Below are 64,499 nucleotides of genomic sequence, written 5' to 3'. Positions count from 1 at the left end.
GCATGCTACTGAAAGTTTCAAAGAGAGTTTTTCTTACCTACAGAGATGAGGTGGCAATAGTTTTCCAACATCACATCCATGTAGAGAGTCTTCTGAGCAGGATCCAGGTGCTGCCACTCTTCCCGAGAGAAGTCAACAGTCACATCTTTGAATGACACTGATGCCTGCAACAGATTGGAACTGTGATCAGAATAAGCTGACTAGATATTGGGGACTACTTTTGATCTGTTCCTTTGGGGCATTCATATCAATGTAAAAAAAAGCTAATCATTTTTGTTTTGTAATTTATATTGTAAGGTAAACAAAAGACAGAAGTACCTGCCACTGAATTTATTTAATAATTCATCACACAAATATTTATGTAAAGTCACTTTGTAACCCCAAACTGCATTAGTTTACTGGAGTGCCAAGACATATAAAACACTGTCCCTGCATAGCCTCAAAGCCTTCAAGAAAGTATGTTTAAACATACACCTGCTTGAAGGTGTTACAGGTACTACAAGAGAAGAATGTACAAGATGTGATATATTACAAGGGCAACACAATTGAGGAGGTAAAACTTTTCTCTGTCAAGATTAATGTATTATGCAGAAAAAATATGGTTTAAAAATGCATGGGAGCAACTTCTGGCATCCAAAAATAATACAGTCAATTGATCAAGAAAATGATCCCTCAGATAATAATCACTTATACTTAACATAATATATATGTCTGAACACAACATATAACAACTCATAGATGGAACTGGAAGCAATTAAAGCAAGCAAAAATTGAAGGAGAGCTTAACCTTTTTTAAAAAAATTGAATTAATTTTTTTTTTTTTTTTTTTACTTGAGAGAGAGAGGGAGAGCATGAGCTGGGGAAAGGGGCAGAGTAAGAAAGAGAATCCCAAGCACGCTAAATATTCAGTGTGGAGCCCGACGCAGGGCTTGATCCCACAACCCTGGAATCATGACCTGAGGTGAAATCAAAAGTCGGATGCTCAACCGACTGAGCTACCCAGGTGCCCCAATGGAGAGCTTATCCTTAAAGGATAGCAACCGTGATGGGTAAGAATTGTTCAAACCATGGCTTTTTTGCATGAAGGTACCAGAAACCCCATAGCTGTTAAGGCAGCTGAGCTCAAGATTTAGAAAGAAATTCTTGAAGTGAGAGAACTATAGAAAGGATGAGAACCAAAATCTGAGTATAAACACTGCCAGAACACCACATTGATAATTAAACTAAGCAATTGTTGGAGACATCAGAGAGGACTTAGGAAAAAGCAGACAGAAAGATACCAAAAAAGAGTTTTGAAAAATAGAAGTGCAGCTAGTGAGATTCTGAGATTTTGCCATTTTTTTTTTACAAATTTTTTTTTTTAACGTTTTATTTATTTTTGGGACAGAGAGAGACAGAGCATGAACGGGGGAGGGGCAGAGAGAGAGGGAGACACAGAATCGGAAGCAGGCTCCAGGCTCTGAGCCATCAGCCCAGAGCCTGACGCAGGGCTCGAACTCACGAACCGCGAGATCGTGACCTGAGCCGAAGTCGGACGCTCAACCGACTGAGCCACCCAGGCGCCCCTGAGATTTTGCCATTTTTGATTACCAGTATTATACAACCTGATCATAGCACAAGCAGAAGAAAACTGAAGTCTTACTGGATTGAGGTGTCAGAAGTTGCAGCTCACAAAGCAGCAGGAAGTATAAGGAGTGGAACACTGGAAGAAACAGGCCTACCAAAAGTAAGTCCCAAAATCTAAGTATAAACTCTCACCAATTCCTTAACTGAGAGCTAATATATATGAACACAAGGAGAACCTATCTCCCCTCACCTAAGGGGGCCAGGGTCAAAAGCAGCAGCTGGAAGCTTAAAGAACTGAGCTGACATATCAGCTGCTTCATACTTGGGGTTGGTGCAGAGTTTAAAGTATCAGATTACTATATTATTCATGATATCCAGATTTCTAGTAAAAATTACTAAATATGCAAACAAAACAAGGGAGAATGTGACTCATATTCAGCAAAAGCCAGTCACAGAAATTAATCCCTAGTGGGTCCCAATGTTGGATTTTGCCAAAAAAAAAAACCACCAAAAAAAGCTTCAAAGCAGCTGCTCTTAATGTCTTCAAAGAACCAATGGAAAACCTGGGCATAGAAATAGATACAACTAAAAAGTCAATAGAGGAGGGGTGCCTGGGTGGCTCAGTTGGTGAGTGTCCAACTCTTGATTTTTAGCTCAGGTCATGATCTCACAGTCATGGAATCAAGCCCTGTGTCATGATGAGTGTCCACCCTGCTTGGGCTTCTCTCTCTTCCTCTCTCTGCCCCTCTTGCATTGGCATTCTCTCTCTCAAAATAAATAAATAGAACATTTAAATAAATAAATAAATAAATAAATAGTCAAGAGAAGAATGAAAATGAACCATTAACATGTATTTGATTGATACAAAATACAACAGTATATACGAAGAGATGAATAAAAACAGATTAGGAGGAAACTTAAATGCACATTAGTAGGTGCAAGAAGCCCATCAGAAAAGTCCGTATAATTCCAACTATATGACATTCTGGAAAGGCAAAACTCTGGAGACAGTAAAAAAAGAAGGGACAAAAAGGTGTAGCCCTAAAAGTTTTAGGGCACTAAAACTATTCTGTATAATACTATAACGGCAGAATGTCATATATTTGCCAAAATCTATTGGACTTTGGAATTATGTATCAATGTAGGTTCATTGTAATGAATGTACACTCTGGTGCAAGATATTGATAATGGGGAGGCTATTAATCATGTATGGGGGCAGACGGTAGTGGAAACTCTACAATTTTGTCATGAACTTAAAACTGCCTTGAAATATAAAGTATATTTAAAAGGATTAAAAACATAGGTTAAGCATTTGGAAAACAAAACAGCAAAATGGCAGCCCTAAATCCATTTACCTCTAATTGTATTAAATATAAATGGACCAAACATTCCAATAAAATGACCAAGATATTAGAATGCATGAAAAAGCAAGATTTTAATATAATTCTGAGACATATTTTATTTTTTAAAGTTTATTTATTTATTTTGAGACAGACAGACAGAGAGAGAGAGAAAGCAAGCACATGCACATGTACAACTGGGGAAGGGGCAGAGAGAAAGGGAGAAAAACCCAAGCAGGCTCCACATCCAGCTCAGAGCCTGACACAGGGCTCAATCTTATGAACCATGATATCATGACCTGAGCTGAAATCAAGAATAGGAAGCTTAACCAACTGAGCCACTCAGGTGACTCTACAAGAGACATATTTTAAATACCATAGACACAAATAGGCTGAAAGTAAAGGATGGAAAATGACATACAAACACTACACATGGGAAAGCTGAGCAATGTTACTACTGCAGACAAAGAGAGGCATTTTATATTGATGAAAAAGTAAATACACCAGGGAAATAGAACAATTACAAATGTATATGTATTTGTTTTATTTTTAAAAATTTTTTTTAACGTTTATTTATTTTTGAGACAGAGAGAGACACAGCATGAACGGGGGAGGGGCAGAGAGAGAGGGAGACACAGAATCGGAAGCAGGCTCCAGGCTCCGAGCCATCAGCCCAGAGCCCGACGCGGGGCTCGAACCCGTGGACCGCGAGATCATGACCTGAGCCAAAGTCGGACGCCCAACCGACTGAGCCACCCAGGCGCCCCACAAATGTATACGTATTTAAATAACAAGAGTTTCAAAAAACATAAAGCAAAAATTGACAAAAGTAAAATGAGACTTAAAAAAGTCCAAAACCATAGCTGATGTAAATGTTTGTCAGTAAAAAGGGGAGGAAAATCTGGACAGATTTATACCCAACATGGGGCTCCAATTTACAACCCTGAGATCAAGAATCACATACTCCAGTGACTGAGTCAGTCAGGTGCCCCTGTAGAGCACCATTAATAATCTTCCAACACTGTCATTTAGAACCTGTTTAGACATGTTAGGTGTTTTACATTTCCAGGTTAATTTTAGAATCAACTTATCAATCTTTATAAAACAACTTACTTAGATTTTGATTGAGTTTTGAAAGACTTTATAAATTGGTTGGAGATAACAGATATGTTAACAGTAGTAGGTCTTCCAATCCATGGATGCTTATTTAGGTCTTCTTAAATTTCTCTCAGCAGTGTTTTGTAGTTTTCAGTGTACAGGTCTTGTAAATGTTTTGTTAATTTTATTCTTTAAACTCATTTTCAAATTTTTGTTGTTAGTATATAAAAATAGAATTGATTTTTGTATTTTGATATAAGTGACCTTGCTGAATTCACTTTTTATTTCTAGTACTTTTTTTTTTGTAAATTCCTTAATACTTCCTACATAACCTGGTCATATTATCTGCAAATACAGTTTACCTTCTCCCTTTCTAGTCTATATGCCTCATATTTCTTTTTCATTCTTTACGCATCATCTACAGTGTTGATAGAAGCGTTAAAGTAGACATCCTTGTCTTGCTCCTGATCTTAGGGAAAACAGTCGTTCACCATTAAGTATGATGTTAGCCATAAATTTCATTAATTTTACGAAAATTTTCTTTTTGGTTATTCTTTGACCCAAAATTGATTACTCAGAAGTAGTATATTGTTGGGGTGTCCAACTTCGGCTCAGGTCATGAGCTAGCGGCTTGTGGTTTGAGCCCTATGTTGGGCTCTGTGCTGACAGCTCAGAGCCTGGAGCCTGCTTCAGATTCTGTCTCCCTCTCTCCCTACCCCTTCCCCACTCACACTCTCTCAAAAATAAATAAACATTTTTTAAAAAATTAGCATATTGTTTAATTTCCAAACATTTGGGCCTAGTCTAGGTATGTTATTTTTATTGACATCTAATTTAATTCAATTGTGGTTAGAGAAGATGCTCCATATGATTTCTTTTTATTGAGATTTGCATATATTCTGTCTTAGTGTATAGCATATTTGCTCTGGAAAAACATGTGTTGTGAGATTACAAAAAGTGATGCTCTACAGGAGTACCACTCAGTCAGTGGAGCATGTGATTCTTGATCTTGGGGTTGTTAGTTGGAGCTCTACATTGGGTGTAGAGGTTACTTAAAAGTAAAAAATGTTTAAAAAGGACAAACTATATACTATCTACAAGAGGCTCACTATAAATGTGAAAACATAGGAAGGTTAAAGTAAAAGGATGGAGGGGCACCTGGGTGGCTTAGTCAATTAAGCGTCCAACTCTTGGTTTGGGCTCAGGTCATGATCTCACAATTTGTGAGTTTGAGCCCTACATCGGCCTCTATGCTGACCCTGCAGAGTCTGCTTGATATTCTCTCCTCCACTCTCTCTGCCTCTACCCCACTTGCTCTCTCTCTCTCTCAAAATAAGTAAACTTAAAAAATTTTAAAAAGGATGGAAAACATGTATACCGTGTAAATACTAATCATAAGAAAGCTAAATTGGCTATAATATCAAACAATACAAATTTCAGCACAAAGAATATTATCAGGGATTAAATAAGGCATTTCAAAATAACAGAGGGGATCAATTCATGAGAGAATGTAACAATTCTAAATGTGAACACACCTAAAAACAGAACTTAAAAATACATTAAGTAAAAACTGATAGAAAAGGAAAAACAGACAAAACCAAAATTATAACTGAAGATTTCAACTTTCTTCTCTCAGTGATTGCTACACAAATAGACTGAAAATCAATAAGGATACAGAAGTTTTGGGGCACCTGGGTGGTTCAGTCAGTTAACAGTCTGACTTCAGCTCAGGTCATGATCTCACTGCTTGTGGGTTCAATCCCTACATTGGGCTCTGGGTGACAGCTCAGTGCCTAGAGACTGCATCCGATTCTGTGTCTCCTTCTCTCTGCTACTCCTCTACTCATGCTGTCTCTCTCTCTCAAAACTAGAAAATGACTTAATTAAACCCAAAGTATTGAGAAAAAAAAAAAAGGAAACAAAAAAGATGTGAAGAAAGAGGAAACAGAAAAACAATGGAGTAAACCAATGAAACCCAAAGCTGGTACTTCGAAATGACAAATGAAATTGGTAAAACTCTAGGCAACTGACCAAGGAAAAGAATAAGACACAAATTATCAACAGCAGAAATGAAAGAGGGGCATTGCTACAGATCACACAAATATCAAAAGGATAAAAAGAGTGTATTTTTGACAACTTTGTCAATAAATTTGACAAATTCCTTGAAAGACACAAACTATAAAAGCTCACTGAAGAAAACACCCTGATAACCTGAATATCCCTAATTCTACCAAGGAAATTGAGCTGCTAGTTAAACCCGTTCCCACAAAAAAATCTCCAGGTTAACATGGCTTCACTGGTGAATTCTTCTTTTTTAAAATATATTATTATTATTACTTATTCATTTTCAAGTTAGCTAACATACAGTGTAGTTATGTAGTGGCTTCAGGAGTAGAACCCAGGTATTCATCTCTTATATGACACCCAGTGCTCATCTCAATAAGTGTCCTCCTTAATGCTCATCATCCATTTAATCCATTTCCCCACCCACCTCCCCTCCAGCAACTCTCAGATTGTTCTCTGTATTTAAGAGTCTTTTATGGTTTCCCTCCCTGTTTTTATTTATTTATTAAAAAAATTTTTTTTTAATGTTTTATTTTTGAGAGAGAGAGAGACAGAGCATGAGCAGGGGAGGGGCAGAGAGAGAGGGAGACAGAATCTGAAATAGGCTCCAGGCTCTGGCCTGTCAGCACAGAGCCCGATATGGGACTCAAACTCACAAACCACGAGATCATGACATGAGCCAAAGTTGGACACTTAACCCACTGAGCTACCTGGGCGCCCCTGTTTTTATTTTTTAATTTTTAAAGATTTATTCACTGGTGATTTCTAACAAACACTTTAAGAAGAAATAGTACCAATTTACACAAATTCTTTTAGAAAATAAGAGCGTATACTTCCCAACTTATTTTAAAAGAATTATCCTGATATGAAAACTAAACAAAGGTGTTACAAGAAAAAATATAGACCAAATTCTTTATGAACGACAAACAACTCCTTAACAATGTACTATATTAGCAAATTCATCAAACATTACATAAGTGGAATTTATCCTAGAGCTAGAGCTTCTAAGTTGGCTGAACACTTCAAAATCAATATAATTCATGGTGGTAATAGAAAAAAGAGAAGGGGCACCTGAGTGGTTCAGTCGGTTAAGTGTCCAACTTTGGCTCAGGTCATAATCTCATGGTTTGTGAGTTTAAACCCCGCATTGGGCTCTGTGCTGTCAGCTCAGAGCCTGGAGCCTGCTTCAGATTTCTCTCTGCCTGCCCTGCTCCTATGCTCTCTCTCTCTCTCTCTCAAAAATAAATAAACATTAAAAGAGAGAGAGAGAGAGAGAAAAGCCAAATAATGGGGAATAACCAATAGATGAAGAAAAAACTTTTGAAAAAATTCAGCACCTTCTCATGATAAAAACTATCAGCAAACTGTAACTTCTTTAACCTGATAAATCAATGCAAAATCTATAGCTAATATCATACTTAATAGTGAAACTCTGAATCCCTTTCCCCTAAGGCAGGAACAAGGCAAAAATGTCTGTTCTCACCATTTCTATTCAACATTATACTGAAGGTTCTAGACAATGCAGTAGATGCACAGTTTGAAAAGCAAGAAGGCAAAGTCATTATTTACATATGACATGCTTATCTATGTAGAAAATCCTAAAGAATACAAAAAATTACTAGAACTAATAAGTGACTTTAGAAAGATTGCAGGTCAATATACAAAAATCAATTGTGTTTTCATATATTAGCGGTGAACAGTGAAAATTTGAAATAAAAATGAATAGCATTTACAATAGCATAAAAAAAATACCCAGGGATTAATATAACAAAACGTGTAAGACTGTACACTGAAAACAACAAAACATTACTGAGAGAATTTAAAGATCTTAAATAAAAGGAGATGTACATCATATTCGTGAATTGGAAAACCATTATCATTGATTACTATTATTGAATTTAAACTGTTAATATTTTAACATCTTCCACTCCCCTAAAGGGCTATCTTTATACATTCTTCTAATGTGCTTTAGTTCTGATGCTATAAAAAGTATAAGGTTAACAGTCACCGATTAATGTTATAAGTACAGAGTTTCTGTCTGGGATGATGAAAAAGTTCTGGAAATACATAGTGGTACTGGTTACACAACGCTGAATGTATTTCATGGGGCTAAACTATACACTCAACAATGGCTAAAATGGTGAAATTTTACACTACGTATATTTTACTACACACACACACACACACACACACACACAGTTAAACAGAAAAGCGTAAGAAACACAAAGATCCGTAAGTGAGCAGTGGGGTGAGCACTTGGAGGACTGGAAAAGGAGCAAAGGTGTTATATGGGAAAACAAGTGACCAGGATATGAGAGAGGCACTCAAAATAAAGATATCAAGGGAGATGAAGGCAACTGTGGTATAAGGAATAAAATCACCACTAAATTGCATAGTGGAAGAGAGACATTTATTTAACTCAAGCTAGCTATATTAGCAGGTGGGTATGGGACTGGGGCCAAAAGCAGATAGAAAACAAAACAAAAAAGAACACGATGGGAAGTAGATAATGAGATAAATCTTGGGCATGTGCCTGAAGTATCTGTGGAATATGCAGGTGGTGATTTTTAGTTGGAGATTGGATATGGTTTTGACACTCAGAACAGAGGTTTAGGTTTACAATTATGTGAGCATTAGAATAACGGTGGTAGACTGTGAATAGGAACAGGGAAATGAAAAAAGAAGAGAACCAATAAAGAATCTGGAGTTCAGGGGCGCCTGGGTGGCTCAGTTGGTTTAAGTGTCCGACTTCGGCTTAGGTCATGATCTCACTGTTTGTGGGTTCGAGCCCCATCAGGCTCTGTGCTGACAGCTCAGAGTCTGGAGCCCACTTCAGATTTTGTGTGTGTGTGTGTGTCTCTCTCTCTGCCCTTCGCACTCTCTCTCTCAAAAATAAATAAACATAAAAAATTATAATAATAAAAGAATCTGGAGCACAGTAGTATTTAAGAGGTCCAGATATAAAGATGACATTTCTGAAAGAACCAAGAGATAACAACATCTTTGAAACCAAGGGCAGGATATTTCAAGAGTTATACTTGTAATTCAGTATGGTGATCCAAGCATATATATTTACTTCCCCTGCATCCAAATATAAAATTAGAGAAGTTTAAAAATAGGAACATCATTAGCATAATGGGGGAGTGTTATTGGCAGGCCATGGATTTTTAGGAATTGTTAGCAGCTATGGGCAAAACTGGAGGATCAGACAGGAGAAAAGCAAGATTCTCTGTTCTTTGTACAATTTGCCAAGCATAACTCTTTTCTTAAAGCCTCAAGACAATAGTCCTTGCTACTTACTAAAAGCAACATCAATTCCATCTCCATCTTGACTGTTTTTATTTAAACAAGCAAAGTTCATGCAGTAATATATTCTCATTTGAGGAAATGCATTTTTGTCCCAGCTCTGCTTCTGGGAGAAGACAAAGAAAGATGTTTAATGATAAACCCACTTACTGTGTGAAAATTAGTTAAAATTAGAAGGAGCATTTGTGGAAGGAAAAGGCTTATCTGGCCAATATGGAAAGAAATGGGGACACTTTCCTGAAGGGGAAGATAGGCAGGAGGATTTAGTACAAGAAAGGCAAATGCTCAAATATCCTTAAGAAAAATAAAAAAAATAAAGAAAATAAAGATTATTTTGGGAAAGAGAGAGGAACCATCACCTCACCTGAGCCATGGTTTTGAGATTTGCAAGAGGTGACCAGTCTTCCTTTGGGTTCCTCTTTGGAAAAGAGGCAGTTCCTAAGAAGGCAAAGCCAAGATGAAAAGAAGCCAAATGACACTATACACGACTTATAGCTCTCTTATGACTTAAGTCTCAATTGAAATCGCCTCCATTTCCCTTGCTTTGGCCTTTGACCACTCTGCACATTCCACATAATTTACAGGAAGGAGAATAAGCTAGACAAATCTTATTTTATCCCAAAATCCAGAGATAGAGGCTCTTGGGCAAGAAGTTAGATTTTGGGCAAGTTCCCCTCCTTTCTAGCACTAATTTTTCTCTCTTAGCAGCCTACCTTCAAGCTGCTCTCCAGAAGGCTCTACCATTTACACTATCACCAGCAATATATGAGAATATACTGATACACCTTGATAAATGCTACCGATACCAACTTCTTGATGCATGCCTATCTAATAGGTAGAAATTGTGGTTCTGGGTTTTATTTTTCCTATTATAAGAGAAAATAAGCTTCTTTTCATAAGTTTAAAAAACATCCTTAGTTTCTCATCTGTTAATGGTCTCTTATAATTCTTTCACTTTTCTATTAGATTTTTATTTTCTAGATTGGTTATTAGATCTTTTTTTAAAGGAAGGAAGTACTGTATTCACTTCAAATAATTTAGAGTTTCTCATTTGACTTTGTTTTTGCCATGCAAAAATAACTTATAGCAGGGGTGCCTGGGTGGCTCAGTCGGCTAAGCGTCCAACTATTGATCTCAGCTCAGGTCTTGATCTCACGGTCATGAGTTCAAGCCCTGCACTGAGCTCTGCAATGGGCATGAAGCCTACTTAAATACAAAAAAACCCCCAAAAAACCCAAAAACTTTCAACAGATTATTGGCCATTGGTTTAATACTGTCAGGTGTTCAATAATCTACTGTTTCCTCCACTCATCAAAACTGCCATCTTTATTGCTTCTTGGTCTTTTGGCTAAGATCAAGTATAACCATATACCTTACTTCCTTTATATATCTGAGTAGATCTGGATTTTATATTTAGTTTTACTGATCTGTTCATTTAATTGCAAAGATGACTCGGCAGTTATTAGTTTTAAAACATATTTTAGTATCAGCTAGAGCTACTTCCCCCTTCATTATTTTCTTTCAGAATTTGTGGCTTATTCATATTCTCATAAGAACTTTCGTTCTTAGAAATTTCTCGTAGAAAATTCAAAATTTTTACTGAAAATTTAATGGAATTGCATGAAATGTTAGGGAGTTTTGACACTTTGTCACATGTCTTCCTGTTCTTTTATTCAAGTCTTATTTTTTGAGTCCCTTAGAAACATTAAAAGAATTCTTTTACTTACACATTATGAAATTCTTTGTATCTCATATTTTTGATGACCATTGGTCATTTTCCATAGTTTTCTGATACATATATATACACATAAGCACACATATATAAATGAAGCTTATTGATTTGTCAATGATTTTTCCAACAAACCTCTGAATTTTCTAATTGTTGTCACTGTTTATAACAGCATGGTAACTTATAAATTTTTCTCTCAGTCTCAGCAGATGTTCCAAAGATGGTGAGGAAAGCAAGCTTCTAAGTGTCCCTCATTCTAAAATAAAGTCTTATAAAAAACATAAAGTTTTGCTACCATTAATTTAACTCCTACTTTGTCTAAGAGAGTAAACTATTTTTTAGGACATAGTTTTCCAGGCGAAGAAAAGTGGGTGCTTTCTTATAAGAAACAAGGGGCCCCTCAGATGCTGATGTCACTGGGAAACAAAGTGGTAAAGAGAGTTTTGGGGAAAAATGTACATATTTCAGGATTTGAGAGGGCAAAGTGACTAAGGGGCTAATTCTCACCTGAGCTCTAGATGGGCAACCCATGGATGGAGCCTGCCTGGAATGGCTTGGATTCTCTTGTCCAAGAGGACTCACTGGAGAGACAACAAGACCCACCAGAGCAGGTGGCCAACTGCATGCCCAGAGGAAACATTGAGAAGACAGCTGGAGAAGTGGCTGTACCCATAAGAAGGGAAGTGTATCTGGAAGTTCCCAGCAGTGGGTTCTCTCAGAAGGTAAGAGATGACTTACAATAAATTATAATGGTACCAATCATGTTAGCCTCTTCTTGTCCCTAACTTCTTGTCTCTTGCTTTCCAGCTCCCAATCCATTCCAGCCAGAGACTACCCACCTAGAGGAAGTAGAGACAAAATAGAGGTTGAAGAATTAGAGAAGCTGATCATGTACCCTTTTCCCAGGCAGGCTTCCAGTAGGAGGGAGGGTTTTTATTTAAAACAAGTTTGAAGTATTGGTGTCTATAGTGAATGTTTTTTAAAATATTCATTTGTTTATTTTTTTGAGAAGGAAAGAGAGAGCAAGCCAGGAAGGGGCAGAGAGAGAGGGAGAGAGAAATCTTAACCAGGATCTGCACTGTCAGCAGAGAGCCCAAGGTGGAGCTCGAACCCACAAACTGTGAGATGGTGAACTGCACTGAAACCAAGAATCGGATGCTCAACCAACTGAGCCACCTAGGCGCCCCTATAGTGAATATTTTATTTAACTAGTTAAATAGTTATTATGAGACTGGTCTTGTATTTAAATGTTCAACTGATTCAGTCTTCAGAATGAGCAAAGAAATTACTCAATCTGTCTCGCAATGCATCCAGTAGTAGCAGGGAAAAAAAGGGATTCACCCAAATAGAAACTGTGAGTGGCAGTTAGGGGAGAAATTTTTTGTGTCTTGCCCAATTTTTTATGGTGTCCTACTCATTTCAACATACCAATCATTAGTCAGTGTGGGGTTTCCCAATATACAATCCTACCATCTGAAAATTATTATTTTACTTCCTCCTCTCCATCAAAAAAAAAATCTCTATTTCACTTAGCCAGTTGCCATAGAGTGAAATCTATAAGCATATAAAATGCCAGTATTCAGATAATCGAAACAATACATATTTAACTGGTCACGCATCCAATTTCTCAAGCGCTCCATCTCAGTCACATAATAACATTCACGATTTACTGCGGATTGTACACACAAGATACTTTAAAAATTAGACAAAGACACAGTTATATTGCCCACGACACAATCACAATCCCATAGGCACATCACAGGCATAATCTCACAGAGCCCATAACATACTTTACACAAAATAGCAAAATTTTACTCACAAACCCCTTACTATCGTCTCTCCAAAGTCGCATGCAGTCTCAAAAACACATCAACTCGCATCCTATTTGAAAAATTAGACAAACACAGAGACTTTATCACTTTCCAAACAACTGGTTCCACAACGTCACACGGAGTAACACATGCCCAAGCTGCACAAGAACGGGCACAAAAAGCTACACGAACTGAATGCCCGTGTGTGCCAGGCCGCACTCCGAAAGCTGGGGTTTCCTCACGGTGCGGGGCGGGGGTGGGGGACAAAATTCCTGCCCTCCCCAAGCTCACACCAACTCGGGCTTCCAGTTCCCTCTTCGGCGCTGTCCAGCCTGGACTACCGGTTCCCTCTAGGACGCTCCCTGGCCCGGGCTCCCTATTCCCTTCTCGGCGTTCCCGGCCCTGGCTCCTTCTGCTTAGGTTCTCGCCTCCCTCCCGTTCTCTCTAGGGCCCAGAACTCTTGCCTTCTTCCCCGGCCTTCCTGGCCAGGTTCCCGCCTCCCTCCTCTGCATTCCCCCCAGGTCCCGCCATCACCCGCCTCCACCGCCTCCGTAGGACCCACCAGCCTCACCTTCGACCACTGGCCAGCGGTCTGCGCCTGCGTACTCCCGCGCGAGCTGTACCTCCCAAGTGTCTCTGCGGCTCAGTCTTTGAAGCCGCAGCCTCCTTGCGCGCGCTCGACATCCGGGCTTTTCCAGCCTTGAACTACATTTCCCAAAGCCCCTGTGCAGCTTTTGAAAAGAACTTTGAGCCCTGGGTCCTCTCTGGTTATCCCTCAAAGTCTTCGCGCTCCGAGTGGCCGCCGGAGTCTGGGCGTGGCGGGCGCGCCCAGTGAGGAAGCCCCGAGCCCCCAAAGTGCAGACAGGGCGCGTTGAGCCTGGAGCTCAGGCCTGTGTATGGGTGTTTGTGTGTGAGCGTTTGTGGCGGTGACGAAGACGAATGAGAGTGTGGGCGGTGCTGAGGCCGTGACAGGTGTGTGATTGTGCGTGTACGTCCCAACGCGGATGCGGAACGTTTGGGGTGACTGGTCCGCTGTTGTGTGAGGCACGTGACACTGTGGGGTTTGAGACCGCCCATCATAAGACAGTGCTGTTACCTAATGTGATGGAAGAAGCTTTTAATGCTCTGACTGGTACGAGTTCGGTTGTGTAATGGCATAGAGCTTCATTTCTTCAGTTCTGGGTTTAACGTCGGGACTGAGGGGTCTTTTGAAGACCTTTTTGAGAGTATATCTGCGCTTGTGAAGACTGCGATGCCTGTATTAACCTGAGTCAACCTTGGACTAAAGCATGGTCTCAGTTGCCTTCGTCAGGGCACCGCTTCCCTCCCCCCCCCCCCCCCCCCCAACGTCCAGTGCCTAGCTTCCTGCTTAACACAGTGGGGTATCAGTAAAGTGAGTGTTGCCCATCTAGGGGCCAATTTTAGGTTCTAACCTTTTTTAGGATCTGTATTCCTGGGTTCCCTGCTGCTGCTTTTTTTTTTTTTTTTTTTCTCTTGCTTTACAGCCATGGACCCCAGCTGCAGAGAAATGGTCACCAAAGGGAGTCCGATATTTGAGTGGTAGTATAAAGTTACATGCAAGCAAAAAAGCACAAACCAGTTTTTGGAATGAAATTTTAGAATTGGAAGAGTCCTTTAGGCAGAGTTTGGAGAGCCTAGGAGTGCCATTCCTTCCTTAGAGGATCTCCCTTGAGAGCTGAGGTCAAGTTCCATGTTTTAGAACCACATCATTCCCAAAGCTGTCTCCCCAGGAAACTTGCTGTGAACTTGGAAAGTTTTCAGCCCTGGTATCAGTGACCCTGGCTTTTCCCTTTGATACTAAAAAGGATTAGCAGTACTCCCCATCTCCCTTTTACTTCTGTCCAGTATGTGTGTGACAGATGGTGAGAGATTGTGTGGTGTTGAAGAATTTCTTCCAATTTAGCTAGTCAGTGCTCCAAGAAAGGTCTGGTGTCTTAATGATTCCTACCCTTCCCATGCCCCTTCCCTTTCCCTACAGTGCTGTTCACTGAGAGAAGAGCTCTGAATAAAGGAAAACATTACTGGGCATATCTGAAACCAAGCTTAAGGTCAGGGATTTTGTTCTCCTTGTTCTCTTTGTTTTTCAGAAAAGGGAGTAATTGTTCTGAAATGGTTAGGTTACTAGTAGGCAGGGCCTTTTGATGGACTTTGACAAAAAGCCTGTGGTGGAAGTGACATTGTAAGATTTGTGAGACAAAACCTTAGGAGGTCCGCTCTTTTCCTCTTCCTGCCCTGAGGCCACCTTTTACTGAAGGTTATGACTAGCTTGCTTGAAGATAGAAGATCACCTGGAGACAGAGGCCCAGCTGACAGCAACAGCTACCAGATATTTCAGAGACCATCTTGGACCATCCAGCCCCCACCAAACCACTGGCTGCTATTAGATGAGTGGAATCAGTAGACCCACTCAGCCAAACCAAGCCCAAATTGCCAACCCCAGAATAATGAGCTAATGAATGTTTTTTAAGCCACAAACTTTTGGAATGGTTACATAGCAACAGATAACTGAAACAGTTGTTTAACTTTTTTGACTTTTTTTTGTATCACTCAATATTGGTATAATTGTATTTGTTAATCTGTTTTGTAAAGTGATTTCTCTACTGGTGTTATATCTTGAAATTTTTCTATATCCTTAATTACTTCCTACAGCTTTGGATTTATCTTAATATTCTTTTACATGGATATTTTGTAGTTTATTTAACTATTGACTTTGCTGAGCAGCTCCTTCTTACTGTCCAGCTCCCATGTCTTCACCAACTTTGCATTCCCTTCTAGAACCTTATCAGGACATGAGTTCCAGTCATTTTAGGGGTATGTAGACCCAGGAATGTGGAATTGACTTCTGCTGAGTGGAGTATAGATAACTCACCCCACTCTGAAGAATTTGTTCAAGGGTGTGATAAAGGATCTATATGTATTTATTTAATCAACTGGGTCTCCTGGATTATGGTATCTCTTTTCCCTTTTCCAATTCAAAGTCTGCATCCTAGAGCCATCTTTCTTCACTGTGACTCTTTAGGGTACTTAGCTAATTTTCTGAAGGACTGATTTAAGATTCCTGGAAGTAGAAACGGGCATCTCTGCTGTGTTTTCTAAATTGTCATCATCCTGATCCTTCAGATTACTTTCTCAACTTCCTTTTCTGCCTAATGATCAAGGGAATGGTCTGAATTTCTACACAGCCACATCAGGCCTAAGTTCCATTTCTTCTATGTGCAGGGTTTAATATTAATTAATTTCCAAGGCAGATGTGATTTCCTTGTTGGAGCAATGACTGGTGGAGGGACTGGCAGGCAATAATAGATCTGAGCCTAGGTGAGGGGCAACCAGGAAGAGGAATCCAATGTGTAATAAAATCTTAGTTTCAAGGTTTAGGATCTTTAAGGTAGTAGTTGAGTTATTCATCCGAAAGGCTTCACATCTATGAAGAAACTTCAGGCCACCCTAAGCCAGAATTTAAACCACTACTGCACTACACTCCATGTTTCATATACATCTCCTATTATTTCTTCTGCTCTCAAAGAGGGAGGGATTAGCTCTATTATTTTTTCTGATTGTTAGTCAGAAATTTAGAAAATACAGAAAAGCTCAAAATAATGCTCATTTAGAAACAGCTTATTTGAACATTTTATTCTAAATCATTTCATATTTCTCTGTGAATTAACACATGGATATAGGCACATAGGATTTGTTCATTCAAAACAGAATCATACTATAATACTGTTTTGTAATCTGCCTTCTTCACCTGACAAAATACAGTGAACAGTTTTTCATGTCATCAAATTACAATCTATCATAATGTTTTGACTACATTGTCTGGATATACTATGTAACCATTTCCCTATTGAAGGATATTTAGCTGCTTTCCCCAATATTGCATAGTGTTTCACTGCACACTCCTTTTTGTGCACACATATAATTATATCTTTTGAACAGAGTCTTAAATATTGTTGAGAATGAGGCTTTCACAGTTAAAACTGACTTACATCATCTTCATCAATTGCCCTGCTTAAATTTTCACCAACATACCATAAGAGTGTCTCTTTTACTATAATATAAGGCATCATCAGTCTTTTAAATCTACCAATTTAGAACAAGTTGTATTTGTTTAAATGAATTACTTGTGCTAGGGTTTCATTTAATATAATAAAATCTGGGCTTCTGGGGCAAAAACCAGAATTGAAAGAGAACTGGTTTTGTAGTTAGAGAAATGTGGATTCAAAACATAGATCTGCCATTTACTGAGCATGTATGATTTATTTTCCTTATTTTAAATGTTTATTTTGGGGAAGAGAGAGTGTGTGTGTGTGTGTGTGGGAGGGTGTGTGCACGCATGCACACAAATGGGGGAGGGGCAGAAAGAGATGGAGAGAGAGAGAATCCTAAGCAGGCTCCACACACAGTGCTGAGTCGTGGGGCTCGATCCCACGACTGTGAGATCATGACCTGGGCCGAAATCAAGAGTCGGACACAACTGACTGAACAATCCAGGGGCAACCTCCATTCTCTTGTTGATGGGGTATTTGTTTCTAGTTTTGGGCTATTATGAGTAAAGCTGCTATGAACATTCTTGTGTCAGTCTTTTGGTGTGCATATGAAATTAGCTCTGTTTGTATTATGTACTCAAAAAATAGAATTGCTAGGTGAGAAAGCACACATATGTTTAGCTTTAATAAATATTGCAAAATAGTGTTTGAAAGTGAATTTTCCAGTTTATACTCCCACATGCAGTGTATGAGCATTCCAGTTGCCCCACCCAATCAGCGTTATTATTGTGTCTTTTGAATTTTAGCAATTCTAATAGGTGTGTAGTGGTACATTTGTATTTAATTTGCATTTCTCTTGTGACCAATGATGCTGCAAACGTAAATTCCAATGGATAATAGAATAATTTCATTATCCACAGAGCTGGGAATGAACAAAGTTGAAATAAATGAAGTTTCACAATAAAAAGTAAGTGCAGAGCTTATCATACAACCCAGCAACTGCACTCTTGGCCATTTATCCCAGAGAAATGAAAACATACGTTTATACAAACACCTATATGTGAATGTTCATAGCAGCTTTATTTGTAATAATCAAAAACTGGAAATAACCCAGATGTCTTTTAACAGGTAAATGGTTAAACAAACTAGGGTATATCTCTACCATGGCAAAACACTGGCAATAAAAAGGAATGAACCACTGAAACACACAATTTGGATGGTTCTCAAGGGAATCATGCAGAGTGAAAAAGAACCAATCTCATAAAGTTCTAATCTGTATGAATCCATTTATATAACATTCTTAAAATGCAAAAAGATAGAGATGGAGAACAGGTTAGAGGATGGCAGGGATTGGGTGGAGAGGAGGTGGCTATGACTATAAAAGGGTAGCACAAGGGATCCTTGGGATAGAACTGTTCTGAATAGTGATGGTAGTGGTTGTCACATGACTCTACACAAATGATAAAATCACACAGAACTAAATATACACAGAGATACACAAACAGTGCATGTAAAACTGGCAAAGAATGTGAATAAGTTCTGTGGATTGTATTAATATCGAGATCTTGGTCATGATATTGCACTATAGTTCTACAAGAAATTGTCACTGAGGGAAACTGGGTGAAGGTTATATGGGATCTCTATATTCTTACAACTGCATGTAAATCTACAATGATCTCAAAATAAAAAATTAAAATATAAGCACATAGCTCGGACAAGTTTCCTGGTTTGCCATTTGGAAAAAAATAAAATTCTATCCATACCTTACATCATACCACAAGAATAAATTCCAAACAGAGTAGGAATGTAAACATCCTAGAAGAAAGCATCACAAATAAAGGCCTAATATTCCTGTACTAGTTTGCTAGGACTACCATAATAGAAGACCACCAATTGGTATGGTTTAAACGACAGCAACTAATTTTCTCACAGGTCTGGAAGTGTGAGATCAAGGTGTTGGCAAGTTGACTTTCTCCTGAGATCTCTTCTCCTTGGCTTGCAGATGGCTGCCTTCTGTGTCCTTAGATGGTCTTTGTATGTATGCATCCCTGGTGTGTCTCTCTTTATACCCTAATCTCCTAATAAGGACACCGGTTAGATTGGATTAGGGTCTACCCTAACAGCCTCATTTTAACTTAACTAACTCTTTAAAGGCCCTATCTCCGAATAAAATCACATTCTAAAGTATGGTGCAAGGGATTAGGGCCTCAACATTATGAATTGGGGTGTGGGAGGGACATAATTCAGTTCATAAGAATTCCTAATATTTAAAAAAACCTCTTCATTTCAAAATATATACAAATATTGAATCATTACGTTATACATCTGAAACTAATGTTATATGTCAATTATACCTCAATTTAAAAAAACTCTTAAAATTTAGGGAAATACCAAAAATATTGACAGAAAAAAATGGCTAAAAGGAACACACAATTCACACACAATAAAATGCAAAATAAAACTTAAATGTATGAAAAGAGAAATTCAAATTAAAATGATACTGGGACCATTTTCCACCTTATCAGAATGGCAAAATTTAAAAGGATAACAACATATTCTATTAGTAAGACAGGGTATAATGGGCTGGATGGTGACTTCCAAAAAAGGTATGTCCATGTCCGAATCTCTGAAACTTATGAATGTTACTTTATTTGAAAATTAATTAATAATTAAATTAGTTATAATTAAGGATCTTGAGATGAAGAGTTTATCTTGGATTGTCTAGGTCAACCCAAAATCCAATGACAAGTGCTCTTGTAAGAGTGAAGCAAAGAAAGATTTGACAGGAAGAGGTGGCAATGTGACCATGGAGGCGGAAATTGGAGTGATGGGGCCACAGGTCAAGGAATACCTATAGCCATTAGAACCTGGAAGAAGCAAAAAATACGTTCTTCCCTAGAGTCTTTAGATGAAGTCTGGCTTGGATGACTTCTTGATTTTGGATTTCCAGCCCCAGAACTGTAAGAGAATAATTACCTATTGTTTTAATCCACCCAGTTTGTGATGATTTGTTACAGCAGTCATAGAAAACAAATACACAGGGAATTAGGCAGTGTCATATATTGCTGGTACAGTGGGGCATATAATAGTATGCTTAAAAACTATCTACATTAGGAGCACCTGGGTAGCTCAGTCCATTGAGCATCTGACTCTTGATTTCAGCTCATGTCATGGTCCCAGGGTCATGGGATTGAGCCCTGTGTTGGGCTCCACACTGAGCATGGAGCCTGCTTAGGATTCTCTTTTCTCTCTCCCTCTGCCCCTCTCCCTGGCTCCCACTCTCTTTTTCTCTCTAAAATAAAAATAAATAAAATAAATTTTAAAAAGGAGAAAAATACATTAAAAACAAAAATAAAACAAAACTATCTACATTTGACCCTGAACAACACAGGGATTACAGATGTGTATTGTCTGTGCAGTTGAAAATCCATGTATAACTTTTGACTTCCCCAAAATGTATAGCCTACTGTTAACCAGAATCCTTACTAATAAAATAGCTATTGCTACAAACCTATGCTGATCAAGTATATATTTACCTGACATCCAATATTAGGAATTTACCCTGAAGATACACTTCCATCTTTTTTTTTTAAGTTTATTTACTTATTTTGAGAGAGAAAGAGAGAGAGTGAGAGAGTGTGTGTGTGAGAGCAGGGGAGGGGTAGAAAGAGAATCTCAAGCAGGCTCAGTGCTCTCAGCTCAGAGACCGACTCAGGGTTTGATCCCACAAACTGCAAGATCATTACCTAAGCCGAAAATCAAGAGCCGGACACCTAACTGACTGAGCCACCCAGGCACCCCTACACTTCCATCTTTAAAAAATACAGCCATTACAGGGCACCTGGGTGGCTCGGTTGGTTAAGCATCTGACTCTTGATTTCAGCTCAAGTCATGATTTCATGGTTCGTGAGATTGAGACCCAAGTCAGTCTCTGTGTTGATAGCGCAGAACATGCTTCAAATTCTCTCTCTCCCCCTCTCTCTCTGCCCCTTCCCTGCTCTCTCTCTCTCTCTCAAAATAAATAAACTTAAAAAAAAAGCCATCTGGGTCATTAGCATATTGCAAAACTCTAAAAGTTAGTTTAGAATTTCCTGGTTATCAATAAAACTATATTTCCCCCATGGTCAATTAAAAAAAAAATACAGCCATTACAATGGATGCTATAGACCTTTACTTGTTGGCATGGAAAAATGTTCACTTGTGTTAGGTAAGGAAGAATAGCAACACGTAGCCAATTCTACTTTTGAAAAGAAAGTCTGTGTATACAAGGAGGGTAAAGAGATTTACAATATAATGTTCACAGTGGGCTATTGTTATTTTAGGATTCCCTGTTTTCTGAATTTCACTTTTTAAAGTTTATTTATTTTTGAGAGAGGGAGAGTGAAAGAGTACATGAGTGAGCCGGGGAGGCGCAGAGAGAGAGGAGGACAGAGGATCTGAAGCAGGCTCTGCACTGACAGCAGAGAGCCCAACAAGGGATTTGAACTCATGAACCGTGAGATCATGACCTGAGCCAAAGTTGGATGCTTAACCAACTGAGCCACCCAGGTGCCCCATGTTTTCTGAGTTTTAATGCTCTGTATGTATTTCTTTTATAATTACAAAGTCTATAAAGCTAATCCTCAGAGAATTATAGAAGTAGCTACAGACACAATCAGAATTGGAATGATGGTGTGTGTCTTTGGGAATTTAGGCTAAAGAAAGTTTCTCGAACATCCTAAAGATCTAGCTATTCACACCAGCTGGGCTTTTACCTGTAATGGCTTCCCTCTTCCTGGAGCCTGTTTACTCACTGCTTGCTCTACCATTCAGGGCTGTCTCCTTTCCTCTAATAAGGAAATCACATCTGGCTTAGAGATATAAAATCCTATAGGATTTTGAAATGGGACTTAGGTCTGCTGTGGTGATGCCAATCGGGGAAGAATAAGAGGGCCAGAGGAAGATCAAGTCACGTTAGGTGTCAAGAAAATGAAGCCTCAGTAATTACAAAATGCAGTTGTTTGTTTCTAATTGTACAAATGCCAAATCAGTTCTTCAAAGGCACTCCAGAGATTCATATTGAAAGAATATACTTCCAGTAGGCAGATTATAAATAATGAGCCAAAATTTTCTTAATGGGAAAAAACAGGCTCCAACATCCCATCCTTGTAGTTACATCCTTCTGAACATCACTCTTCACCAGGGAGAACTTGATGGATATCTTTGGACGTGATAATCCTGCAAATGACAAAAACATTCCAATTCCATAAATTCTAGCGCCATATGATCCTGGAAGAAAGGGGAAGGTGGTCCAGACATGGGAGCTAGGCAGGAATTTCTCTGGTATGGTTCAGTTTTGTCAGTCCAGCAAGAATATACAAATTTAATAAATTCCAAAACTTCCTCATAATAAGGTATTTAAGTAGCCATTAGATATTCAATCATACAATAACCAAAAAATATAGAAAAATTCAAAACACACTGACAGTGGCTAAATCAGGTTACTATACAACATATACAACTATCCCATTTACTAAAAAAAGGTACATATATGTCATTATGGATAGAATGCCAGACATCAGTGATAGAAAGAAAAATATCTGGGGCACCTGGGTGGCTCAGTCAGTTAAGCATCCGACTTCAGCTCAGGTCATGATCTCATGGTTCATGAGTTCGAGCCCTGCGTTGGGCTCTGTGCTGACAGCTCGGAGCCTGGAGCCTGCTTCGGATTCTGTGTCTCCCTCTCTCTCTGCCCCTTCCCCACTCATGCTCTGTCTGTCTCTCTCTCTCTTTCAAAAATAAATAAACATTAAAAAAAGTTTAAAAAAAAAGAAAGAAAGATATCTGGATTTATACCTCTAAATGTTAACATTGTTGATTTCCAGTCTGTGATACTTATATTTTAAGTATATTTCCATAAACTTATATAAATTTAAATTTAAGTATATTTCCTATTTTCTTTACAAGAACTAAGAATGTCTTGATTTTAGAATGTATGGTCTAAGAAATTTTATTAGATTGAAGTTCCTCAAAAATAGGTGAAAAACAGTCTCTGTTATAGGTCTTTATGTTAGATTTATAGCTCAGCATATTCTTTTAATTTTTTTTTAACGTTTATTTTTCTGAAAGGGAGACAGAGTGCAGGTGGGAGAGAGGCAGAGAGAGAAGGAAGACACAGAATCCAAAGCAGGCTCCAGGCTCTGAGCTGTCAGCATAAAGCCCAACGTGGGGCTGGAAATCACGAACCATGAAATCATGACCTGAGCCAAAGTTGGCCACTTACCGGACTGAGCTACCCAGGTGCCCCTATAGCTCAGCGTATTCTAAATATACTTGGCTATGAATGATTCCTGTTATGTTCCCTTCTAACAGTTTCTAAGCATACTTATGGGTGTTCTGCCTAAAGAGCTAAGAGGCTCAAACCTTGGTCTAGTCGCTTTACATCTTTTTGATGGAAGGATTTATCTCACTTCTGAACTATTAGCCATAATGCCCTGCAACCAGTGAGAGAATCACCTCGTTCCATTAGTTTCCCTCTGGATCTAACATCAAGAGAATCAAAACTGTAAGGCATAAACTTGACTAGGGAAAATTCACACTCAGAATTCCTGTGAATTCACAATAATTTGGGATTCGGACATGTAGCTACAGTTAGAATTCTTTCTTGTCAACTCCCATGGTTGATCATCGGTACTTCTCCAGAGGTCTTTGTCATGCTCAGCCTTTGACTTACTTTTATTTCCCCTGTTGGATTATGAACAACATAAAGGAAGCAATTATATCTTATTCATTTGTGTTTCTTCCAAGTACATAGGCACAATTTTTGCATACTGCAGGCATGTCCAGTGTCTTACACAGAAATCCCACTTCTAGGCTACTTTGTCTTGGGAAAAATTAAAAATGAACAAATAAATATTACAAGGATGTTCACTGAAGAATTCCTGATAATAATTAGACAAAAAAACGTTCAGAATAAACAATGTGTAAATAAGATATGATAGACCACATTATAATCATTATAATTTTGGCTTCAATTTAATTGTCAAAGAGGGATACTCATCAGGAATGGCTTAGTGAAAGAGAGCAGAAAGTATAGAGTTGGAAAATAGTAGAATCTGTTAGTTAAATAAAAACTGAGTGTGGGGTGCCTGGGTGACTCCGTTGGTTAAGTGTCTGACTCTTGATTTCAGCTCAGGTCATGATCTCATGGTTTCATGAGATCCAGCCCCATGTCAGGCTCTGTGCTGACAGCAAGAAGTCTGCTTGGGATTCTTTCTCTCCCCATCTCTTTGCCCCTTCCCTGCTTATGCACACTATCTCTCAATATAACATTAAAAAAGAAGATTGAGGGCTTGGGAACTCAAATTCTGGTTTAATCTCTCAGGAACTCTGCGACATTTCACAATTTATTTCAGTCCTTGATGCCTCACTTGCTTAAGCAGTTAACTGGGAATGGTAACACCTCCCTCTCAGCGTTTTCATGAGGATTAAATTAGACAATGCATGTACTTAGAATAGTGTATGAAGAATTCTCCAGAGAAAAAGAACCAACAGGGTGTGTGTGTGTGTGTGTGCGCGCGTGCGCGTGTGCGTGTGTACTGAGAGAGAGAGAGAGAGAAGAGGTTAAGAAAGAGGTTTTAAGGGGGCGCTTGGGTGGCTCAGTCGGTTAAGTGTATGACTTAGGCTCAGGTCACAATCTCACAGTTCATGAGTTCAAGCCCTGTGTCGGGCTCTGTGCTGACGGCTCAGAGCCTGGAGCGTGCTTCAGATTCTGTGTCTCTCTCCCTCTCTGCTCCTCTCCAACTCATGCTCCGTCTCTCTCTCTCTCTCTCTCTCTCTCTCTCACAAAATAAATAAATAAATAAATAAACATTAAAAAAAAAAGAAAGATTTTAAGGAATTGGCTCATGAGATTATGGAAGCTTAAGTCCAAAATCTGCAGGTCAGGTCAGCAGATTGAACACCCAGGGAACAGTTGTAGTTTGAGTCAAAAAGCTTTCTGCTGGCAGAGTCCCTTTCTGCTCTGAGAGAAGTCAGTCTTTAGTCTATTTAAGGCCTTCAACTGATTGGATGAGGTCCACCCACATTCTGGAGGGCAATCTGCTCTACTCAAAGTCCATTGATTTAAATGTTAATCTCATCTAATCAACACCTTCCCCGAAACATCCAGAATATTTGACCAAATATCTGGGCATCATGGCCTAGCCAAGTTACATAAAATTAGCCACCAAAAGTCCACCCCTTGTCAACTTGGCACCTATATGTATTTTCCTAAACATACTTAATATCTGAATAAAAACAATAACAAGGTCATACTTCCATCTACATGATACAACTATCCTGCATACAACCAAAAAACACACTAATCCTTCTCCTAGATGAGGGTGCAGTCTTGCATGATGTTTACTTTTCTCCCTTATATCCCATTGCTTAAATATTATGTCAAGTTAATAATACTTAAATACTATGAGATCAAAACATCTTATAGTACATGATAAAGGGATAAAAAAGGAACAAAGATATTTCTATACATACATACAAACACAGAAAAATAAGGAAGAAAAACTCATGAAAATTATAGTCCTAGTTTCTGAAACTGGTCACATGGTTGTAGTGGGCATTTAAAACTACCTTCCTCCACCACCCCTTGCATATTCCCTTTGCCCTCAGCAAGCACCTCAGCTGGTCATAGTTCTTTACTTGGTAGAGTGACCCAAACATTTATACTTGGAGTCTGGCCCATGAGTAATCCTGCCTTTATAGTTTGTAGTTTGCCATCCACTTGAAACATAGGGCATGGTAATATTAAGAGATGCCCCAAAGTGGGGTGCCTGGCTGGCCCAGTTGGAAGAGCGTGTGACTTTTCACCTCAGGGTTGTGAGTTCAAGCCCCACATTGGGTGTAGCAATTACTTAAATAGATAGATAGATAGATAGATAGATAGATAGATAGATAGATAGATACATTTAAAAAAGAGAGAGGGGGTTCCTGGGTGGCTCAGTCAGTTAAGCACCGGACTTCAGCTCAGGTCATGATCTCATGGTTCGTGGGCTCAAGCCCTGCGTCAGGCTCATGTGCTGACAGCGAGGATCCTGGAACCTGCTTTGGATTCTGTGTCTCCCTCTTTCTCTGACCCTCCCCTGCTAGCACTCTGTCTCTCTCAAAAATAAACTTAAAAAAAATAATAAATAATAAAAAATGAGAGAGAGATGCCCAAAAGGATCTCCTGTAATTTAGACATACTCTTCCTCATCTCCCTTGTGGAGCAGCAGTCCAACCACCCCTTGGTAGTCAAGATCATTCACCCCAACCAGCACACTTACTTCCTTCTTTGCCTTTTGATTCAGAGGGATGAGAAACCCAAAGTGGCTGGGTAGCAGTCTTAAATGGAACCATTGTATCTCCTGGTGAAAGCATTCCTCCTTTTGGAACTAAGTCCTCTAGGCAGCAGAGTACAGGTTGTGGGGAAGGAAGCAAAGATTTTGCTGTTGGGTTACTAGGGGTAATAGTGAGTGGTGTCACTCCCATTTCTACCCCTTGATTCCTGGCTTTGTGAATCTTGGCTGTGGGAGAAACAGTACCAGATATTGGATGCTGATACCAGAGCATATACAGCCTTCTGCAGAACCATGCCCCTGTCAGATACTGCCATCTAGCTGGCATTGTAACCGAGTCTTCAAAATATCATTCCATTGTTCTGTCAAGCCAGCAGCTTCAGAATGGTGGGGAACTTGGTAAGACCAGTGAATTCCATGAGGATGGGCCCACTGCGGCACTTCAATTACTATGGCATGAGTTCCTTGATCAGAAGCAATGCTGTGTAGAATACCATGATAATGGATAAGGCATTTTGTAAGTCCATTGATAGTTTTGGCAGAAGCATTATGTGTGGTAAAGGCAAATCTGTATCCAGAGTGTCTTTTCCGATAAGAAAAAATTGCTGCCATTTCCATGATGGAAACATCCAATGTAATCAACCTGCCATCAGAGAATGGCGCCAAATTGAGGATTCAGTGTTGGTCTCTGCTGCTGGCTGACTGAGCATTCAGCAGTGGCTATAACTAGGCTGGCCTTAGTGACTGGAAACCCATGTTGCTGAACCATGCATAATCACCACTTTGTTCAAGAGCTCATTGGATGATGACAGGGATGGCTGAGGAAAGAAACTGACTGTGTCCACAGACTGGGTCATCCTATCCACTTTATTAAAATCCTCTGCTGAGCATTTAGCATGGGACACAAATAGCTTCACTTTTACCCTTCAGAGAGGTCTGTCCATCTTTCTGAGATTTCCTTGGCATGTTCCCTTAGCATTTTCCAATCATGTTCCCTTCCTACCATCCAGCCAAACCACTGACCACAGCCCGTGAATTGCTATGTAATTGCACATCTGGCCATTTCTTCTTCCAAGCAAAAAAATAAAATAAAAATAAAGATAACAACAAGGTGCACTGCTCAAAGCTCTGCCCAATAGGAGGATTACTTGTGCCTTCAGGGCACCCTTGGCCTAATCACTTATACATCACTTTATGGGAGTGCTGCTATGTACACCTAACTTAATGGCTTGTTGGGTCAGACTACACCCAGTTCATGATGGGCAGCTCAGGTCATGTGGTAACTTGGTGGCCAATGGTTTAGTGTTTAATCTCTAAGGCCCAGTAGCAGGCCAAAATTTGTTTCTCAGACGGAGAGTAGTTAACTACAAAGAACGGCAGTGCTTTGCTTCAAAATTCTAAGGGCCTGTGCTGTGACCCACCTTTGGGTCCTGCCAAAGGCTCTAGACAGCATCACTATCTGCCTCTGATACCTCAAACACCATTGGATCTACTAGTCCTTATGGCCCAAGTGGCAAAGTGCTTGCACAACAATTTGGACCCATTGCAGAGTCACAGAGGCTTCTCTTGTTCTGGACCTTACTCAAAATCTGCAGCTTTTCATGTCAATTGATAAGTGGGCCAAAGTAACACACCCAAATGAGGAATATGTTGCTCCAAAATCCAAAGGTTCACGAGGCTTTGTGACTCTTTCTTACTTGTAGGAGGAGCCAGAATACAATGACTTATCCTTCACTTTATTTTTGAGAAGAGAGAGCGCATGCACAAGCACATGGGTGGAGGAGCAGAGAGAGAGGGAAACAGAGAATTCCAATAGCTGTCAACCCAGAGCCTCATGAACCGTGAAATCCTGACCTGAGCCAAAATCAAGAGTCAGAGGGTTAACTAACTGAGCCACCCAGGCTCCCCTATCCTTCACTTTAAAAGGGATATCATTGGGGGGTGGGAGGGAGGGGAGGGTGGGTGATGGGTATTGAGGAGGGCAACTTTTGGGATGAGCACCAAAAGGTGCTCAAAATGGAAACCAATTTGACAATAAATTTCATATATTGAAAAAATAAATAAATAAAATAAAAAATAAAAGGCATATCATGACATGTCCCACACCACTTGATCCCTAGAAATGTCACTGAGGTTGTAGAATGCTTCTAAATTCTTGTTGGACTTATTTCCCAACCCCGACATACAGATGTCTTATCAGTAAATCTAGAGTGGTTGCCAATTCTTGCTCACTAGGTCCTATAGGCATAATGTCATCAAATGTAATTGATCAGTGTAACACCTTGTGTAAGGAAAAGATAATTAAGATCCCTGTGAACTAAATTATCATCCCTGTAAACTAAATTATAGGGCTGGAGAGCTGATGTACTGCTGAGGTAGGACATTGAAGATATATTGCTTGTTCTTGCCAACTGAAAACAGCTGCTTCTGGTAGTCTTTATTAACAGGGATGGGGGGGGGGGATTGTTAGTAATTGCATAGCAGGTACCAGGGGATGCGTTAATTTGCTCAAGCAATGAAACCACATCTGCCAGAATAGCTGCAATTGGAGTTACCACCTGATTAAGCTTATGATAATCCACAGTCATTCTCCAAGATCCCTCCTCTGCAGAGGCCAAATAGGCAAGTTGAATGGCGATACGGTGGGAATCACCACCCCTGCATCTTTAAAGTTCTTAATGGTGGCACTAATCTCTGCAATCCCTCCAAGCATGTAATATTTCTTTTGGTTTATTATTATTTTTTTAGTAATTTCTACTTGTCCTTTCCCATTATATTAGCCCTCACTCAACAGGCCAGAGAGACAGTTGCTGAGTATACCTATTCCAATTATCCATTACAGAATTGGGGGAAAAACACACGATGGGTTCATGGGTTCAGACACCCATTGGGTCTGCTATGAGATGGACCTTAGCTAAAACTCCATCGCTCACCTGACCTCTATAAGCCCCTACTCTGATTGGTAGACCAATGAGGTTTGGGGTCTCCTGGAATTTGTGTCAGCTCAAAACCAGTGTCCAGGGTCTGATTATTTCCTTTTCCTTACTATCCAATCACCTGGTAAAGGCTGTGGGTTCCTTTGGGAAGGCATGGGGGAAAGTTATCAGCATACATTTCTAGCAGTGTGACAAGGGTTTTTCATTCAAGGGGTTCTGTATCTGTATATGCAAGGGTCAAGTCTGAGAATTGACTGAAGGGCCATAACTGCTTTTATGCTTTTGTTCACTTCACCTAGAACTCTCACTTATACAGATTAAGAACTTAGTAGACTTCCCACCTATTTCACTTCCACCAAAGAATACCAACCATACTCCCAGTTACTCTATAACAGAGATTAAAAAAAAAAAAAAAATCTTTCATGATCATTTTGCATTCATCACAATAAATTACTTCACATTTTTAAAACTTATTTTACTTTTTTAATTAAAAAAATTTATGTTTATTTTTGAGAGAGAGTGCAAGCAGGGGAGGGGCAGAGAGAGAAGGAGACGCAGAAGCAGGTTCCAGGCTCTGTGCTGTCACGGGGCTCAAACTCACCAACCATGATATCATGACCTGAGCAGAAGTCAGATGTTTAACTGACTGAGCCACTCAGGTGCCCCTTAAAATTTATTTTAGAGAGAGCGAGCGTGGGGGAGAGGAGCAGAGAGAGACAGAGGGAGAATCTTAAGCAGGCTCCACGCTTGGCACAGAGCCCCATCAGGTTGCAATCCCATGACCCTGGGATCATGACCTGTGCCGAAATCAAGAGTCTGAGGTTCAAGCCACTGAGTCACCCAGGTGCCTCAAATTATTTCATATTTTTAAAATCATGTTTTAAGTTATAGTTAGGTTTTTTAAAATTTCCCTTGGAAATTTAATTTTCAAGTTAAAACCAATGCTCCAGGAAACTTAATTATCATTATCTTTCTAGAGATAAGTAAAGAGGGTTAGAGTAGGTATCACCACATACTCAATTTCACACACTCCAGAATACTGCAATGTCTCATATAGTTACTACATTCAGATAATAACCACTCCATCTTCCATCCAGATTTCTAACTTGCGTAAGTTGCATCAAAACACACAAAAACAAATTAAATCCCTCACATGAGTCACACTCAGTTAAGGCTCACATATATCAACCTCAAAGTTACAACGTTGTAATCACCTGCCCTTTCACTGTCATACAATTCATCCGAGACTTGGGTACAGTAACACATCACTTTCACATACTTTGTATATTTCACTCAACACCTTGGACAATATCAAGTGCAAACCATCTCATACACGTAACCAAGAATCAGACTCAGAAACAATCACTTGTCACAGATACATTTCCTCACATCATAATTTGGGATGGGGTTTCTGGACTTTCAACAAGGTTAGAAATCTTTAGATCTGTCCCTTCTGGCAGGTAATCTGTACTAGCTTCCACCCCTCTCAGTCAATTCTGGTATCTCACACACACTTAGACGTCACACGTCGCTTCATGCCTCTCCCACGCATATATGCAAGGCTCAGTACGCGCTCGCCCCGCCCCTCTGGGTCCCCCGGGTCTCGGGCAGGTCCAGCTTCCTTCCTTCTCGCGACACTCACTACAGCCAACCGCTCCTGCTAGTATGGTAGACTCAACACAAACAGCCTCCCACAGAATGTTACAAGGTCACTGCTCGGATAGCCTCGTCGCCCGCAAGCGGGCGTAATCAATCACACTGTCTCAAATGGCCCCTCACGCATAAGCCACGTCATATTACACCACCTCATAATCACTGAACGTGGCTGTGTTCACCGCGTGAACTCACACGGGTCTACAGCACGACCGCTATTTCAAACGGCCTCAAAAACGTTTCACAAACGAGTTTCCTCGCGTATATGACAACTCAGTCGGTGTAACGTACAGCCTCTTCCTCTTGTGCCGACTCACCCTCGGGCACTCGCACCTTCCGACTCAGACAACGTATCTCGCACCGCCACCTTACAGATGAAAGCCGGATCCTTCCGCACCGCTACCTTACAGATGAAAGCCGGATCCCTCCGCACCAGACAACAACAATCCTCTCAAACCACAGCACGTGGGCGTCCACGTTGAGGGAGTAGGGACAGCCACGGTGCCAGGCCTGAAATCCGCCCTCAGAGGAATCCGAGGTCCAGAATTCAGACCCCAAATTCGGGTCTGAGCCTTGGAAACGGGGAGGTTGTGACAGCACTCGAGGCCCGAACGAAGCTGCGCAGGTGCATCCCGAAGCCTGGAAGATTTACCTGGTTCAGTTCCGGGGGTTTTTCCCTTTCGGACTACGTTTCCCAGAAGACACTGTGGTCCAACGCTACTTCCGGTGGGAAAGTCGGCCGCCGAGGTCGGTGAGGCGGTGGTGTGTGCCGGGCGAGGCGTCCGGCCTCGCCTGGAATGCGAATCAGAATTTGGACTAGAACCTTTCCTGAGGATGCTGAAGGTAAGGAATCCTGGAGCTCGAGGGCTTGGTAAGAGGAGTGTCTGGAGTGTTAGGCCTCTTAAGTGTGGGAGCTGCCCTAGGGTGGATAGGTTGGGTTGTTGTGAGTGTATGAAGGAAACTGTAGAGTTTAAGTGTATAAGTAAATTTGGCTGTTTGTTGTGACAGCGACTGGATTCGGGATCGTGCTTTTGTGACAGTGTAATTGTCTGCACGACCATTTGTGTGAATGGGGTTTGTATGTGATTGTGACTGTGATTGCGGGTGGTTATTTGTGTAAGCCCCATATACTTGCATAAAAGAGAAAAGCACAGTTCCACAAATCAGTACACCCAGGCTCACCTAATCAGTCAGTTAGGGAGACATTCCAGTAGTCACTTGTAGATTCATACAACACAAGGCAAAATCACATTATCCAACCCACGTTTATCATCACACATCCTTGGACAAAGCCACAAGTATGGTGAAACAAAACAAAATAACCCCTCCCCAACCACAAACCGCCCTCATACCCACTTAGCCCTTATCCCCAACAATTATCTGAAGAACTCATACACATCACCAAGTATCATAGAAATATAGTTACCATGGCCACAGACAATGTCTACTCCACATCACCTCAAGGTCACACAATTTTTAAGCTTCAAGAAAGGCTTGGTTGGGGGCTCAGGCAGCAGAGCATGCAACTCTTGATCTCTGGGTTGTCAGTTCCAGCCCCACGTTGGGTGTGGAGATTATTTGGGAAAGGCCTGGTGTCTCCTAGTTCTTCTCCACTCTCTACCTCACTACTTCTGCCATTCACCTTAAAAACACCTAGAGTAGGAGGAAAGAATGGCACTATTGCACATCCAAAATCAGTGTCTAAGATTATTATGTACTGTTTCTTATCTGAAATGTTCATATTAACTTAAAAAATTTTTTATTATTTTACTTCATTTAAACTAAAGTCTGTAATTCTTCAACCACTCTGAACACCTTATTACAAATGCTTTCACCTTCCTTACATGCATACATATATGCATATATATATTTGTGCATATATGTATGTGTTTTCCCGCCAAAGATTAGACTACAATACACATTGTTTTGTAATTCTTTATTATAAGATATTTAGGTTTTTTTGTCTGTACTCAGGAATAAATTTCAGAAGATTTTCCAGGATGCTTCCAGGTGTGATTTTTTTTTTAAGAGGTTTATTTATTTTTTTTTAAGTTTATTTTGAGAGAGTGGGGGGGGGGGGGAGGCGGGGGAGAGAAAGAATCTCAAGCAGGCTCCTCACAGGCAGCAGGGAACCCAGTGCAGGGCTGGAGCTCATGAACCCAAGATATCATGACCTGAGCTGAAACCAAGAGTGGGACGCTTAACTGACTAAGCCACTCAGGTGCCCCCAGGTGTGATTTTTTAATTTCACCAGTACTTCAAACTGAAGTCTCAAGTATTTATTTTGTTCTGGAAATTTTTGTTCTATTTATTTTTTCTTTTCCATCTGTGTACCATCAGTCTCTATTTTTGAAATTCTTGTGAGACATTTGTTGGAACATTAAAAAAATTTTTTTTAATATTTATTTTTGAGAGAGAGAGCGTGAGTGGAGGAAGGGCAAAGAGAGAGGGAGACCCAGAATCTGAAGCAGGCTCCAGGCTCTGAGCTGTCAGCACATAGCCCGACGTGGGGCTCGAACTCACAAACTGTGAGATCATGACCTGAGCCAAAGTTGGGCGCTTAACTGACTGAGCCACCCAGGCACCCCTCGTTGGATCGTTTAGATCCAAGTGATCACTGGATCATTTTCTATCCCTGATCTTTTTGTAATGTCTATTTCCTTTATCTTTTCCCTTTTATTTCAGTGAAGATCTTGTCAGGATAAGTCTGAACATGTTGGTTGGGTCCATTTTATCATAGGGTTTGGACACTGGTCTGCCTCTCTAAATCTTTCTTGCTAAAAAACCTGGCTCCAGTCTTTCTTGAATCCATCCTGTTATACCTGGCTTCCCTCCTTGTTTTGAGTAAGGTTGGGATTTGTCCAATTTCTCTCTAACAGTTTATGTATGTGTGTATGGGGACTGGGCATAGTAGACATGTAGGGGGAAGAAAAATGTCATTCTACATTAGCACTTTGGGCGCTAAGAGGCAAGACCATCTGATGTCTTTTGTTTTAAACCCCTTTCATCCAGCAATACTTTCTTTGGACTGTGAGTTTCTTCTAAAGTGGAACTAAGAAGAGGACTAATAAATACATTGAATTCTAAAAAAAGCCATGGCCCATGTAAGTTGGTGGGTTTTTTTGTTCCTAATTGATACAGTCTTTTTTTTTTTTTATATAGTCATAGGAGTATTAGCATTCTTTATCCTGATATTGTTGGCCAATTGATTATCATACAATAACTGACTAGTGAGTAAGTGTTGGTTTCAAAAATTCAAAGTCTTCCTTTTTTGCTCCTCTTCTTTCTAACCAGTGTTCTTATACTCATTCAGTAAGTCATTTTTCATTTCCCATATGCTCAGCCTTCTGCCAAGGGAAGGAGAGAACAAAAATAGTATTCTTTTGAGGGAAATATGTTTCTCTTGTCAGAAATGTTTCTCTTGTTTGATGAGGTGATTTAATAATTATTTATTGAGTACCTGCTATGTGACAGGCACTCTTCTAGGTAACTATGAATAAATCAGTGGGGGTGGGGGGGCAGGGGAAAAAGACACCTACAAATTGTCCCTTATGAAACTTAACTTGTAGTGAGAGAGAGAAAAATAACTAATTTATATAACACCAGACTTAAGATTTAAGGCACACAGGCGCGCGCGCGCACACACACACACACACACACACACACACACACACAGTGTGTATATGTAAAGAGCAAAATAATTACAAATAAAACAAAGACCAAAAAACAAATATATGTCCTTTCAGTAAATATACATGATTTTTAACTCGCCTATTAAAAGAAAAAGGCCTTTAGATTGAGTCTCAAAAACTCAACTCTCTGCATTAGACACTTAAGTGATTCAGAAAATTTAATGAAAGGATGGATAAAGTATACCAGACAAATGGAAACCAAAAACAGACAAAAATTCAGGCTATATCCCACCATTAAACATGGCAAAGAAGGGCACTATGTAATTCTAAGGTATACATTTCAAAATGAAGACAAAATAGTTATAAATGCACATGTATCAAATAGTATACCATCAAATTTCCTTGAGCAAATAGGAAAGCAGATAGTAGAAGAAAGTGGTAGAGGATACTAATTAACCCTTTCAGTCAAAGTCAGGCCAAGTGAACACATTTTGTAAGGATGAAATACTCCATCAAACCTACCTTTTTGATATATATTCAATTCTGTCTCCTAGTAATGATGAATTCTTTTCAATTCTTTTCAAGTCTCCATAGACCATTCAGAAAAAATGATAAAATATTAGGCCACACTGAAGTCCAAATAAGTAGAAATGATAAACCATGTTCTCTGAACACAAATGCAGCTAAGATAACAACAAAATCAGAAAAATAAAGTTACTCTTAGCAACAATTTGTAAAATCCATCTCAATAACTCCTGGATCAAAGAAGAAATATAATCTAAAAGCAAAGGATTTCTAGTACTCAATGATAGTACTATATTTTGGAACCCTTCGGATTTAGTTTAAGTAAGACTCTAAGGGAAAAGTTACAGCTTTAAGTCCTTCTAACAAAAATAATGAAAATATTTAAGTTGAAAGGAAGTAGTAGGACATATGGAGGGGATTTATAAAAATAAAAATTATATGTGTTAGAAAACAGGAAAAACATCATTAATAAGATAATATGACAAATCTCAAATTAGGAAAGAAAAAGAAAGCACAATATAAAAATTTTAAAGGGAAAATCCACAGAAGTGAAGGGTCTTGAAAAAATACTTTATTGGATTATTTGCAAATGCATCCATGTATATACTATTTTCAGCTACTCTCACTTCTTGAGATCTGAATTTCTGTTTGATAGAATTTCTTTTTGTTTTTAATTTTAAATTTTATTATTATTTTTTTAACATACATTCATTTTTTGAGAGACAGAGACAGTGCAAGCCAAAGAGGGACAGAGAGAGGGAGACAAAGAAATCGAAACAGTGAGAGAGCTGTCAGCACAGAACCTGATGTGGGGCTCAAACCCACAAGCTGTAAGATCATGACCTGAGCCAAAGTCGGGTGCTTAACCGACTAAGCCACCCAGGTGCTCCTATATCATTTCTTTTTAGCTGGAAGATCTTCCTTCAGCATTTCCTATAGTTTGTGTTTTCTGATGATAAATACTCTCAACGTCCTTTATATGAAAATGTCTTTATTCTACGTTAATTTATAAAATAAGTCAAGAAATCCATCCTCTTCTGTTTCCTGAAGAATTTTTTGAATTGTGTTATTTCTTCCTTAATTGTCTGATAGACTTCAACAACAAATGCACCTGTGGTAGGCAGAATAATGACTCCCAGTATTATCTACATGCTAATCCTGGAACCTGTGAATATGGTACCTTATCTGGCAAAAGGGAATTTGCAGATGTGATTAAATTAATGATTTTGAGATGGGGACATTATTTTGGATTATCTGAAGAATCAGGGTCAGAGGGAGATGTGAGAATGGAATATGCATACTCCTGGCTTTGAAGATGGAGGAAGGGGTCCATGACCTACCTAAGTGGCCTCCAGAAACTTGGCAAGGCAAGGAAAAGGCAAGGAAATAGACTCTTTCCTAGAGTCATCAGAAAGGTACACAGCCCTGCTGGCACCTTGAGTTAGTCTACGGAAACCCTTGCTGGACCTTTAACATACAGACTGTAAGATGATAAGTGTGTTGTTTTAAGCTACTGTATTTGTCGTAGCAGCAGTAGAAAGCAAACACAATGGAGTTTTCTTCATGGAGAGACTTTAATTTCTTTAATTGACAGGGCTTTTGGGGATTTTATTTCTTCTTGAATCAAGTTAGTAATTTATCTTGTAAGGAATTAGTTTATTTCCATTTTGATGTCAAATTTATTAGCATAAAGCTGTTTATAATATTCTCTTATTATCCTTTTAATGCCTGTCAGATATTGATAATTCATGTTTATTTTTCTTGATCAATATACAAGGAATTTATCAATTTTATTGATCTTTTCAAAGAACTAGCTTTTAGTTTTACTGATTTTTCTCTCCAGTTTACCATTGGTTAGATTGCTATTTCATTGATTACTGATCTCTTATTCTTTCCTTCTTTCTGCATACTTTGTGCTTAATTTTCTCTTCTTTTCTGAGTTCATAATTCTGTTTTTTCTTTTAGCGATGGGCCACTTAGAAGAGTCTTCTTTAACTTCCAAATTTTGGGGGACTTTTTAGATCTTTCTGAATTCTGAATTCAGGTCTTTCTGAATTTCTTTTTTAATTCATTTAATTCATGATTTACTTCTGTTGTGGTCAGAGAACATACTCTGGAACGTTGATCTTTTTAAATTTATTGAAACTTGTTTTATGGTCCAAAATGTGTACTGTCTTGGTCAATGCTCAATGTGCATTTGAGAAAAAAAAGGGGTGTTATACTATTGTTAGCGTGTTTATCAATGAAATCAAGTGGTTTGTAGTGGTGATCAAGTGTTCTATGTTTCTAATCTTTTGGTCCCTTGGTCTATCAATTACTGAGAGAGGACTGCTAAAATCTACAAATAAAGCTGCAGATTTATCTGTTACAGTTCTGTCAGTTTTGCTTTGTGTTTTGAAATTCTGTTAGGTGCGTGCATATTTAGGATTGCCATGTCCTCTTTTTTTTGTTTGTATTTTATTTATTAAAAAAATTTTTTTAATGTTTATTTTATTTTTGAGAGAGAGAGAGAGAGACAGAGTGTGACTGGGGGAAGGGCAGAGAGAGGAGACACAGAGTCTGAAGCAGGCTTCAGGCTCTGAGGTGTCAGCACAAAGCCTAATGCAGGGCTCAATCTCACGAACTGTGAGATCATGACCTGAGCCAAAGTCAGCACTTAACCGACTGAGCCACCGAGGTGCCCCTGTTTATTTATTTATTTTTAAGTGATCTCTACACCCAACATGGGGCTCAAACTCACAACCCTGAGATATGAGTTGCATGTTCTTCCAGCTGAACCAGCCAAGTGCCCCAAGATTTCTAAGTCCTCTTGATGAGCTGACCCCTTTATTATGAAATGTTCCTTTTGGTAATACTCTTTTTCTTGCGTTCTGTTCTCTTTATTAATATAACTGCTTCAGGTTTCTTTTATTGTTACATCGTGGCATATCTTTTCCCTATCCTTTTCATTTTAACTGATTTTAAGTGTATCTCATATAACAGCACATAGTGCAGTTCTACTTTTTTATTTAGTCTGATAATCTCTACCTTCAAGTATCTAGACTAGGGGTTGGCAATCTGTGGCATGCTGGCCTAGTCCAGCCTACAGCCTCAATCTATGCAGGATTCTGCATTTCTGAAGGGTTATAAATAAATAAAGAAGAATATGTGGTGGGGACTATATGTGACTCATAGAGCCTAAAATATTTACTAAGTGAGCCTTTTCAGAAAAAGTTTGCTGACCTCTCCATGGACTGTTTAAATTCAATGTAATTATTAAGTTTTAATTTATTTTCTTGTCATCTGTTCTTCCTCCCCCCCCCCCCCCCCCCCCCATTTTCCTGCCTTCTTTTGGACACATGTTATATTTTTTAGTATTTCATGTATCTCCACTATTTTTTTAGTATTTTATTTATCTCCATTATAGGATTATTAGCTATACTATTTTTACTCTTTTATTGTTTTAGGGACTGTTCTAAGGTTTCTAATATGCTTTTATTTTAATTTTTTAAGTTTACTTATTTATTTTGAGAGAGAGAGAGAAAGCAAGCACAAGTGGGGAAGGGGCAGAGAGAGAATCCCAACTAGACTCTGTGCTGTCAGCATAGAGCCAACTGCAGGGCTCGATCTCATGAACTATGAAATCTGACCTAAGTGGAAATCAAGAGTCAGATGCTTAACCAACTGAGCCACCCAGGCAGCTTCCAATATGCCCTTAAAAATAGATAATTATAGTCTTCTAGTATTTAAAAAGAAAAAAAAATTTTTTTTTACATTTGTTTTTGAGAGAGAGAGACGGGGCGCGAGTAGGGGAGGGGCAGAGAGAGAGAGACAGAATCTGAAGCAGGCTCCAGGCTCTGAGCTGTCAGCATAAAGCCCGACGTGGGGCTGGAACTCACGAACCATGAAATCATGACCTGAGCTGAAGTCGGACGCCTAATCAACTGAGCCACCCAGGTGCCCCACAGTCTTCTAATTATTTTATACAACTTCACAAATAATGCAGAAATCTTATAGCTAGATACTTCCATTTTCCCCTCACACTTTTTTTCTGTTGTCATATATTTTATTTCTAAATACATAAAACCACAGTGCTTTTCTTTCTTCAATTATCTTTTGAAGAAATTCTGAAATTAAAATGATATCTTTTCTATTTACCCCCCGATTTACCATTTCTGGTACTCTTCATTCCTCTGTGTATAGAAGGTTTTACCTAATGTCAATTTTTTGTCCCCCTGAAGAACTTGCTTTAACATTTTTAATAACACAGGTCTTCTGTGCTACAAACCTCTCAGCTTTCATTTCTCTCAAAAAACAAACCAGAATACACACACAAAACCCCAAGCTTTATTTCCCCATCAATTCTGAAAGATTTCAGTTGGATATAGAATTAGGGGTTGACAGCTTTCTTTCAGCATTTTAACGATACTGTCTTGCCTCCATTGTTACTAGATTTTTTTTTTTCATTTTCCTTGGTGTTCAGTGGGCTGTTTATAATGATCACAGGTATAGTATTCTTTGTGTGTTTTTTTTCAAACTTTTATTTAAGTAATCTCTACACCCAATGTGGAGCTCTAACTCGTGACCCTGAGATCGTGCTCTCTCAACTGAGCCAGCTAGGTGCCCCTAGTATTCTTTGTTTTTATGTTACTTGGGGTTCATTTAGCTTCTTGAATCTATGAGTTGCTTTTTTAAAAATGAAATTTGGGAGTGCCTGGGTGGCTCAGTTGGTTAGCTCAGGTCATGATCTCATGGTTTGTGAGTTCAAGCCCCACGTTAGGGTCTGTGCTGACGCTCAGAGCCTGGAGCCTACTTCAGATTCTGTGTCTCCCTCTCTCTCTCGCTCTCTGCCCCTCCCCCACTTGTCCTCTCTCTCAAAAATAAATAAATACATATTTAAAAAATGAAATTTGAAAATATTTTCCCAAATGTTTCTAAAGATTTTTTTAGCCTTGTTTTGCTCTTCTGAGTCTCCAATTACACATATGTTGGATTGACAAGTGTCTCATGGAACATTATGGCTCTTTTCGCTTTTTAAATTTTTTTTCAGTCTTCTCTCTGGACTTTCAGTGAGTGATTCCTATGGACTTGTCTTGAAATTTACTGATCTTTTCTTCTATTGTGCTTAATCTGCTATAGATCCATCCAGTGAATTTTTATTTCTCAATTTCAGGATTTGCCTTTGGTTCTTTTTAAAAGTACCTAAAGTTCTCAAATCTTTGCTAACTAATTTCAACATCTGAATCATTTATTTGTGTTTCTATTAGGTGATTTTCTTTTGAGTATGGGTCACATTTTCTTCTTTTTTGTATTTCTAGTAAATATTTTACTAGTAATCTAATGATTAAAAAAATTCTTTTTAATGTTTATTTTGAAGGAGAGAGAGAGAGACACACACAGAGTGGGGGAGGGGCAGAGAGAGAGGAAGACACAGAATCTGAAGCAGGCTCAAGGTTCTGAGCTGTCAACACAGAGCCTGATGCAGGGCTGGAACCCATGGACCACGAAATCATGACCTGAGCCGAAGTTGGGCACTCAACTGACTGAGCCACCCATGCGCCCCACACCCCTAATGATTTTTGATTGTGTACTCGACATTGTATATTATATATTGTTGGCTGTGATTCTGAATCTTGTTAATCCCTTATTAGAGAAGAAATAAGTTCTACTAGATAATTTATATAATTATACATAATGTAAAGCATGATACTTAAAACACCATGGTACTGATTTATAAATAGATCAAAAGAATGGAATAGAAAAATCTAGAAATGTACCTGCAAATGGTAATTTAATATGGATAAAAGTGACATCTCAAAACAGTAGGCTAATGATGGACTTTTTTATTAAGATATAATTGGCCGGTCATGTTAGTTTTGGGTGCACAATATAGTTCAGTATATGTATATGTTATGTATATGTTACAAAGTGATCACCATAGTGAGTCTAGTTAATATTCATTACCACACATACTTACAGGTTTTTTTCTTGTGATGAGAACTTTTCAGATCTAGTCATTTAGCAACTTTCAAATATACAATAGAGTATTTATAACCATAGTCACCATGTTGTACATTTTATCTCCCAAGGGTTTATTAATTTTATCACTGGAAGTTTATAACCTTTTGACCACCTTCTTCCATTTTGCCCACCCATCTCCCTGTGCCTCTGACAGCCACCAGTCTGTTCTCTGTACCTATGAGTTTGATTTTTGTTTTCTGTTTTTAGATTTCACACATAAATGAGATCATGTGGTATTTGTCTTTCTCTGTCTGACTTACTTCACCTAGTATAATGCCATCAAGGTCCATCCAAGTTGTTGGAAATGGTAAGATTTCCTTGTTTTGTTTAATGGCTGAATAATAGTTGTGTGTGAGTGTGTCTGTATCACATTTTCCGTATCCATTCATCCTTTGGTGGACATTTAGGTTGTTTTATTGTGTTGCCTATTATAAATAATGCTGCAGTGAACATGGAAGTCCCAGTATTTTTTCAAGTAGATATTTTCATTTCCTTTAGATAATTACCCAGAAGTGGAATTGCTGGGTCATATGGTAGTTCTATTTTCAATTTTTTTGAGGAATCTTCATATTGTTTTCCATAGTAGGTTCATCAGTTTACATTTCTCACCAACAGTGCACAAGGGTTCCCTTTTCTCCACATCCTTGCCAATGCTTGTTATGTATTGTCTTTTTGATAATAGCCATTCTAATAGGTAAAAGGAGATATCTCATTGTGGTTTTGATTTGCATTTCCCTGATGATCAGTGATTTTAAACACCTTTTCATGTAACTGTTGGCTGTTTTTATGTCTTCCTTGGAAAAATGTCTTTTCAGATTCTCTTCCCATTTGTATTTTTTAATTTTTTTTAAAAATATAATTTATTCTTGGGGCGCCTGAGTGGCTCAGTCAGTTGGGCATCTGACTTCAGCTCAGGTCATGATCTGGTTCATGAGTTTGAGCCCCCCATCGGGCTCTGTGCTGACAGCTCGGAGCCTGGAGCCTGCTTCAGATTCTGTGTCTCCCTTTCTCTCCGTTCCTCCCCTGCTCATGCTCTGTCTCTATCTGTCTCTCAAAAATAAATGTTTAAAAAAAATTAAAAATAAATATAATTTATTGTCAAATTGGCTAACATACAGTATGTACAGTGTGCTCTTGTTTTTGGGGGAAGATTCCCGTGATTCATCACTTACGTAACAACACCCAGTGCTCATCCCAACAAGTGCCCTCCTCAATGCCCATCACCCATTTTCCCCTCTCCCCCGTCCCCCATCAGCCCTCTGTTTTTTGTATTTAAGAGTCTCTTATGGTTTGCCTACTTCCCTCTCTTTTTGTAACTATTTTTTCCCCTTTCCTTCCCCCATGGTCTTCTGTTAAGTTTCTCAAGTTCCACATATGAGTGAAAACATATATCTTTCTTTCTCTGACTGACTTATTTTACTTAGTATAATACCCTCCAGTTCCATCCACATTGCCCCAAATAGCATGATTTCATTCTTTCTCATTGCCAAGTGGTATTCCATTCTATATATAACCCACATCTTCTTTATCCGTTCATCAGTGGATGGACATTTAGGCTCTTTCCATAATTTGGCTATTGTTGAAAGTGCTGTTATAAACATTGGGGTACATGTGCCCTGTGAGTCAGCATTCCTGTATCCTTTGGATAAATTCCTAGTAGTGCTATTGCTGGGTCATAGGGTAGTTCTATTTTTAATTTTTTGAGGAACCTCCACACTGTTTTCCAGAGCGGCTGCACCAGTTTACGTTCCCACCAATAGTGCAAGAGGGTTCCCGTTTCATAATATCCTTGCCAGTATCTATTGTTTCCTGAGTTGTTAATTTTAGACACTCTGACGGGTATCAGGTGGTATCTCAGTGTGGTTTTGATTTGTATTTCCCTGATGATGAGGGACTGAGCATCTTTTCATGTATCTGTCGGTCATCTGGATGTCTTCTTTGGAAAAGTGTCTATTCTTCTGCCCATTTCTTCACTGGATTATTTGTTTTTTTGGGAGTTGAATTTGGTAAGTTATTTGTAGCTTTGGGATACTAACCCTTTATCTGATAAGTCATTTGCAAATATCTTTTCCCATTCCATCAATTTCCTTTTAGTTTTGTTGATTCCTCTTCCCATTTTTAAATCAGATTATTTATTATTTATTTTCTTCTGCTATTGAGTTGTAGGAGTCCTTTATATATTTTGAATATTAAATCCTTATCAGATACATGATTTACAAAAATTTTCTCCCTGTAAGTTGCCTTTTCCTTTTTTTGATGGTTTCCTTTGTTATAAAGAAGGTTTTTAGTTTGATATAGACCCATTTGTTTATGTTTGCTTTTGTTACCTTTGCTCTTCTGGCTCTTCTTCTGCTCTTGCTCTTCTTTGCCCTTCAAATCCAAAAAAATCATCACCAAGACCAGTGTCAAGTACCTTTACCTGTATGATTGCCTCTAGAAGTTTTATAGTTTCAGGTTCTACATTCAAGTCTTTAATCCATTTTGAGTTGATTTTTGTGTATGGTATAAGAGTGCTACAGTTTCATTGTTATGCATATGGCTGTCCAGTTTTCCCATCACCATTTATTGAAGAGACTGTCCTTTTCTCACTGTATATTCTTGGCTCCTTTGTCATAAATTTATTGACTGTATGTGGTATTTGGGTTCCCTGTTCTGTTTCATTGATCTATGTGTCTGTTTTTATGCCAATACCATACTATTTTGATTACAATAGCTTTGTAATGTGGTTGAAATTAGGACATGTGATGTCTCCAGCTTTGTTCTTTTTCTCAAGATTGTTTTGGTTATTTGAGGTCTTTGGTGGTTCCGTGCAAATTTTAGGATTGTTTGTTGTATTTCTGTGAAAAATGCCACTGGGATTTGAAGGATTACATTGAATCTGTAGATTCCTTTGAGTAGTGTGGACATTTTAACAATGTTAATTCTTCCATTTCCTTATGCATAGAATATCTTTTCAGATGTGTCTTCTTCACTTTTCTTTCATCAGCATCTTACAGTTTTCACGGTACAGTTCTTTTACCTCCTTGGTTAAAGATAGACTTGACGAATGGTATTGGATAGCTAGGTAGCCATGTTGGAAAATAATAAGCCCAGTCTTTATCTCATGTACCATATCGGATAAGCTCCAATTAAATTGAGTCATTTAAGTTTTTAAAATGCAGTTATAACATTACCAGATTAAAACATGGGAGAATTCCTTCATAACTTTGATGTGAGGAAGAACTGCCTAACTAGGACTCAAAGTTGTAGAAACTAAAAGAGAAAGTATTAACAAATTTGACTACATAAAAATAAAAAAACTTCTGTATGGCAAGAAACACTGGTAAGCAAAGTCAGAAGAGAAATTACAAAATTGGGAAAGTATTTACAATTCATGTCAGATGCTAAACTTATCTAATTTATAAACACTAAGAAATGTATTATTTTTTAATTTTTTTAACATTTATTTTTGAGAGAGAGTGCACACGAGTGAGGGAGGGGCAGAGAGAGAGACACACACACAGAATATAAAGCAGGGTCCAGGCTCTGAGCTGTCAGCATGGAGCCTGACGGGGAGCTCGAACTCACAAACCATGAGATCATGACCTGAGCTGAAGTCGGACGCTTAACCAACTGAGCCACCCAGACACCCCTATAAAGACTAAGAAATTAAAAAAAGAGACCAACAGCTCAGTAGGATAGAGTCAAAGTATATGAACAGAATTTTCACAGGAAAAGAAACATAAAAAGCCCTTAAAAAAATACTCAATAATTCAAGAAATACCAATTAAAATTCTACTGACATACAATTTCTTTACCTTATTAAATGGATAAAAACAAAATATTTTGACAAAACACTTTGCTGGCTTTGCTGTGAGGAAACAGGTACTCTCATATATTGCTGGTATCTGAGAAAATCGTCCAGCCACTGTGGAGGGCAAATTTGATAGCATCTACCAAAATTACAAGTGCATTTTCCATTTTGACCTAGCAATCTGATTTCTGAGATTTTCTGTTACAGATATATCTGTGTATATACAAAATGACACATTTATAGAAGTATTCATTGCACTGTTGCTTCTTATAGCAAAAGATTAGAAACAACCAATTGTCCATTTATAGATGCCTGGTTAAATAAACTATGATAAATACAAAAAATGGATGATATGTACCTATAGGAAAATAAGGAAACCATTAACCTTAGAATTCAAAAATCAAATACAGAACAATGCATACATTATAGTACGTTACCTTTTGTGTAAAAGTGTGAAAAATAATACATGCGTATGTATTTATAATTGCTTAAAAACTTTGCAAAGACATACAAAAAAAAACTTATAAAATTGCTCATCTATAGCGGTTAGGAGGTGGGAGACAATGGAAAGGAAAGGGTTGGGAATAATACCTCTGAATGTTTATCTTTTTTGTTGTTGTTGTTCTGAACCATTTAAGAAAGGAAAATAAAATATAAAAATGAAAACCTGTCATTAAGGTTGGTTATTTTCTCTAGTCATGTTTGGCTACATAGATACAGTGACAGAGTAAGAAGAGAGTTAGATTTATCTGGGATTCAGGCTTTGCTAAGCAACTATGAAAAGGAAGTTCATCTTAGCAGTCATTATGAAGTTAGATGATTAGTTGAACATAGAATTTGAGTTGGGTAAGAAGAGAAGAGGTATGAGTGGGGAGTGACAATGTAAAGGTGACCAGAGATTGCACTCTAACAGCACAGAACCTGCTTGGAATTTCCTCTCCCTCTCTCTCTGCCCGTCCCCTGTTCATGCACGCATGTTGTCTCTCTCTTTCTCTCAAAAGAAATTAAATAATTAAAAAAAAAAAAAAGGTGGGGCGCCTAGCTAGGTGGCTCAGTCAATTAAGCGTCCGACTTTGGCACAGGTCATGATCCCGTCATTGGTGAGTTTGAGCCCCACATTGGACTTTCTGCTGTCAGTGCAGAGCCTGCTTTGGATCCTCTGTCTCCCTCTCTCTCTCTGCCCCTCCCCTGCTTTCTCTCCCTAAAATAAAATAAAACATTAAAAAATAATAATAAAGGTGACCAGAGAGAAGGACACTTGATATTTTGGAGATGTTGCAGTTACTAGGGTAGTGACCTGAAGAGTAAACTAGAGTGGAAGGCAAGATCATTGGAGAGGAGGTGAGAGAATTGGGAGGCCAGGTTAATAGTTGGAATACTTATATAGATATTTGAAATTACTGAGAATTAATATAGGAGTAGTATTGGAGATAGTGGCACTGAGCCAGGAGCTAAAATTCCTAGGGGGGAAAAAGCCGGATGTCAGCTAATCACTATAATAAGTAGAAATAATGCATGTATAGTCTGATAAAATGACGACATTAGATTTTAGAGAAGGAGGGACAGTTGTTGGCACCAGCACTGAGGAGCAGAGAGGACAATGTGAGATTGAGAGCAGAGTGAGACTGTAGGAGAAAAACCAGCCACCCAGCTAAGATGTCCTCACCGGAAGTGCTGTTGTCAGGGAAAAATGGTTAATTGAATCACACATGAGAAATCTTCGAATTTTTCCACAATTTTTACTTTTTCAAATCTACATTATAGGAATTGGTGTAGGTTCTCACTGGATAGGGAGACATTTTTATATTCTAGCTTCAGAAGTCATTTCTGCTATACTTTAAGTTGAGTAAGTTAACTTGTTTTCTCAGGATCCGGTTCAAGGGCAGAGAACATAGTTCCTATACAAATGGTGTGGGGGCATGTCCAGATTACACTGAAGAAGAGCATATGGGATGGGAAATGTTGTTCTATCTATCCTTGGAAAGTACAAGCTATACTAGATACTTACTAAAGAATTTGCCTGAAAAGTAAAAAATGCTTATGACATGATATCATAATAATGAAGAAAAATCTTCAAGTCCTTTTTCTCAAGATGGAGGTGTTCATGACACATCTGGAAAGATTAAAAAATTTCCAGCTATTTAACTTAGTTGGGAACCTCTACTTATTTTTTAAATTTCTAGATGACTAACAGTTTTCCACCCTGTGTAAGGGATGTGTCTGCAGAAATTGAATTTTTAAGAACCTGTAGGCACCCCACGTTAGTCCCACTAAACCCTTTTTTAGTTTATTTTTGAGAGAGAGAGCATGAGCAGGGGAGGGACAGAGAGGTGCGGGGCAGAGGATCCAAAGTGGTTCTGTGCTGACAGCAGAGAGCCCAATGAGGGGGCTTGAACACATGAACTGTGAGATCATGATGACCTGAGCTGAAGTTAGACGCTTGACCGACTAGAGCCCCCAGGTTCCCTGAATCCCTTTTTGACACATGTCACAAGCTTCCAACCTTTGCCTATATACTCACTATCCACTATATACACTACTCCTGTCTTGCATGTTTTCTTTTAGCACCTCTCCTTCCTTTTGAAAAATATTTCTTATAATTTCAAAAATAGTACTGTGATTTGTCATTTTAGGGGTTGGTGATGTTCAAAGATGTGGCTATAGATGTCTCTCAGGAGGAATGGGAATGCCTGAACCCTACGCAGAGGAGTTTGTACAAAGATGTGATGTTGGAGAACTATAGCAACTTGGTTTCACTGGGTAAAATTATCTGCCTCTTATAATTTAGAATGTGTTTCTTGGTTTCTTGTTTTCTGCTTTCTTTCCCATGCATTTTAGGGCTACTTTTCAAATAACTAGGTGACTTTTCTCTTTGCAGAGAAATGAGCACACCTAGATAGAGGTGCACATTCATTTTCCCTTTTCCCCATCCTTACACCTTCTTCTGGTACTTACAATTGACATTCTTCCTTGATAATTAAAGAACAGAATTGGAATTCTGTACCAGGAAAGCTTATGCTTAATTATTTAATATTAACTTAATATTAATTAATTATTAATTAGTTCAGTGGTCAAAGAAACCACTTCATCTTTTGTTTTCATTTGCACTGTACTAAACCTGCAGGTGCCCTAGCATAGGTTAAAACTAAATAGCTTTCCCAATTAATGTAGCAATGGGCTGCATCAAGAAGTATCACTTACTATTTAGTGCTCAAATGAACACTTCCATTTCCTACAACTAATGTGCTCTCTTTTAAACAATTTGCATTTGGGAGTTATAGTCTAAGAACTTTTCACATATCATTGAAAAATATCTGAAATAAGGATACTCAGGAAGCTGTTTTTTTTTTTTTTTTCCTCATAGCAAAGTAGGGACAGAAATCTTATCTAATTTAAGTAGCATTTTATCACCTATTTATTTGTGTTTTTTTTAATCTTGAGTGTACCTAAATATGAGTGTTTAATTTTTTCTTTTTTCTTCTGTAGACTTTATCAAGTGCCATGTTGTGCTATAGTTTATTTATTTTGATCAGTTCTGAATCATAGTATTTGGGTACTTTAATTTCCACTTCATCTCCATTTCTTTTCTTATAACCAGGACTTTCTATTTCTAAGCCGGCTGTGATCTCTTCATTAGAGCAAGGGAAGGAGCCCTGGATGGTTGTGAGGGAAGTGACAGGAGAACAGTGCCCAGGTGAGTGAGCAATGATCAGGAAGCAGGAAGATGTTCCAAGGAGTAGGCCAAGTGGTCAGAATGTTACGCTGGGAAAGTTATTTTAGACACATTAGGGAAAATCTGATTTCAAAACTAATTACAGGGGTGCCTGGGTGGCTCAGTCGGTTAAGCGTCCGACTTCGGCTCAGGTCATGATCTCGCGGTCCGTGGGTTCGAGCCCTGCGTCGGGCTCTGTGCTGACAGCTCAGAGCCTGGAGCCTGTTTCAGATTCTGTGTCTCCCTCTTTCTCTGATCCTCCCCTGTTCATGCTCTCTCTCTCTCTCTGTCTCAAAAATAAATAAATGTTAAAAAAAATTAAAAAAAAACCTAATTACAGCATTATGTAAACAGTGTAGTAGTACTGGCATAAAGACAGACATATAGATCAGTGGAATAGAATAGAAAGTCTGGAAATAAACCCTCAGCCATATGACCAGATGATTTCAGACAAGGGTACCAAGACCATTCAGTGGGGGAAAGGACTGTATCATTAACAAATGGTGTAAGGAAAACTGGATATCCGCATGCCAAAGAATAAAGTTGGATCCATACCTTATACCATATATAAAAATTAACTCAAAATGGATCAAAGAACTAAATGTAAGACCCAAAACTAGAAGAGAACTTAGGGAAAAAGTTTCATGACATTGGATTTGGCAGTGATTTCTGGGATATGACACCAAGCAAGGTATAGATAACCAAATCAAAAATAGAGAAATGGGAGTACACCAGACTTAAAAACTTCTGTTCATCAAAGGACACAATCAATAGAGTGTTTATTAATTTTTAAAAATGCCTATGAGTTGCTTTACTGGGTGACAAGAATACCTTTTTTTATGTGTTAACAGTAGTGGATCAAGAACTATGTTCTAATGTTATAGTAGGAAAAATTAAGATTGATTAGAAATTGGTAAAGTTAAAGAAAATTGCATTGAGGAAGTAGAGATGGCAGAGGGATGACTGGGAAAGAAGGAGGTCATCTAGGAAAGTGTAGGGTCCTGGAGGCCAAGGGCAGGTCCATTCTACACATTAGAGGTCTTTGATGATATCTGCGATTCAGTATAAATGCTCCAGAACTGTGAGAGAGTATATTTCTCTTGTTTTAGGCCACATCAGCTTTGTTCTTTGTTATATCAGCTCTAAGAAACTAATATGGAGGGAATCATGGAAAAGTGATACCTACTCTCCTAAATGTTTTGTTTTTCTTTAAAGTGTCATTCTTCTATCAGTTTTTGATGCCTGGCCATGCCTTTTTTTGGTATGACCAGTGCCTTGTTGTATCCTAGATATTTCAGTTATTATGTTAAGAGAGACTTTTTTCTTTTAATTTTTTTAACCTTTATTTATTTTTGAGAGAGAAGATAGCGCAAGCAGGGGAGGAACAGAGAGAGAAGGAGACACGGATCCAAAGCAGGCTCCAGGCTCCTAGCTGTCAGCACAGAGCCCAACGTGGGGCTTGAACTCACAAATCATGAGATCATGACCTGAGCCAAAGTTGGATGCTTAACCGACTGAGCCACCCAGGCACCCCAAGAGAGTCTTGAGTCTACTTGAATCTATTGAAATCTCCTATGTTAGCAGGAAGTCATGCTGTTAGGTTTAGTGCATATATCTGGCCTACTTTTGTAGTCTTTAGTTCTAATGGCAGCTTAGTTTTCAGAGCCCTTTCAATACTATTCTGATATGCTTTATATTCTGGTACTGCTGGGACTCCTGCTCAATGGTGATACCTGCAGAGACAGAAAGCTACTGTGGATCCCCAGTGTAGCTGGGCTACCTTGTGTGGGATGAGGGAGGCAGAAGCCATTGAGATACATTGAGCTTCACTGAGATACAGAAGCCACTGGGCATGGATTTCCTTATGTCACTGGGCAGAGGACACAGGGAGATGCAACACTCTGCTAATAGTACCTTTCTGGGTGAATCAGTCTGTCAGCCAGTGCCCTGGTTGTGAAGTGGGAGCTTGTACATCAAGAGACTTTTCTCTTGCTGTTGTTAGTGGTAGATCGGTCACTGAGAATTCTTGCCGCTTCTGCAGCCAGCTGATGAAACTGTTGCTAGGATCTAGGTTGTGGAGCAAGTGCTAGGAATCCCACTAAGTCTATTGGGCTTCCCTGCTCCTGGTCTTTTGGCTAGATAGAGTAGCTTTCTCTTGGTGTGTGTATGCGCACGCACACCTGTTATTGGTTGCAGGCCTGCTGTCCAGTGCTCATTATGGGGGTATATGAGAGATAAAAAGAAAACCCAGGGAAAAACCTCCTGGGATGATCGTAAAATAAGAGGATCCTAAGCTCACCTTGTCCCACAGATACACCTAGGTAACACCCACATCAGTGTGAATAACCCAGAGAATGACCTGAAGACTGCCAAAACAGACTGTCCACAGCTAAGTGTAGGGAAGCCACCACATTGAAAAGGATGGGAAGGGCGAAGATGTGGGCAGGAGCTAAACTGACCTGCAAGACTGTCTGCTGGAGGGAGGGACACCACAGGCAATGACAAGGAAGAGGAGCAGACCCCACCCTAGGCATCCTGGGCATGGGAGACCCACAACTGGGAAGATGAGTCTCCATAATATTTGGCTTTGAAAGCCAGAGGGGCTTAACTTCACAAGTTCTTAAATCAGTGGCACCTAACACCTGGAACTTTAAAAATTCAGCAGGCTCAACTCTGGGAGAGCAAGGACAGTGATAGGAAACTGAATCCCTACCCTTAAAGAGACAGCATAACAAACAGCCCTGGTGAGACATAGCATAGAAGCAGCAATTTGAAAAACACCTTGGATACATAGGAGGATTTATTTGCTAATCTCAGAATGTGTGTTGGAGGGGCAGGGACCTATGGGAGACTTCTCCAAGAACAAAAGAGCTGGTGGGCACCGTTTCCCTCCCTGACTCCCAGCAGAGATACTTGCAAGAACCAGCACAGTATGCACACTCTCCACCTACTTTGCCAAGGACAGTATGCCCTGTCCCTTGCTAACAGTGGACTTGCCCTCAGCTGTTCTCTAGAGTAGCTACAGGTCCTCTTCCACTGCAGACCAGTGCAAACCTTGCTCACACTGCATGCCTTCCCCCATGTTCTCCTATGGATCTTGCCCCTCCAACCTGGCCTGGCAGGAGTTCTCCAAAGTGGGACCACAAGCGTGACTGTAAGTACCTCCAACAGGGGCCAGCACCACTTCAAAGTGACTCCTGCCCTGGGAACGGGAAGATAACCACACACACCAGTTCGAACTTGGGCCCAGCAGTGGGTGGGGGGCTGACATCTGGTCTGACTGCTGGCCCTGCCCACCAATGAAAGCCTCTCAGGAAATAACACAAAGAGAGTGTCTTGAAGTTTGGTGCTACTGCATCTCTGGCAAACCCTCAAGCCCAAAACAGCCCCAGACTGGCCCACTAACAACACAGGCACCAAGCTCTGCTCAGAACAGACAAAGCCCACTAACAACACAGGCGCCAAGATCTGCTCAGAACAGGCAAAGAGAACCTTTGCAGATGACTAGACTGGAGGTAAATGTGGCTCAGCCACAGCAATAGGATACATGTGACACACATAGGAGACACCCGTAAAGTGCCAGATTCTGGTAAACTGAGGATACTACACTGAGGGAACAACAGGACCTCATTATAAGGCCACCACTTTCTGGCACCTAGGTGGCTCAGTCAGTTAAGCGTCTGACTCTTGATTTTGGCTTAGGCCACGATCTCATAGGTTCATGAATTCAAGCCCTGCACTGGACTGTGTGCTGGCAGCGTGGAGCCTGCTTGGGATTCTCTCTCTCCCCATCCTCTGCTCATGTTCTCTCTCTTTCAAAATAAATGAATGAACATGAAAAAAAATAAGCCCCCACTTTCAAGAGGAGACATGGCTGACTTTCCTAACACATAGAAACAGACACAGAGAGCTAGGGGAATATGTCCCACTTAAAAGAACAGGACAAAAATCACAGCAAGAGACATGAGTGAAATGGAGATAAGTAATACGCCTGATAGAGAATTTAAAGTAATGGTCATGGGGTGCTTGGGTGGCTCAGTTGGTTGAGCATTCGACTTCAGCTCAGGTCATAATCTCACTGTTCTGGAGTTCAAGCCCCAAGTCGGGCTCTGTGCTGACAGCTCAGAGCCTGGAGCCTGTTTCAGATTCTGTGTCTCTCCCTCTGTCTCTGCCCCTCCCCCGCTCATGTTCTGTCTCTCTCAAAAATAAACATTAAAATTTTTTTTGAAGTAATGGTCATAAAGATAATCACTGGACTTGTGAAAAGAGTGGATGGAGGAACTCAGACCCTCAATAAAGAGATAGAAAACATTTATTTTATTTTTTTTTTTTCTTTTTTTTTTTTTTTTTTTAAATTTTTTTTTCAACGTTTTTTATTTATTTTTGGGACAGAGAGAGACAGAGCATGAACGGGGGAGGGGCAGAGAGAGAGGGAGACACAGAATCGGAAACAGGCTCCAGGCTCCGAGCCATCAGCCCAGAGCCTGACGCGGGGCTCAAACTCACGGACCGCGAGATGGTGACCTGGCTGAAGTCGGACGCTTAACCGACTGCGCCACCCAGGCGCCCCGATAGAAAACATTTAAAAAGAACCAATCGGAGATGAAGAACTCAACTTAGATTAATAATACACTACATAGAGTAAATAGTAGACTAGAGGAAGCAGAAGAATGGATCAATGACCTAGAGGACAGAATAATGGAAAGCAATTAAGCTGAACAGGAGAAAGAAAAAAGAATAATAAAAAATGAAAATAGATTAAGGGAACTCAGTAATACCATCAAGCATAATAATATTCACATTGCAGGGATCCCAGAAGAAGAGAGGATAAAAGGAGAAAATGTATCTGAGGAGAAAATAGCTGATTTCAACATACACAACAAAGTTGTAGTAACCAAAACATTATGGTCCTGACACAAAATTAGACACATAGATCAATGGAACAGAATAGAAAATCCAGACAAACCCACAATTATATGGTCAATTTATCTAGGACAAAGGAAGCACACATACCCAATGAGAAAAAGACCATCTCTGCAACAAACGGTGTTGGGAAAACTGGACAGCTACATGCAAAAGAATGAAACTGGACTGCTTTCTTACATCATACACATGAATAAATTCAAAATGGGTTAAAGACCTAAAAATGAGACCTGAAACCATAAAAATCCTAGAAGAGAACACAGGCAGTAATTTCTCTGACATTGGCCATGGCAGCATTTTTCTAGATATGTCGCCTGATGCAAGAGAAATAAACTATTGGGACTTCATCAAAGTAAAAAGCTTCTACACAGCAAAGGAAACAATCAACAAAACTAAAAGACAATCTACTGAAATTTGCAAATGACATATCCAATAAAGGGCTAGTATCCAAAATATGTAAAGAACTAATACAACTCAACACCCAAAACCAAATTATCCAATTAAAAATTGGGAAGAAGACATGAATAGACATTTCTTCAAAAAAGACATACAGATGGCCAACAGACACTTGAAAAGATGTTCACCATTACTGATCATCAGGGAAATGCAATTCAAAACCACAATGAGATTGATACCACCTCACACCTATCAGAATGGCTAAAATCTAAAACAAGAAACAAGTGTTAGGATTTGGAGACAAAGGAACCCTCCTGGTGGGGGTGCACACTGGTACAGCCACTGTGGAAAGCAGTATGAAATTTCCTCAAAAAATTAGAAATAGAATTCCCATATGATCCAGTAATTACACTACTGGGTGTTTACACAAGGAATATGAAAACACTAATATGAAAAGATATATGTACATATATGCAATATGTATATTGCAGCATTATTTACAATAGCCAGGATATGGAAGCAAACCAAGTGTCCATCAATAGATGAATTGATGAAGATGTGGTATATATATACTATGGAATATTACTCAGCCACAAAAAAGAATGAAATCTTGCCAGTTGCAACAACATGGATAGATCTAGAGGGTATAATGCTAAATGAAATAGAGAAAAACAAATATATGATTGCATTCATATGTGGAATTTAAGAAACAAAACAAAGAAAAAAAGATCCAAAAAACACTCTTAAATACAGAGAACAAACTGATGGTTACCAGAGGGGAGGTGAGAGGGAGGATGGCTGAAATAGGTGAAGGGGATTAATCGTACACTTAATTGTGATGAGCAGCAAGTGATATATAGAATTGTTGAATCCCTGTATTGTACGCTTAAAACAAATTTAACATTCTGTGTTAATTTTAGTGGATTTAAAAAATAAACAGGAAAAAAACAAGAAAACCCAGAGAACTTACCATGTGGTAGTTCCTCAAGGCCAGAGAATCCAAATCAGTAAACCCTCTTCCTTTCAGCTCTCAGAATTATTTTATTGCTGTGTGATAGTTAATTTCTAGGGTTTTTAGTTTTATTTAAGGGAGAAGCAGGAAAGAGTGAGTCTACACTATCTTTGTAATTGAGATTTTAAATCTTTTCAGAATGAACTTTAAATATGCATTTTCTGTGATATTTGCTTTGATTTCTTTAAGGAGGTGGGATATCATAAAGACAGTGTGTATGTGGAGTACTTCTGGATTTTTTTTTTTCTTTTTTTAAGTGTATTAGAGAGAGAGAGAGCATGGGGCAGGGGCAAAGACAGAGGAAGAGAGAGAATCCCAAGCAGGCTCTGTGCTGTCAGCACAGAGCCCTTTGCAGGGCTTGATCCTACGAACCATGGGATCGTGACTTGAGCTGAAATCACAAGTCTGATCCTTAACTGATTGAGCCACTCAGGCATCCTTGGAGTACTTCATTTTTACTTTGCCACCACCACCACCACCAATCTTTTTCTAGTAGCATGTTTGTTTGTATTTTTTTGCTTTTTCTTAAATAATTGTCATTGTGTGGTCTTTCCAAAACAACTTAGTGAAACAACCAGTTTTCATATTCACTTCATCTATTGGTATCAACAGGGAGGAGAACAAATAAAGCTGACTTCTGGCAGGCATACACCTTGGCTGTTGTGATCATCTTGGATCTTGGATAAGCTTTATAGTTTTTCCTTTAATTTGTAGGTCTTTAATGCATTTAGAGTTTGTTTATTTATGGTGTATGGTAGGGGACCAGAGTAATTTTCTTTATATCTATAGCTAGTTCTAATATCATTTATTAAATTATTCTTTCATCATTGATCTGTAATTCTTCCTATGTGAGTCTGCCTCTGGTCTTTCTATGGGTCAAGGGCTGTGTAAATACCACATTGTCTTAATTTTTAAGTCTTTATGATGTCTTTATCATAGGTAGGATAAATGCTCTGACTTTGTTCTTTAGTAGTATTTTGGCTGTTAAACTTTGTTTTTCCAAATATGTTTTTGAATCAGTTTTTAAAGCTCCTCAAGCAACATCGTAGGGGTTTTATTAGATTGTATTGAATCTCTCTGGTCTCCAGGTCTCTGTTTTCTCTTACTTGATTTCAGCTATCCTAGTCTCCTTGCTGTTTCTCTAATAAGCCAATGTAACTTTCGTTTTATGGACTTGCTATATTCATTGCATGGATTGCTCTTTCCCCAGATAGCCATCACTGTCTTCTCTCCTACAGTTTTTTTTTCCCCTTCAAATGTCACTGAAGTAAGGCTTTTCTGACTACTATAAAATTACACCCCACTTCCATAATTTGGAACTATATCTCTTTCCTTCTTAATGTATTTTTCTGTAGCCTTTTTTTTTTCCATCTGACACACTGATTCATTTAGTAATCATTTATTGGATGTTATTCTACTAGAATGTAACTCTATGAGGGGATGGCTTTCCTTCTGTAATGATGTCCCTGTTTTCACTTGTAATGTTGGTTATTTGTACTGTCTCTCTTTTATAAGATAGAAATTTATTTTAAATTAATTTTAGACTTAAGAGATGCAAGAATAGCAAAAGAGCTCCCATATGCCATTCACCTAGATTCACCACTTGTTAATATTTTGCCATATTTGCTTTATTATTTCATTTCTGTTAAGTCTCATTACCCTGAACAGTTAAGCTTATCTTTTCTGAGAATGAATATATTCTCTTACATTTCATAAATTCAGGAAATTTTACATTGATGCAAACTATTACCTCATATATTGTCTGTATTCATATTCACTAATTATCCCAATATTGTTTTGTTCACTTGATTTGGGATTTTACATTACATTTCTCTTCACTTTAATCTGAAAAGTTCCTCAACCTTTCTTTGTATTTCATGACATTGGTACTTTTGAAGAACATGGACCAGTTTATAGAATGTCCTTCCCCTTATTGAATTCAGGTTATACATTCTTGGCACAATTATTGCATTAGTGGTATATCCTTCTCAGTGTATCATTAAGGAGGCATATAATGTCGTTCTGTCCCATTGTTGGTGACGTTAGCTTTGATCACTTGGTTTGGCTGGTGTTTGCCACATTTCTCCACTGTATTTTTTTTTTTTTTTTTTTTTTTTTTTGTAGTACACATGTAATCTGTAAGGAAGATAGTCTATTTTTCTTGATCAGTCTTGCTGGAATCCTCTCTATTTTATATTTGTTTTTGTTTCATTTATTCTGCTCCATCTTTATTTTTTCCTTTATTCTATTTTTGGGGGTTTTAGTTTGCGATTCTTCTTCTAGCCTCTTGAGATACATGTTTAGATGATTCATTTATTTTTTTTTTTCAGGGACTTTTTATTTATTTATTTGCTTATTTATTTATTTGTCTGTCACCTATCTGCTTATCTTTTTATTTACTTTCAGAGAACCCGCTGTTAAATCTTCACCAGCACACCACTGCCCCTGGGGTTGCAGGATGTGGATGATTCATTTTAATGATTTCTTTTTTCTATTTGCATTTAAGGCCATAAGTTTGCTGCTACATACAGCTTTAGTTGTACCCTACAAATTTTTATCAGAGAGGTAGATAGAAAACAGAGAATATAGAACCTTATAGATCATTATAAGGATCTTTTTTTCCTAAATGTCATGGGAAACTATTAAAGGGATTTGAAAGCAAAAGTTATATGAAATCATTCAGATATGTTGTGCTTAGTGGAACAAGAAAGTAAGCAGGTGACCAATTTGAGAGCGACTGCAGTAGTAAAATAGTGGTAGCTCAGACTGTGATAGAAATGATAGTAATAACTGATCAGAAGTTATTATACATATTAAAGAATAAGTTGACCATGCTTGCTAATGGATTGTAAGTTTGATAAGAATTAAAGAACTAGGCCTTTGGCTTAACGTATTGGTAAAAAAGGTGGTTGCATTTACTGAGTTTAAGCTAGTGTAATGAAAAAAGGGAGAATTGAAAGTTCTCTCTGGACAAGTTATGATTGAAACAGTTATTACATAGTATTTGAAGATTTCAAGTAGGCAGTTAGATTAATGTGGAACTCAGGGATAAGATAAAAGCTAGAAGTATATACAAAAGAACACATAAAATAAAAAGTTAACCTATGGAATAGGAGAAAACATTTATAAATCATATATCTGACAAGGGATTAATATTCAGAATGTATAAAGAAATTCTACAACTCAACATCAAAGAAACTGAACAACTCAATTAAAAAGGGGGGAAAGGATTTTAATAGACATTTCTTCAAAGAAGATAAATAAATGGCCAGCAAACAGTATGTGAAACAGTATGATCGTTCCTCAAAAAAAAATCAAAAATAGAATTACTAAATGATCTAGCAGTTCCACTTCTGGATATATAACCAACAGAATTGAAAGCAGCAGCTTTCAATCATTCAGAAATCATTCATTTTAATCATTCATTTTAATGATTTCTTTTTAACGAATGATTTCAATGCTTCAGATTGTGTCTCCCTCCCTCTCTCTTTGCCCCTCCCCCACTCATGCTTTTTTATTTGTATACCCATGTTTTTAGCAGCATTATGTACAATAGCCAAAGGTTGGAAGCAGCCTAGGTGTTCATCAACAGATGAGTGGATCAACAAGGTGTGTGTGTGTGTGTGTACACACATATATAATGTAATGTTATTCAGCCTTAAAAGGGAAGTATTCTGACACACACTACAACATGGATTGGCATGTTGAGGACATTATGCTAAGTGAAATAAACCAGTCACAAAAAGATACTGTATGATTTCACTGATATGTAGTATCCAGAGTAATCAAATCCATAGAAACAGAAGTAGAATGGTGGGTGCCAGGAACTGGGGGAGGAAAGGGTGGAGAGGAGTTATTAGTAAGCTCAGAGTTTCAGTTCTGCAAGTTGAAAAAGTTCTGGAGATTGGTTGTACAAAAATGTGAACATACTTAACACTACTGAATTATATACTTAAAAATAGTTAAGATGTTAAATTTTATGTTATGTGTATTTTGCCACAATCAAAATTTTAGAGTTATAGGGCCACCTGGATGGCTCAATCGGTTGAGTGGCCAACTTTGGCTCAGGTCATGATCTCACGGTTTGTGGGTTTGAGCCCTACATCGAGCTCGCTGCTGTCAGCATGAAGCCCACTTCAGATCCTCTGTCCCCCTCTCTCTGCCCCTCCCCTACTTGCGCTCTCAAAGATAAAGAATTTTTTTTAATCTAGAGTTATAAATTTAAGATTTAGGAGTATATGACTAGAATTTAAGCCAGACCTGTTACAGGGAAAGAGTATATAGATTGATGGCTAGCCAGAGCCTGGGTTCTGGGACATTCTGATAGTTAGAGGGCAGGTAGTAAATGCATTAAGGGGAACTGAATACAAAGAGAAAGGTAGGAAGATAACTAGGAGAATATGGCATATAGGAAGCTAAGGGATTGATCATTTGTGTCAAATACTGCTAATGAGTCAAGTAGAGTGATGACTAGCACTAGAGCACTGATTTTGGCAAAGAGATTTTGTTAGTGACTTTAGCTAGAAATTTTTCAACATAATTATGGGAGTTGAGATATTTATTGGAGTGGATTACAGAGAAAGGTAGGCAGTACTGTCTTTTCAGTAAATATATGAAAAACTAGGCTTCTAGGGGCACCTGGGTGGCGTAGTCAGTTAAGCATTCGATTTTGGCTCACATCATGGTCTCATGGCTCATGAGTTTGAGCCCTGCGTCAGGCACTGTGCTGACAGCTCAGAGCCTGGAGCCTGCTTCAGACTCTGTGTCTCCCTCCCTCTCTCTTTGCCCCTCCCCCACTCGTGCTCTGTCTCTCTCCTTCAAAAATAAACGTTAAAAAAATTTTTTTAAATAAAAAAACAACAGCAACAAAGAAACTAGGCATCTTGATTCCTATCTCACATCATAAAATGTAATGTAGGTAGATTATAGATCTACATATGAAAAGTAAAATAATAAAAGCTTCTAGAATACAGTATTTTTCATGACCTTGGGATTAGACTGCCTTAAAATTGAGAACTTCTGTACATCAAAACATACTATTAAGAGAGTGAAAGTGCCAGCCCCAGAGTGTGAGAAGATATTTGCAATATGTTGGTTGTATTCAGAATATATTAAGAATTCCTACAAAGAAAACAATACAACCCAGAAACAACTCAAGTCACCCTTGACTGATGAATGGATAAGCAATATATGGTATATCTATACAATGAAATATTACTTGGCCATAAAAAAGGAATGAAGTACTGGTTGATCCTTGAAAACATTATACAGAGTGAAAAAAGACCCAAAAGGTCACATATTGGATGATTCCATTTGTATGAAATGTCAGAATAGATTCATAGAGACACAAAGCAGATTAGTGGTTGCCAAGGGCTGGGAAGAATAGGGGAATAGGAAATGACCATGGGCATGGGGTTCTTCTTGGCATGATGAGAGTTTTCCGGAATTAGTGATCTGATGGTTATACAACAGTGAGAATGTATTAAAAGTTACTGAATTGTATACTTCAAAATGGTGAAACTGGTAGATTTTATGTTATATGAATTTTACCACACACACACACACACACACGCACACACACACACATACAGTCAGTAAAAATGGACAAAAGACCTGAGTTGGCATTTATTCAACGCTTTTTTTTTTTTTATTTTTATTTATTTTTGGGACAGAGAGAGACAGAGCATGAACGGGGGAGGGGCAGAGAGAGAGGGAGACACAGAATCGGAAACAGGCTCCAGGCTCCGAGCCATCAGCCCAGAGCCCGACGCGGGGCTCGAACTCACGGACCGCGAGATGGTGACCTGGCTGAAGTCGGACGCTTAACCGACTGCGCCACCCAGGCGCCCCAAGCATTTATTAAAAGAGATATCCAGGGGCGCCTGGGTGGCGCAGTGGGTTAAGCGTCCGACTTCAGCCAGGTCACCATCTCGCGGTCCGTGAGTTCGAGCCCCGCGTCGGGCTCTGGGCTGATGGCTCGGAGCCTGGAGCCTGTTTCCGATTCTGTGTCTCCCTCTCTCTCTGCCCCTCCCCCGTTCATGCTCTGTCTCTCTCTGTCCCAAAAATAAATAAAAAAACGTTGAAAAAAAAATTAAAAAAAAAAAAAAGAGATATCCAATTGGCCAATAAACATATGAAAAAGTGCTCAACCTCACAAGTCATCAGGGAAATTGCAAATTAAACCACAATGCAGTATCATGACATATCTGCCAGGATGCCTGAATATAAGATTGACAATAACAAGTGTTGGGGAGGATGTGAGGAACTGGAACTCTTTTCCAGTTAGATGGGAAAATGAGGAAACTATTGGATAATGTCAACTAAAGCTGAACAAATGCATATTCTGTGTGCAACAATTTCACTCATAAATGTATACATCTAGCAGAAAGGAGTCCTATTTCCACCAAAAGAAATGTACAAGAATGTTCATAGCCGTACTGATCATAATAACCAACAATTGAAAGCAACCCATATGTCCATCATTAGGAAAATGAAAAAATAAATTGTGTTAGAATAGAATGCTTTATATAGCTGTCAGTCTTAAGCTTTTTCTTCTGAAACAGCCTCTGAAAAGCTCTAAGATAGGAAAGACTTTGGAATGTCCTAATTGTTGAAAGGAGATTAATGTTGTAGTACATGGATAAAAGGGAAAAGGACTCAAAATGAGGTCTTCTAAGTAGGCAGAGGCCCTGTGTTCTCATGGTAAAAAATTGGATTTTTAAATTTCAGTTCAATAGGAAGCTACATTAGTTTGGTTATAGGTTTGGCTACATGTGACAGAGACTCAAAAATAATAATGGCTTAAACCATATGGGTTAATTTTCTTTTGCATTAAAGTCCAGGCTGGAGGGGAAGCTCTGCTCTGCAAAACCATCATGTGACATGACACCACATCCACAGTGGAGACTAAGGAAATGGGAGAATAGAGGATATAGGACATGGGCCAGCTGGCTGTTAAAGTTTCAGAAGCTACTATTTGATACTTATGCTTTTTTTTTTTTTTTTTTTAAAGGCAGAATCCAGTTACATGGCATATTCTCCTGCAAAAGAGCCTGGGAAATGCAGTGTTTATATTGGGCAACCTTGTTCTCAACTAAAAACCATTGGTTCAATCCATATATAAAAGGGGAATAATAGACATTTGGGGACAATTAGCAGTCTCCATCTCATAATCCCTTGGCCTGGTGGAAAGTGTTAAACATACTCTCTTGTAGATTCTGATTCAGTTGATCTCATTCTGAAACCAACTCTGGTAGATATGGATTCATTTGATCTAGAATGTTTCCTAAACATCTATAATTGCAGCAAACTCTGAGGTAGATCAAAATTTCAGAACAACTGGGTCACCCGGCTGGCTCAGTTGGTGAAACGTGTAACTCCTGGTCTTGGGGTTGTGGGTTTGAGCCCCATGCTGGGTGTAGAGATTGCTTAAAAATAAAATCTTAAAAAAAAAAATTCAGAACTATTGACTTGATTTGTTAATTAACTCCCTCACTTTCTCTTCTGAGCTCTCATTTCTCTGTGTTCTCCTTACTGTTTTTTTTTTCATTCAGTTGCATGATGATATTTTAGAGTTCTCCAAGACTCATCTTTTACGTGAATTATTTCCAATTATCTCTCTTTGCTACCATATATATTTTCTTTTCTGACACAAAACCAGCAATTAAAGTGTGTTTCTTATCTTTCAGACTTGGTGTCCAGGTGTGAGGCCAAGAAGTTATCTCCAAAAGACATTTATGAGACAGAGTCATCCCAAAGGGCTATCATGGAAGACTTTAAAAGTCATAATCCTGAGAAATCCATTTTCAGAGATATTTGGGAATGCAATACTCAGTTTGAAAGACAACAGGAACAAGAGGGCTATTTCAGGCAATTTGTTATCAACCATGAACATATGCCTATATTTAACCAACATTCTTTACTAACTCAGGAATTTTATAATAGAGAGAAAATCTTTGGATGTAAAGAATGTAGAAAAAACTTCAGTTACCACTTATTTTTTAGTGATCACAGAAGAGCTCATTCTAAAGAAAAACTGTCTGAATGTAAGGAATGTGCAGAAATTCTTAATATATCATATCTTACTAAACAGAGAATTCAAAATAGTAACAAGTGCAATGAATGTAAGGAATGTTGGAGAGCTTTTATTCATTGTTCACAACTTAAGCAACACCTGAGAATCCATAATGGCGAAAAACGCTATGAATGTAAAGAATGTGGGAAGGCCTTTAATTATGGCTCAGAACTTATTCTGCATCAGAGAATTCACACTGGTGAAAAACCTTATGAATGTAAAGAATGTGGGAAGGCCTTTAGGCAGCGATCACAGCTTACTCAACATCAGAGACTTCATACTGGTGAAAAACCTTATGAATGTAAGCAATGTGGGAAGGCTTTTATTCGTGGCTTTCAACTTACTGAACATCTACGACTCCATACTGGTGAGAAACCCTATGAATGTAAAGAATGTGGAAAGACTTTTAGGCATCGCTCACACCTTACCATACATCAGAGAATTCATACTGGTGAGAAACCCTATCAATGTAGAGAATGTGGAAAGGCCTTTAGCTATCACTCAAGCTTCTCTCACCATCAGAAAATTCATTCTGGCAAAAAACCTTATGAATGTAGTGAATGTGGGAAGGCCTTTTGTGATGGCTTACAACTTACCCTGCATCAGAGGATTCATACCGGTGAGAAACCCTATGAGTGCAAGGAATGTGGGAAGACTTTTAGACAGTGCTCACACCTCAAAAGACATCAGAGAATTCATACTGGTGAGAAACCTCATGAATGTATGATATGTGGTAAGGCCTTTAGACTTCATTCACACCTTATTCAACATCAGAGAATACATACTGGTGAGAAGCCCTATGAATGTAAGGAATGTGGAAAGACCTTTAGCTATCATTCAAGCTTTTCACACCATCAGAGAATTCATTCTGGGAAGAAACCTTATGACTGTGGAAAGGCTTTTAATCATGGCTTGCAATTTAATATACATCAGACACTTCATACTGTTGAGATGCCAGTAAGGTTTCCTCTTCTCTCTCCCCATCCTAGTCTAGCATCATGAAATTATTTTTAGAAATTTACATTTTCTTTTTTTTTCTTCAAGATAAATGTTGGTAAAATAATGAATTTCATTAGTATTGATTTATTTCAATGATCCTTGAAAAAAAAAACTTCAAGCAGGGAAAATTGAAAAATTATTAACAAGTAAAAATTGCTCTAGTTCCAATGCTGTTTCTAAGTTATTATAATCAATATTGGAAATAAATTTTATAAATAGTGTTTTCACTGAAACCAGTGAAGTGGCAGAAATAAAATGAAAACAATTTATTCCCCTCCCACACATCTGTGAGAGCTACTATGTGTGTGTTGCTCCTTCCTGCTCAAACATACCTGCAAATATGGAGGGTTTATTGCATGTATATGGAAGATTTTACCACCTATAGTGACATATTTCACAGCAATTTCTTTTTGCACTTAAATAATTGTGGACTTTTTTTCCAGGTGAGTACATACAGATCTAACTTATTGTTTTTAAAGCTCCTGAATATTTCTGGTATAGGATGTATGTCCATATTTTAAGCCATTCCTTCCTATAGACATTTGATTGCTCTATTTCTTTTTCATCCCAAAGGATCATACAGTAAATATTCTTATCTCATCATTCTTT

General features: G+C 38.7%; 2 protein-coding genes across 12 annotated transcripts in view; one reads left to right on the top strand and one right to left on the bottom strand.

The window, feature by feature from the left end:
• The window catches only part of ZNF567 (zinc finger protein 567), a 20,998-nt gene extending 7,029 nt beyond the window's left edge, over window positions 1-13,969 (bottom strand). The window contains exons 1-7 of one of the 9 annotated variants that reach the window (XM_042919037.1): window positions 13,486-13,969; window positions 12,923-12,984; window positions 11,842-11,942; window positions 11,611-11,684; window positions 9,739-9,812; window positions 9,369-9,480; window positions 38-164 (exon numbers count right to left, since the gene is read on the bottom strand). In XM_042919037.1, the coding sequence (XP_042774971.1) occupies window positions 38-164; window positions 9,369-9,395 (154 nt within the window). In that variant the 5' untranslated portion in view covers window positions 9,396-9,480; window positions 9,739-9,812; window positions 11,611-11,684; ... (1 more) ...; window positions 12,923-12,984; window positions 13,486-13,969. Of the gene's footprint in view, window positions 1-37; window positions 165-9,368; window positions 9,481-9,738; window positions 9,842-11,610; window positions 11,943-12,922; window positions 12,986-13,476 lie in introns of those variants that run through there. The other 8 variants (XM_042919038.1, XM_042919041.1, XM_042919042.1 and 5 more) reach the window with 8 other exon arrangements.
• Window positions 13,970-31,578: 17,609 nt separating this feature from the next.
• ZNF461 (zinc finger protein 461) lies at window positions 31,579-64,176 on the top strand. Of its 3 annotated transcripts, XM_042920115.1 has the most exons (5): window positions 31,579-31,667; window positions 33,837-33,928; window positions 47,408-47,534; window positions 48,373-48,468; window positions 62,506-63,908. In XM_042920115.1, exons 2-5 carry the CDS (start codon window positions 33,920-33,922, stop codon window positions 63,891-63,893), a joined length of 1,620 nt encoding a protein of 539 aa, XP_042776049.1. In that variant the 5' UTR covers window positions 31,579-31,667; window positions 33,837-33,919; the 3' UTR covers window positions 63,894-63,908. The 3 variants fall into 3 exon arrangements, with proteins under 3 accessions (XP_042776049.1, XP_042776050.1, XP_042776051.1); XM_042920116.1 differs by lacking the exon at window positions 33,837-33,928 and having other exon boundaries at window positions 31,585-31,667; XM_042920117.1 differs by lacking the exons at window positions 31,579-31,667; window positions 33,837-33,928 and adding an exon at window positions 41,256-41,288 and having other exon boundaries at window positions 62,506-64,176.
• The last annotated feature ends 323 nt before the right edge of the window (window positions 64,177-64,499 follow it).

Source organism: Panthera leo, chromosome E2, assembly GCF_018350215.1.
Source record: "Panthera leo isolate Ple1 chromosome E2, P.leo_Ple1_pat1.1, whole genome shotgun sequence".
Taxonomy (NCBI): Eukaryota; Metazoa; Chordata; class Mammalia; order Carnivora; family Felidae; genus Panthera; species Panthera leo.
Note: the sequence above shows the minus strand (reverse complement) of the source record. Positions and strands in the feature narration are given on the sequence as shown.

Coding starts and splice junctions, on each gene's coding strand:
- ZNF461 (XM_042920115.1), top strand. Junction 47,535..48,372: donor TAGCAACTTGGTTTCACTGG/GTAAAATTATCT, acceptor TCTTATAACCAG/GACTTTCTATTTCTAAGCCG. Junction 48,469..62,505: donor GACAGGAGAACAGTGCCCAG/GTGAGTGAGCAA, acceptor CTTATCTTTCAG/ACTTGGTGTCCAGGTGTGAG.